Consider the following 72,089-nt stretch of genomic DNA (forward strand, 5'->3'; position numbering starts at 1 on the left):
TAAAATCGGTAAGCGGGTCGAAGGCTTCCATCCAGTCACTCAATGATCAGTGTGACCTGGCAACGGAAGACAGCAAAACGGAAGCTAAAATTTTTAGCATTTGAGAAATCTTTACGCAGGAGGATCGCACAAACATACCGCCGTTTGAGTCTTGTACAGATTCCCGTATAGAGGACATAGTGATAGAAATCCCTGGGGTTGTGAAGCAACTGAATGGGTTGAAAATAGATAAATCGCCAGGTTCTGATGGGATTCCATTCGGTTTTACAGAGAGTACTCTACTGCATTGGCTCCTTACTTAGCTTGCATTTATCGCGAATTTCTTGCCCACCGTAAAGTCCCGAGCGACTGGAAAAAAGCGCTGGTGACGCCTGTATATAAGAAGGGTAGAAGGACGGATCCTCAAAATTACAAACCAATATCCTTAACATCGGTTTGTTGCAGGATTCTCGAACATATTCTCAGTTCGAATGTAATGAATTTCCTTGAGACAGAGATATTGCTGTCCATGCATCAGCACGGCTTTAGAAAGACCTTTTTTCACATGATCTCTTGCGTACCATGGATGAAGGTTATCTGACGGATGCCATATTCCTTGACTTCCGGAAAGCGTTTGACTAGGTGCCCCACTGCAGACTCCTAAGTAAGGTACGAGCATATGGGTTTGATTGCCAAGTATGTGAGTGGCTCGAGGACTTCTTAAGTAATAGAACCCAGTATGTTGCCCTCGATGGTGAGTGTTCATCGGAGGTGAGGGTATCATCTGGAGTGCCCCAGGGAAGTGTGGTAGCTCCGCTGTTGTTTTCTATCTACATAAATGATCTTATTGATAGGGTGGATAACAATGTGCGGCTGTTTGCTGATGATGCTGTGGTGCACGGGAAGCTGTCGTCGTTGAGTAACTGTAGGAGGATACAAGATGACTTGGACAGGATTTGTGATTGGTGTAAAGAATGGCAGATAACTCTAAATACAGATAAATGTAAATTAATGAAGATGAATAGGAAAAAGAATCCCGTTATGTTTGAATAATCCATTAGTAGTGTAGTGCTTGACCCAGTCACGTCAATTAAATATTTGGGCATAACATTGCAGAGCGATATGAAGTGGGACAAGCATGTAATGGCAGTTGTGGGGAAGGCGGATAGTCGTCTTCGGTTCATTGGTAGAATTTTGGGAAGATATGGTTCATCTGTAAAGGAGATGGCTTATAAAACAGTAATACGACCTATTCTTGAGTACTGCTCGAGCGTTTGGGATCCCTATCAGGTCGGATTGAGGGAGGGTATAGAAGCAATTCAGAGGTGGGCTGCTATATTTGTTACTGGTAGGTTTGATCATCACGCAAGTGTTACGGAAATGCTTCAAGAACTCGTGTGGTAGTCTCTAGAGGAAAGGAGGCGTTCTTTTCGTGCGTCGCTACTGAGGATATTTGGAGAACCAGCATTTGAGGCTGACTGCAGTACAATTTTGCTGCCGCAAACTTACATTTCGAGGAAAGATCACAAAGATAGGATAAGAGAGAGTAGGGCTCGTACAGAGGCATATAGGCAGTAATTTTTCCCTCGTTCTGTTTGGGAGTGGAACAGGGAGAGAAGACGCTAGTTGTGGTACAAGGTACCCTCCGCCACGCATTGTATGGTGTATTGCGGAGTATGTATGTGGATGTAGATGTAGAACCCTGGAAGTGGTTCCGACATGATACAACAACAGAGTTTTGTCAGCTATTAGCTTTTGCAGCAGCCACTCAGGAGGAGTCAGAAATATGCATTGTTACCTCTTCATAAAAGTTATATTTTTGCAATGTCCATAATAGCAAGTAAAGACTAAAAAGTAGCTTTGGAAAAGCCAAGCGAACCAGTTGATTTATCTCAGTTTAAGGGAAACAGTAATGACGTGTGACTTGTTCCGACAAATTGTACAATTAGCAATTTACAGGTTGTAGTGCATCTTGCAGTAGATTCGTACCTGTGACGTGCACTACATGCAGAAGGTATGATCATGCGGTAGATGATTGCACTGAATGTCGCTGGACAATGATTGGACGAAAGAATTAAGTCATAGCCATGTCACGTGGCGGACACACTTCCTCAACAGAGCACTAGCAACGCGATTCTCTTATTTCTGCGTTGCCCGTGTTTCTCGATTTGCTTAATCGTCTCCGTTCCCGGACGGCAGCCACGTCACACTCACCTGCAGCACACTGTGGACATTTAGTAGCTTGTTTTGTCGACCGCTACAGTTATTGCTGTGTTGGTGCAAACACATTGGTTAGCAGTAAATTTGACTTCTTCCTTTCGATCATTGATGGCTCCCGAAACATGTCAAAACAATTTTCTTAGTGTGTTTCTATACATCACTTTTATTAGATATCATCACTATTTATTCTTGAGTCATTCTAGAACCCACTATTTTCCTGGATAACATTTACACAGGGCATCACCTGTACTTAGCCTAGGCTCAGAGGAACCTATTTTAATCGGTGCGATGGGTCTGGCAGAAAATGAGAAGCGTGGAATAACAGTGGACCCTAGCAGCCACTAAGATAGGAAGTAGAGAAAAAAACGACACAAATACATATGTAGAATCGTATGAAACTCCTGGCTGGCAGCATCCGTTTACATCTGCCTTAAAGATCAAGAACGTGTCGAGAATTCAAGCACCCCGGCAGACTCTAGGAAGGAGAGTGGACGCAAAGTGGCCATGATTAACGCAGGAATTCGTGAGAAAATAAAGAACTGTGGAACTATTGAGACTTCTTAAAAGAACGTTATCTCTGCGTAAGGAAGTTGGTCATCAATCACGAATGTCTGCAGCTTCGTGGACGAACCACAAATATGAGATTGTCAACGCCTCACGCAGAGATAGCTGTGTGGCTGCTTTCACAACAGCTTAGAAATGCACGTAAACATCGTAACATCGGGAGACCAGCGCTGTGAACAGCCTTGTCAGTGAAAACGTCATAAAGACGCCCGTTCTCAAGTCACAAAACTCTTCCATTGTTTCAAGAGCGAGAAATATATCTCGTTTCATGTAGTTACTAAACATTTGCATGAAGTGTAATCTGTACCATACAAACAAAGGTTTGTTAAAAGATCTCGAATGTTAATTCACCTACCAGTCTGAAATGGCAAATGTATCTGCGAATGTCGCAGAAAAAATCTCCTGTTAAAACTTGTACACTACGTTAACTGTAAATACGTCACTGCTGAATTCTGTGACGGTGGTTCCTGGAACACTCGAAAAACTGCACGACGCTGGTGTGGCCCTTCAGATAGCTTCACTGCAGTCCCATCGATCTTGTGTAAAGTACTATCGAAAGAAATGTGCATACCTTGGACACAGCTCCAATCCATTTCCTTGAGTTACGAGCGGCAGCTGATCGGCCACAGATACCATAGTCTTACGCATTCGTTGTCTCGCCGAGACCATGCCACAGTGCGTCGCATCCGGCATCTGGTTAACACGGGTTTCTGCACGCTACTTGCTGATTGATACTAATTCCGTAGGTTATCTGGACGAAGAGCAGTCGTAAAATTTTATCACCTCGGAAAAGTTAGCTAGTTACATTTTCCATACATCATTTGAACGTTTCTTTTATCGAAATGATGTGGAATGCGTCAGTTTAAGGGACATATACACAAGATTAGTGTTAAGTGTAATGACCACACAATTATTTTAGCCCTACTCAACGAATTAGACATAAAACGTGGGATATTTTTTGTTCAAACTGACTACCGGTTTTTAAGTAGAATTTCGTTAATGGAATAGTACAAGATATCTAGGAGAAACGACTTTAAGCGAGATTTTTAACTCGCTTTGCTACCTGTCCGGCACTTTATGTTTTTAGCCAAATGATCAAAGATTTTTTTGTTGCATCTTGAACACCTTTCTGAGCCGCTGACAGCTTTAATAACAGATAATACAGATAATTTTTCCTCTAGTTTTCTACGTACGGAGATCACTACTCTTCTCAAATGTTGGCGAATTACTTACGGCGAATTTCATTAGCAGATGTGTACACAGTGGTCGGAAACAGCCTAAAAAGCTTATAAGAATGTTGCATGGGAGGCTGTAGTGAGAAATCATTGTTAAGGAACAATTCTATACATTGCATCGCTTCCGAGTTATTTAGCACTTAAGTTAACAAATCAGATCTTTGTGCTCGCAAGTTCAAGCACGTGCATGCGCTAAAATGTCGCAATGCACACATATTCGTAAGTTACCACTTGTAGAAATTTTCATTACCAGTTGAAATTTGCCTTTATTCAGAGGTGATAAATTTAAGCTAGGTGAGCAAAAGCTGCGTTTGATCGGTGTGAAGAAACCAAACGATCGTTTGAGAAACCGCCTCTGGCAGGCTGCTTACATTTAAGCAGACAACGACCTGATTGGCTAACGTCAGTGGTGAATAACTCGAGAACAGCGTAACGTATCGAATTTTTTCTTAACACTTATTTCTCAGGACAACCTCTCCTGCAACACCCTTAGAGGCTTTAAACTGTTTCCGACTCCCCCCCCCCCTCCTCTCCCCCCCTCGTGTATTGTTATGGAGCAGTTAAAATGTCAAGCTCCTTGAAGAGTTTGCAAAAACAGACATAATGTCTGATAAGATAGCCGCAATCAGTGATTTTACAATGTTACTTATAATCCGTCTTAATTGTAAAATGTTTATTCGTATGACCGGTTTCGGTTCCTCTAGAACCATCTTCAGTTCTGTAACGTTAATGATACTAATTTACTATTTCACGAATGCAAACCTTTTTCATCCTATCTAATCAACATCAAATGTACCAGAACGTACCTTATATTTCGGTTACAGGAGTAATCCGTCCAAACACATCAACTTTCACATGCTGCGTCACATAAAATTGGTCGGCAGAATGCACGTCATTTATATTAATTACAACACTATTTCCGACAGGTGACGTCTGGTACATTTGTTACATTACATATGCACATACTGTGTTAAGTAGATTTTTGTAATTAACTTTTATCTCTAGAAATTCTTAATTAAAATCTGTAGATGTAATGGTAACTATAACAACAGTCAAGAAATATCCGTCCAAAGTAATACTACATAAGACCAATAATGCGTTAGAACACCCAGTCAGAACTGAAAGATAAAAATACCTACTATGAATGCGACTATAGTACGCGGAACATAACCTGTTCATCACTAGATCTATCACCTTAAACCATCCGAAATGCTTTAAAATTAATAAAAAATGTGGGAAATCGACAATAACCCGCTTGGTAATAAAAACAGAATGAACACGGTAGCTGATGGGGAAATTTGTATGAAAATTACATACCATAGATACAGCAGACCGCGGTGCATGGAGATGCAGGCGGGAAAGTGCCCAGCTGTGGACTCAACCAAACTCCGTGTCCCGTTGTGGGAAGTGGGCCCAAGCATATGCAGCGGGGCAACATGACCTATAGAAATATTCGCGTGGAGTGGTCGCATTAATATACCAAAATATGTTAGGATCCTGCCCAAAATAACATAATACAACAATTACAGGTGATAAGGAACCATAAGCATAAAATAATACGATATGTCATACGTTAAGGACGTACTGAGAATAGTACTGGCAAAAACTGTCATCACAACATAAAGTATAGAATTATTATTTGAGATGTGCTTAGTTGAGCATATTGTAATCAACGATAAGTAAACGAATCATGTTACTGAACATTAACGTATTGCTTAAATAGTAAATTTCTGGCTGAAATACACATTTTTTGTTATAAAATGTACGTATACGGATCCCCCAACCGTAAGCGGTAACAAAGGTACACTGAAGCAATGAAAATACAGAGTCAGTGGTGCATAACTACAGAAATCGTTAATTATAAGTGTAGACAACCGTAACTGACATTTTCATTTAAGAAATCAAAGCTATCCAGAACGTTCCGATGACGTAGTTCCAGTTGTCCACTTAGTGTCTGTTCTGGCTGCTCCTTAATAAATTATTTGCAAGAACAGACAAGGGGTATTATTGAAGAGCGCTTCAGTAATTGTTGGAAACAACCACTATTTCCATAATTTTGAGCGATATTTAATGTATTTAATGTGTGAATCTTTAGTAAAAATTTCGTCAGCATTTAGCCGAAATTTTCTGGAATTAGTATGCCAGTAAAACAGAGTACGACTAAGAAATCACATGAAGAGTACGTTTAAGAGCCCATGGCCTAAATGGAACTACTTAATGAAAGACAACACTCATTGATGTATGTAATCCATGTAATGTTACCGTTCAGTTCTTACTAAAGCTGCCCCTTAGTAGAAGATTGGTTTCAGCAGCAGCTTGCTCTGGTAGGTATACTCCTATTCAAGGCTTAATGGGCTTGTAATTCCATGACGTTACAAATACCATATCCAGTTAGTTACTAGAAACGAGGTGTAACGTGGCATCAAGAAATCAGCTCTAGATATAAAAATCAGTTCTAGACATAAAATAAACTACGAAGTCTCGAAAGGTTGACCTTGTAGCATACTACGTAGACACTTAGCTACCGAGCGGTTCAAGGCACAGCCAGGTATTTATGATTTACCGGAAAAAATAACAAATACAAAGGACAAAAATGATAAAAGATACTTACATAAGTAGACAGACTTCCACAGCTGAAGCCAATTCGAATGACAACCTTTTGAGAACTTATGCGAGCTATTTTAGAGCAAAAGCACCTATTATTTCAGTATCAATAACCGTATTACCACTGGGCCCCGTTCCGCCATGGAACGAGTCAGCGCGTGGTTTGCTCTAGTATCATTAAAAATATATAAATAAAAGAATTAGAATAACACGAAAAAGATGTGTGAGAGGATGCGACTAAATGACATATAGGGAAGAGATTTGAAGCGCTACGAGAACCTACAAGGTTATAGAGTATGAACAGTGAGCCACGAGGTGAACGTTCAACTTGCGATTTAACAGTTCTCCTGCAGGCCTATAAAATATGCTGAATATTGCACACTTTTATGTGGAATGCTAAAGACTTGCTATCCAACTGCATACTAGTGTTCAGTGAAAGTATGTTTCTGATTCATCTGAATCAGTCAGTATTGTTAATAATTATCAATAAAAATAATCGACGACGAGTAAAGTGCAGGGGAACACTTTCAGAAAGCTTTGAGATAAATTCAGGAGTTAGACAAGATGGACTTTCGCCTCTTCTCTTCAACTGTGCACTGGACAAGGTGATCAAAGAGTGGCGAAAAGAAATGGAAGTACAAAATATATAGAGTGGTAGTTATCTGGGACACAAACGGAAGGGGCTAGTAGTAGGCAGTTTAGCTTTCGCAGATGATCAGATACTTATAGCAAGCTCAGTGGAAGTAGCAGTAAAGCAGCTCAATATGCTCGAACTCCAGGCTGCCAAGGTAGGAGATCAGTTAGCATATAGATTAACCAAGAATATCTATAATGAGAAATACCTATCTCGCAATTCCAAACTAAAACACTACGTAACAGTTACCCGCTCTGAAGCCCTATAAGCCTCAGAATCTGAACACGACAGGCTTGACAGATAAAGTAGAGATTCAGGAGAGGAAGATCCTGAGAAAAATTCTGGGACCGATCAAAGCAGATGGTGAGTACTGAAGACAATCGAACCAGGAGCTATACAACCATACAGAGAAAATCACAGATGTAGCCAGGAAAGACGTCTCGCTTGCTACGGATATATCACAAGGATGGACGAAACAAGTCTGATCAACCGATTTCTCAACTCCTGGAAGAGCAGGAAGAGCGTGACACCATGGCTGATATAAGTCAAGAAAGGCATAAAGGAACTGAACATAACTGAAAGTGACATTAGAAACCGATCACTTCTCAGAAGGATACTAAAAGAATAGAGGTTGCAGGACAGATAACCCCGTAAAAAGACCGGCGCCCTTTGGTGAAAGGACAGAAAGAAGAAACATAGCCAGAGAATGCGGTATTACTGGGCAAACATCAAGTACCTCTCCAGGCTGAAAAGTCGAATATCGTGGTCCTTAGAAGGCCCACTCGAAAGAAGAAGAAGAAATCACAAATTCGAATATATGTCTAGGGTTGTCACGCAATAGCGAGACAGCTGAATAACGGAGCTCACGAAGTTCGCGAACTGACAATGCGGTACCATCTGACCGCAATTTCGTTGTTGTCCCAAAATATAACTTCATACGAGACACTTCACGAAAGGAATCAAAGGAGACAACCTTGCGTTTTAATGTAAGAATCAGTGGAGAATGTTCTAATAGTGAAGACAGCAACAGCCACTTCTTGCTCAAGATCATGAAATTATACTTCCCAGGAAGCTTCTTGTCTACCCTTAGTCATAAAAATTTAAAACGGTCGACTTCTGTGACTGATAATCATGGGAGAATACAAGTTCCCATTTAGAAGACTTCTCTTCCAGCAGTTGTATACATTGCGTTTTATTGCAGTTAACAATTAATCTCATCTCTGAAAGTCATGTGGTGATGTTACTAATTATGCTACTAAATTTTTTTTTCAGTCATCCGTCTTAAGACTGGTGTGATGCGACCCACCGCAATTGCTCTTCTTAGCAAATCCTTTCATCTCAGAGTAGCAAACTTGATCGCAATTTAACAGATCTTCAATTTTTCCTAACCCTTCTTTTGCGTATTATTCTTGTCAGTAACGTGGGTGCATGACCTGGAAGCTCGTAAGTCTCACACTTCTCGGCTTTTGGAATTTTGGGAATTGTTTTATTGATGTTCTTCCTTAACTGCGATGGTACATCGTCAGACTCATACATTCTACACACGAAAGTGAAAAATTGTTTTGTTTCCACTTCCCTCCAATGATTTTAGAAATTCCGATGGAGTGTTATCTATTCCTTCTGCCTTGTTTGATTTTATTCATTCAAAGCTCTTTTAAATTCTGATCCTCATATTGGGTCCTCTATCTCTTCTGTATCGACTCCTGTTTCTTCTTCAATTACTTCATCAGATGAGTCCACCCCCTCGAAGAGGCCCTCAGTGTAACCTTTCCATCTACCAACTTTCTCCTGTGCATTTAATAGCGAAATTCCCATTGCCCTCACTGTGTTACGCCCTTTCTTTCAATTTTATCGAAGGTTGTTTTGACTTTTCTGTTCGTCGAGTCAGTGCTTCCGACAATAATTTCTCTTTCGATTGCTTCACACTTTCTAGGTACCCATTTCACCTTAACTTCCATGCACTTCCGGTTTATTTCATTCTGAAGTGTCTTGTGTTTCTCTATTCCTGAATTTCTCTCAACACTTTTTTGCTTCTTTCCTTCGTCCATTAGCTGTAAGTACACGGTGATTGCAATTAAGGTTAAGCTTTCGAACAGCTGTAGAAATAACACCACTTGTCCGAATGACGTCAAGTTGCAAGAAAATACTATCGGCGAAGGGCTAAAACGTATGGCAGAAGAAAAATAAATAGTTACAAAATGTAGCAACAGATGGCCCTGTAGGCATCATAATTTAACAGTGGTCGACTACAAATGACAAATGAATCATACAACAATGCCTAAGGTGAACGTTTGACTTAAGCAAACTGTACTACTCAGTGTGCATTGGTTTACGGGTGTGATACTGTTAGTTATGTAAGAACCTCCACCACGGCAAGATCATATCACATCGGATGGGAAAAATCGGTTTTTCACTGTCCTGAGGCCAAAAACCGCATAAAAAGCATCAATCACATAGGTTTTTAATTGTCCTGGGGCCAAAAACCGCGCAAAAAGCATCAATCAAACTCTCATAGCATTATTAATTTCCTCGTGATTGCCGCAAAACATGTTCAATATGCAGTCCACCGTTTCCTGCAACAAGTTGAAATGGAGGAACAGCATGTTCGACAACTGATCGAAGTGTTTCCGGAGTCACGTTCGGAGTGAGTTGCGCAATGCGTGCCTTCAATGCAGCTAAGTTTGCAATCGGATCACTGAACACAACAACTTTCAGATAAACTGCCTATTGGCTTCTCTCTCGCGTTCTTCGGTCGACGCTCCGTCTGATGATTTTGCTGACGTTTCGACAACAAGAGTGCTGGCATTATCAAAGTTTCACTCTACAATGCTGGCGATGAATTGGAGCCGAGCTCGCGGCTGCAGACTATATGTACCTGGCGTGCCAACGTCCGAGGGCTTCTCCGCGGTCATTTCCGGTGGATTTCTCGTCTTACTAAATGTGACGGCCGTTCAGCGTAGCTCGGGAAGCCAGGATCCGTTTACCTTAAGACTTGCTTCTTCCTTGTTGAAGCTATTCCCGTGTTTTTGTATTTTATAGCTTCTCTGAACAAGCTTCTCTACAGCCAGAACTTCCGTATTGACGAATTTTATACGTGATCGGTCTCACTCAGCGCGTACTATGCCGCGGCCAATTTCTTCACATACCACAACCTGAAATGTCGCTTATGTTCTTTGATCATGGTTTTGATTGATCGTTCAGTCATTCCGACACAAACTTTTCCGCATGTGCATGGTATGCGGTATATTCCCGACATTGTAAGTGGGTCCCTTTTCCCCTTCGCCGGTCTCTCTTTGATCTTCTTTGTCGCTTTGAAAATCTTCTTTACGCCATGTTTGCGCAATATAAGGCCGATTCTGTCGTCACTCTGGGAATGTATGGCAGAAAAGCCGTACGCTACACTTCTCTTTCTGGTTTGTCACTTCGACGAGTATTTGGCTCTGTTACAGTTTTAATGTAACTTGTGGAGTATCCGTTGCTCCACAGAACTCTTTCCAGGTGTTGCATTTCGCCACTGAGGTACTGCGGCTCAGACCATCACCCGAGCCAGAAAAGAGGCATGATCAACACGCTAGTAACACGAGCAGGATGAATACGTGAGATGCAGCACCCGTACCGCAGCGAACTGCCGTCGCAGGTACCAAGAGGAGAACCGTACCGGAAATGAGCGCGGAGAAGCCCTCGAACGTTGGCGCGCCAGGTACACACAGTCTGCCGCCGCGAGCTCGACCCCAGTTCACGACCAGCAATGGAAGGTGAAGCATTGACAATGCCAGCCACTCCTGCTGGCGAAACGTCAGTAAAATCATCAGTCGAATATCAGCCGAAGAACCCGAGACAGAAGCCAACAGGCAGTCTATCAACAAGAGGCCCCGAAACCTTAACAATTTTGTATCTTTCAGATAGCCTCACAGCCAGAAGTCAAATGGATTAACATTAGGTGATCGGGACGGACAGGCTGTAGGGAAATGGCGGCTTATAAGTCAAGCATTTCCGAAGTGGCACTTCAGCAGCTGGTTAAATGGATTTGCAATGTGCAGAGGTGCACCAATTTGCATAAAAATGATACCATCCACACTTCCACACTGTTGGAGAGCTGGAATGATGTGGTTGCGCTAAAGACCCTCATAGCGCTTACCAGTGACGGTACGGCTAACAAGACCTGAAGCACCGGTCTCTTCGATAAAATACGGCCCCATGATAAATGATGCAGTAAAATGGAAATGTCGTGTGGCTAGGGCCTCCCGTCGGGTAGACCGTTCGCCTAGTGCAGGTCTTTCGACTTGACGCCACTTCGGCGACCTGCGCGTCGATGAGGATGAAATGATGATGATTAGGACAACACAACACCCAGTCCCTGAGCGGAGAAAATCTCCGACCCAGCCGTGAATCGAACCCGGGCCCGTAGGATTGACAGTCTGTCACGCTGACCACTCAGCTACCGGGGCGGACTGCAGTAAACCTGCAGCACATAGCGACCTTTTCAGAATAAAGTGGTACTGGTCGATTTGGGTGTTGATTCTCCGTTGTCCATATTCGACGACTCTGTGTATTGACGTAAACTGTCAGATGGAAGCGGGCCTCATCTGTCCAAAATATCTTCCACGGTCAATCATTGACCACTCCCATGAGAACGAGAAATTCCAAAGCAAAGGTCTCTCTTGCTGGCAGGTCAACAGGAAGCAACTCGTGCACGTGGGTAATTTTGAATGGATGGCAAGAATGGATGTTTCGTACGATTTTACGCACCGTGCGCAGGGATATGTCCGATGTTCCGGCAATTCTCCGTGCACTACACGTTTGCACACTACCACTAGTCTCCTCCTGCATTGCTGTGGCCACTGGTTTCACCGAAGCTGAATCAATTCGTTTTCTGCTCAAATGATTGAAATAGCTCTTAGCACTATGGGACTTTCGTTTTCTGCTCAAATGATTGAAATAGCTCTTAGCACTATGGGACTTAACAACTGAGGTCACCAGTGTGCTAGACTTAGAACTTCTTAAACCTAACTAACCTAAGGACATCACACACATCCACGCCCGAGGTGAGATTCGAACCTGCCACCGTAGCTGCAGCGCAGTTCCGGACTGAAGAGCCTAGAACCGCTCGGGCACAGCGGCCGGCTCCCGTTTCCTGCCTCAACCAGGTTGCACACCAAAGGAACCCGTCTTTTCTAATATCCGAATTATTTTCTCCAGACTCGTGGCAGTTACGGGACCAACGTCGTTTTCAAACGTTGCAGTGCCCGGAACTGCTGCAGAGCGACGCGTGCACAGTCATAATTCTTGTAATACAGCTTTACAATCAGAGAGCGTTCCCGCTTTTAGACAGTCATGGCGAACGTCACAGACGCGAAAGGAGGAAAGCTGTGTACCCATAGTGTTTACACCAACTCCAATTTGTCGTGCGCATGACAAGTGTTTTCATTTACATCATACCAACAGCGCCATCTATTGATCAGTTTTCATTTCTTTTCCATCGTTTTACCCATTCTTCTATAATATACCGTTGCAATTTGACGTCATTCTGTCCAGTGGTGTTGTTTATACAGCGTTTCCAAAGTTTAACTTTAATTATAATTACCCTATTTTACTGCTGTTACCCATGGTTTATTCGCAGTTCCCTTCCTTGTACCTATGTTTTTCTCCCCAACATCTGTGCTCGCCCTTTTTAGAAATATCTACTCCACTTGAAAATGGTTCAAATGGCTCTGAGCACTATGGGACTCAACTGCTGAGGTCATTAGTCCCCTAGAACTTAGAACTAGTTAAACCTAACTAACCTAAGGACATCACAAACATCCATGCCCGAGGCAGGATTCGAACCTGCGACCGTAGCGGTCTTGCGGTTCCAGACTGCAGCGCCTTTAACCGCACGGCCACTTCGGCCGGCACTCCACTTGAATTGAGCTGCCTATTGAGCTGTTTATTGTCACAGGAACTATATCCTAATAGACTTCTAAGCGTATCTCTTCATTCGTTAGAACTTCCTTATCCAATTTCATTGCATACTGGTTCTTCCTGACTCGTTTCTTTTACTTCAGCTTACTCTTCAACTCTTCATTATTACCATATCATGATCTGCCCTTGGATACATCTCACAATCCAGTATCTGTTTTCGGAATCTCTGTCTCACTATGACGCAATCTATCCGAAATCTTCCCTTATCACCCCGCCTTTTCCAAGAAAACCTTCTCCTCCTGTGGTTTTTGAGCAAATTATTCTCTATTAATATCTGATATTGATCGCAGAACTGAATTAGTTTCTTCCCTCTCATTCTGAACACCAAGCCAATATTCTCCAGTAACACTTTCTTCTATTCCTTATCCTACAACCACGTTCCAGTCCCCCACGACTGTTACAGTTTCTTCTCCATTTACGTATTGAGTTACCAGTTCAATGTCGTCAGTTACGTTCTCTATCTCCGAATCTTCTACTTGCGACGTCAGCAAATATACTTCAACTAACCACGGACACCTGTTATATCTAGATTGAGCCTCAGCAGTTACCTTTTCAGATTTTATAGATAGATCCATAATTTATCTTGCGTTTCACTTATGTGAAAATTACACTTGTCGACTGAAAAGAAAACATTTTTGAGTCATCTGTCACACGTAGGGTCACGTGACTCAACACAGTACCCCATTGCACCCCCTGTTTACATTACGCCCGTTATATTCGAAACTCTTACCTGTCTGTTGACACCAGACGACAATATTCTGTTTCCTACTTCGTGATTATGAAGTAAACATTTGTTCAGCTGCTTCTCCCACGCCTTTCCTCCCAATCTCGTAATGTCAAAACTTAAACAGAGTTAACAGAGTTACTTTATGGTGCACACAATCAAACGATTTTGTTCACTCAGAGAGAATACCTACTGTCCTGAAGCTTTTGTTTTCTCTGCTTGCCGGGCTTGGTAGCCGCTCGGTCTTCGGCGACTTTCCACGGTTCGCGTGGCTCCTCCCGTCCGAGGTTCGAGTCCTCCATCGGGCAGGGGTGTGCGAATATCTCCTCAGCGTAATTTAAATTAGGTTAAGTGGTGTGTAAGCCTAGGGACCGATGACCTCAGCAGTTTGGTACCGTAGGAACTTATCACAAATCTCCAAATTCCTCTGCTAGTGCATCACACAGGGAAGAATTTAATGCATTTTCTGTGGCTAACTGTAGAATTGAAACCGACGTTTCGATAGTCTTTTTCAGCGGTCGTGTTCAGGGCTTACTTAGGTAAGTCCAAACTTTTTCTGATAAAAGCTATTTTGGCACTGAATACGGGTTGAAGCAATGATAAAAAATTTGCACCAAGGCTGATATTCGAACCTGGGACTTCTGCTCACTTGGCAGATGCGCCATGTATAGCACCGCGTTTAACACACCTGCAGTTGTTACTCTAGTACGTCTCCATCCCTAAATCAAACTCCAACTCACGCCTCAGCCAATCTTGATGTTCCCCTTCTTAACTTGTATCAACATCGCAGAGGCTCTCCAACATTTGTATAGCACTTCAGCATTAGTGAAGGAGACGTACTAGAGCAATCCGTGTAACTGCGTAAGCTCTGGGCTACGGTTGCACAGAGGTTAGTCCATTGTCTAGTAAGCTGGAGAGACGGGTACAAATTTTAATTCATTGCTGCGGTCTGTATTCATTATCAGAGATAAAATTGAGACTCAGAATCACTGTGGAACAGACATAAGGTTATCTGATTGAAAGATACTTATGTTACAGTTTCCGATATGAAACAAGGTGTCACCTCTACCGTTAGACGTAGAATCACGGTAATTCAAATCTCATAGATGCCTGAACGATTTAATAAGTCAGGAAAGGTGGAGTAGCCTCTAGTGACCAATTTAAGAAACGATTCTGGCATTTGCATACAGTAATTTATAGAAACTATCAGGATGACTTGTACACAACTGGAGCACAGTGTCTGAAACACTCGGCACCTTTGTCAGAGAGCACACCCAAAAACAGTCGATAGTGTTAGTAACAGTTATGGGCGAGTTGTATTTTAGTAAGTATCGTAGAAAACATAAGAGGTAAGCATTCCACAGCGTAAGGTTCATAGTCGATGCCGAAGGTGGTAAACTAACGGAGGTTAAATACGAATCCTGCTCCCTACGGAGCAGTCGCTCCAGACGTACGTAGTAGCTTCCCCCCTTAATGCAGCTACAACATCTCCCGTTTCTCTTTGCGGCAAACGGGACCGCTTAAGCCCAGGAGGATACGGCCGGGGCTTTGTGCTTTAGCGGGCTAAAGTGAGAGCACCATTACTACACAGAGCAGTTTTTTTCAAATCCACAAAGGAATGGAATAGGGAAGACGCTCGCCGGAGCAGAGAGACTCGCAGCGCAGGGTACACAGCAGTGAGAGGATTTGTGAGCCAGGATTCCCTGGATTTTCACTGCACTCTAGTTCATCTCCAGCTCAGTGTGTTTGACGGTGATGTGTAAGAAGCAGGGGTTCTCTTTCAGCGCTTCGTAAACAACTCGAGAAAACAGAAAACCGGCTGAGAACATCCCGGTATTCTCCGTGTCATTTAGGAGGTCACCGAAAGCAAGTAAGAATTTCACTTGTCTAAAGAAGTATCTCCTTTTTTCCTTTTCCAAATAGAATCATGTCATAAATTTTGAAAAGGAACCACACAACAACAGTGCTACAAACCAAGCTGTCATCAATTTTACCTTCCCCAAACTGGTAGGGGTATCAATAATATATATAGGTAAGAAGTGGAAGCACTCAGAATACAAAAGTTTAATAACGTGTGGAAAACATTATTCAATATAGAGAGTAGCATTCGAGAAAACAGAAGCAGCATGTTTTACTGAGACAGAGTACAGACGAATTTGTTGGAATAACTAGATACGTGCTGCTACTTTTACGCTGTACTTAGTTATATCTTGAAGTAGTAATTAAAGTTAAGGAACTCAATGTACCTACAGAGTTTCATCCAACTTATACAATGCTGCAACGGTAAATCCAGAACCTGAACTGCCATTGTTAAACTACTTAGTTAAATAAAACCTTCACATTAAAAATCTTTCAGTTTAGCTCGCCACTATTTATAAAAGTTTAATGTATAGAAGTCATCACAATCAAGGCTAAAAGAAAGTAATCTTTGTAAGAATATACCTCACAGCTGTAGATGCTAGCTGTTACTGCACCATCTTGGCCTTTGATACAACCAATAATATTGATAGCTGACGTGACATCATATGTAAACACATGGCTTGTATTTACCCAGTCTCATGTGCACCATACTCAATGTCACTGAAGTAGCCCACTATGCTGCAATGCATAGACGGAAACCTGCCCCAAGTAAGTTAAATGTAAAGACCTTGCATGTAATGCAAAAATTTTCTAATACAAATCGCTGATTATTGCTTTGTGTTATAAGACAAAAGATATACGAACCTGGTACAAGAAGCACGCACTGCCAACTGACGATGGCCTCAGGACCAAAAAAGTCATACTGTGATAAAAATATGGTCAAACGTATAACTTGTTGCTGCTTTTTACTCAGTAGTATCTATCAGCTGCGTTCTGTTATAAACTTGTAATGTTTAGAACTGTGTATAGAACCAAATATCGCTACACTTCCATAGTGCTTGCCACAGAATTGTGCAGTTAGGCGGCGCATTCCGTATCATCAGCTGTTGTACAATCTTTGATTCAGAGCTGAATGGTGCTGTTTCAGCAGGAGGTCAGCTGTTTTGTGTAGGAGTATGAATGGGAATGTTCACCTTGTCGATAGCGAATCTACTTCAGCAAGTGTCCAGCATGTGATGACACCGAGGCTTCCATTGGACTTCATTGGAATAGGGGTTGCAGACTGTACTGTCACTGAAAACCTGTCGTATTAGTTGCAACGGATGAGTAACGCAACGTTTACTATCAGTTGTCCAGTTGTCCTTCAGGTTATGTGTAGCATTGTGCGCTGTGGATGTACTGGTCCAGCCTGTTCTCAACAAAAACTTGGTGTATGTGTCCGATAATAAATAATAAATTTCGAGAAGGGAACGTGTACGAAGTGAAACATGATTCACTCAGCAATTTACTGAATGCGGGCTGTAGTTCTAGTTTGTACACTATCTATATGCTTGCTTATTTTATACTTTGTCTGTCCACTCTTCTGTACACTTGAACTTGCAACTATGCCGAGGTGCCCAGGGAACAAGATTAAAATACCTTATCTCTGATCAATGATGTTTTGTGGCACCTAATTTTTAAGTTTTTTGAGTTGTGTTTCAGAAGTAGCAACCCACATGTTCGGATTGTAGCAATTGCTTTAACCTGCGATTGTGATCTGGGACTTGATTCCCATCTTAAGTATTTCCTTGCGAAAGTATCGGCTTAAAGAGAGCTGGCAGGCAGAAGCACACAGGATTAATTACTGTCCTCCACGAATGAGCAGCTTCTGGTTTAACGTTATAATGTAGTACCTTGTCTATTGTTGTCCAGAAGCCGTGGTATGTCAAAAGAAACAAGAATGACAGTAGTATATCTACAACGACTCTGGCATATCGTTCAAGTCCCTGACGCAAGTCACTGTTACGGCCGCAGTGCTACAGTCAACGGTGGTGGCGAGACACCACTAAAATGTGTTATAGTTTAGTAGATGACCGCAGTCTTATGTCTATATCACTCATCACATAGATATAAATACTTTACAACTGGTAGCAAAACACACATGAACACGACAGCTAAGTCAAGTGCAGCTGACGACAGGAATTAGCAAAGTAAACGATATTTTCGAGTGTCTAAAGCTCATTATATATCAAACAAAGTCACTCATTATAGTCACCATTTCCTTGGGTACTAACATATCTTGCATTTCAAAACATTGGCTTCTCTTATACTTTGAAGAGGTAGGAAATATATTCCTTTCATTAACTCTGTAATGTAAAGCTTTCGCTCATTCAGGTGAGCACTAGATGTTTAATTTGGTGTATAAATAAGAGAGATAATGTCAGCAGGTCGAAATGTCAGCTAATGGGTTTCAAAAATCTTGTATCACGAAAAGCTGAATTTGCTTTGATGTCAGCTATTGGGGAGATGTCGACTACTGTGGAGTGGCATATAATGGATTTTAAAACCATATTGCATCAGCCTGTGACCTGAATGTCATTTTCTACTGATAATAATTCTCTACTCTTCACTATTCTCCAGCTAACAGTATGTTGGGTAATCGTGGCCGGACATATCCACTTCTGGGTCACCTACTGCACTGCATCATCATTATATTTCACCTTATACATATGCACACAACATCCAGCACTCACGTCTAGTATTTTCAAATCTACCTCACCAACATCATCGTTGTTAATCAGTAAATGTCCTCTATCATTCTTCTGTAATGCATACTTTAATGAAACAGAAACATTACAGTGTATTGCAAACGGAATTGAAGGAATACCCACTAGCTGACGCCTCCAGTAACTGAAACAACATGGCAGCAAACACTTTATTATACACTTTCATTATGAGTATATATTGAATACGTTCCCCAAAAAAATCAACTAAAATCTGTGTTACACAGAAACCAACAGCTTAATTTATCACATCGAGACACGAAATATTTGAGTGATTATCAGGAGTGTTTTCAGTACAGGTTTCATACCTAAGCTTCCCTTCCATCAAATGATACAATATTCTGCTGAAGAATAAAAGAAGTATCAGATTAACGAAAGATGTTGAATAATGAACCTCTTTCAGAATTTCTTAGTCTATGAGCAAATAATGTGTATTCTCGAATATGAGTCTGTATATGTAATGTGCATAGCATAGTGTACGAAAGAGATTTCTTAATAGGTTATGAACTGGTAATGAAAGAGAATGTGTGCTGGGTTTGAAAGTACAAGCAACTATACAGTACATTATTCAGTCAAAGCAACATGTTGTTTCTTAGGCCATGTACACAGTAGCACCAACCATTCGCCAACAGAGATAGCCGATTTTACTGTATGTGTCTAAAATGTAAAAAAAAAAGGAACCACTATAATGATGATGTTGATGAATGAAGCCACCCTCCTCTATTTATCTCTCTCGCTCTCTCTCTGTTACACTTACTTTAACGAGTTAACAATATAAAATTTCAAGTGGATAAAGGAAGTATAATTTTTCCAAATAACTGAAATACCAAACTGATCTAGACATCACAGTAAATTTCAGGTCATAAAACTATATTACTGGTGGAATGAAAGGAATGCAATTTCCTCCAGCAGTTGAAATCATCTCTCTGATTTCGACACTACAGTAAATATCCAAGTAACAACACTACAGAGGAAATGAGGGTTCTAATGCTTGCTTTAATGGGACAACATCATATTAGAGGGAGAATGAAATCAAAATTGCCACCCTCCCGCCCTCCCCCCCCCCCCCCCCCCCCCCCCCGCTTTCGAGCTTCGTATCCACCGTGCAACAGAAGGAAACTGCAACGTTTTGAATTGCAAGGTGAAGTTAATGCACAACCGTTGGGCCACTATAATCATTTGACTGATTGTGATCTGTCACAAATTTTTTGAGTGGAAATAACATTGTTTACTTTGGTAATTCTCGTCGACCTCACCATTATATATGTATATATTCAGATGAATTTAGTGTTTGGAAAAAAGATCAAATTATGATCATCTACAAATCTATAATTTATTTCGGTAGCGCCAATATAAGGCAGCAGTACATATTTTAATAACTTGCATCGCCAATTTAAATGTCTGAATATTAATCTGGAAGACCATGGTTTGGTACACAAATGTTGCTCAACCTGTAGGTTGTCACCAGTAGTGACAATACTCTTGCATTACAATAAATTATAAAGGTGTCATTGTCTTTGATATTTTTCCTCTGCATTTGATCATTTTGTGCACATAATTTCACTTTTTGTACTCTGCAATAAGAAAATCTTCTTACTTCCATCATAAAACCGTATCTGTTTGTCTTGTGGATACATAGTGTGTCAGTGTGGTATTTTCACATCTCATATTTTGTTTAGATGTTTATTTCATTTAGGAGCCGGTTAGAAAAAAATACAGTTTTACAGAACCTTGCCAGCCCGTATTTATTAATACGTTTTGCAGCCGTTACCGAAATTTGTTTTCCACCTAATCTCTAATAGAGATACTTTCGATGCTATTAGAAAGCAATATTATGCTTTGAATAACAGCGATTAAATTTTCTAGTAGCATAGTATCTTTGACCCTCTCCAGTCCCTTAAATGGTACTTGCTAACGTGAAACATTACTGCAAATCTTATAAAAACGATAGGTGATGGCATTGCGTTCTATAATACAGATAATATTGAAATGTCAACCGCTTTTTGGGTTTAAATTCTGTTGCAAAGCTTATTGATGTATGTTAATATTTTAATTGAAGGTTGTTTGTGTCTTGCACCAAGATGTCTAAATAATGTATCTAGTTACATTCTTTCAGTAATTCAGACTGCCTATTTATATGTGTGTTGGCTTGGTTAACATGTAATTTTAGCTAACACGTTTTTCCTGCAGTTATAAATTGGGCAGGGTATTGTCGATTCTTCAGATTGAACATGAAACATAAACTGTATCTTTAACATATAATTTGCAATTATTTGCAAACTGAAGCAGCATTGTGGTACATACAGTAGAAATAAAACGTATTAATGCTTTATGAGATGATGTGGCCATTTTTAATGCACTCAAATACTTTTATTTGTCTTGACCACTGTATTTTTTGGTTTTATACTGCCTTACATGATTTGGCCTTACATTATTGCAAAAGGCTAATAACCTTAGAGAAAGCCAAGCTGAATTTGTTAAACCTGGATGCAATGTATCTAATCTAGATTACCTCATGACATCTGTGTGAAAACTCAAATGTAATCAAGGAATGTAAACCAGATAGTTTGTATCCATCTTCAACAAATTCAATTTCATTATAGCTGTGTATAATTACACTTAACTGTCATAAAGGAGTACTTGTATCCCTGTTTACCAAAATGAGTTTCATTATAGCTACAACTGTGTTATAGATGTTTTGAGGCTTTGTGGGTGACATGCCCTGAAGTGCATAAGGCACAAGTGTCAAGACTAATAAAAGTTTTTGAGGTACCTACTTTGGAGTTTACAATTATGCTGTAAGCAGCAATTTGAAGGACATATGTGTGTGGAGAATACCATCGTCATATTTTATGTAAACCTTATACCTTTCTGATGTGCTTGCCTTTCTTTGCAGTAATTTTAAATGATGAATTAATACTGTGACATTGGAAAAGCATCACCTACCACTTTAGAAATGAAAAATTGTTCATATGTTTTTTTTGTTTTCTTTTGTTTTTGTGCCTTACACAAAGTGTGGTTCAGAGGTCAAGTGTGAACACTCTCATGAGTTGGCAGCGACAAGCAACAAGAAACACAAAGCAGCATGTGACTTTATTTCTCAGTTTGAAAATTTTCGGAATAGAGTTTAAAGTAAAACTCATCTTAGGAACCATGTATTTCTAATTCGTTCATTACATTGCACATGTCAAAGTTTGGCTTTAACTAGTTATGCTGAGAATGCTTTATACTTGGTTTCATATTCCATAGTGAACGCTGTATCGTTTCCAATAAAATTTACAGAAGCAAGATGAAAATGTTCAGGAAGAATGTCCAGAATTTGACATAAAAAATTTACTGTAGTGAGGAGTGAAAACTATATATGGCAATTTATTCATTTAAACATAGTACCACATTATGTGGAGGTTGCTAACCTTTCTCTAAATTGTGTGTTTTGCTGATGTATTTACTTGTGGAAATACTGCAATTCATCAATATTCCATAATTTTGTAATATATAATTCAAACGATTTGAATACTTTTAGCATGGTGCGAATATGTTTGAAGATTTTTAAGAATTTTTGCAGGTCTTTTTAAATCTTTCATCATCTTACATTTTGGAATTTTTGCGTACACCATCTTGAATTTTTAAATTTCCTACCATCCACCATCCTGGACTTTTGACTAGCCCTGCATCAACAATCTTCTATTATTTCTTTAACATCATCACCAGTGACTGTAGGACCTAGAGTGTGGCGCCAACTAGCGGCAGAAATCTTAGTTATATGCCAGAAAGGATATAAACATGCTACTGTACTAACGTTATTGGTTGCTGGTGCATACATTTTACTGGAGCTGGCGTATCTATTGTTCATCAGTTGCACAAGTCAGTGTCATTGTAAGGTGCTTGTGAGAATCACATCATTCTTTTGTATGTAGTTATGTCATACTACACATGTGTTACGCTTGGTACCAACTACATTAAGTATAACTAAGCACTTTTCTCACTGGGTACTGAATGTTAATACTTTTTTGTTGTTAGTCTGAATGAGTATTAGAAGTGACGTGTGTGGTTTTTAACATTTCATAAAATAGTTTAAAAGGCTCTAAGCGCTATGGGACTTAACATCTGAGGTCATCAGTCTCCTAGACATAGAACTACTTGAACCTAACTGGCCTAAGGACATTACACACATCCTGAAGCAGGATTCGGAACGGCGACCATAGCAGCAACGTGGTTCCGGACTGTAGCGCCTAGAACCGCTCGGTCACAACGGCCGGCTTAATATTTCAGCTATGCTTGGCATACGCAGCACTGTAATATAGTTATATTTTTGCTTGTTGGGTAGTATGTTGGTGTAAGATTTTACCATCGAGTATGGAGCACTGTTTTATTAAAAATTAATGTTTCTAAAATGTGTTGGTAAAAAGAAAAAAATTGTAATTTGCTCATTCTTCAGAGGATGTTGTTTGTAGGTATTGTGATTTTCCACGCTTTGACCGGTTATAAAGTGGTCTGTTTTTCAGATGCGCAAAAATATCCACTAGTGTAATGTAATTATCCTGGTGGTGTAGAAGTACTTTTGTTACTGATGGCCTGTAAGTTTCTGATGAGTATGTCCTACAAGGAAGTGAAGGCAACCATGAACTGTGTTAATGGAAACAGTTTGCACAGGCTGTACAATTTATTTATGAATACTTTCTTCTGTTACCAAGTTCTTTGATATTTTTTATTCATAAATAGAAATACTGAGATACTAAAGGTTAACGAGTCATTCTGTATTATACACACTCAGTTGAATGCTCACACTACACACCAGCATAACGTGCTACACATCGCTAGTAATGGAATAAAGTTCATTCTGGAACACTTTTCATTTCAAATTTATATCAAATTAATTATGCAAATTAATTAACTGGTCAACTTATTACCCCCAATACCTGATGATGTCATGTGTTTTGCGTGGTTAGCACTTGCTCCATTCCCCCACCACCAATCTGGCAAATGCATTACCCTCCCCACCTTCCTCCCAGCTGTATACCACCCAAAAATATAATGACTAGAAAGATCGTCGCTAAGTCTGTGTAGAACTGTTAGACTGGGAAGATCTTACAGCAGTAGGCTAATATATCATCAGTCACATTGCATTAGTTTGTGGGATATTGCTTATTTAAACAGTTTACAGGAAGCTAGACGGTGTGGAATAATGTTAATTTAAATAGTTTGCAGGAATGGATTTCATATAGTTTATTTATTTCTAAAGATCACAGTACAGCTTGAAATTAACGATGTACCACAAGTGGTTAAAAAATTCACAGTAATACTCGAAATTACAAGCATGCAGACTCAAAAACTCTACACACAGCGCCTCCGGCAGCTGGCACTCGAAATAAATAAGTAAATATTTCTTTAAATCCAAGTAGGAGGCTCACCACTTCTCGACTTTTTGTTGCTTATTTCAACACACTGTAAGAGAGAAGAAATTTCTGACTCCTACCGCTGTCGTGATGTTCATAATTTTTCTGAAACGCTGAGCGGGCTTCACTTATATTTTCTGCTGTAGTCAGCGATGTTAAAGCACTTATTTTTTATTTTACTCACATTTCGAAGCAGTCTGGCGTATAATCACATATAGGAAATCAGAACAATAATATAACAGTTCATGGCACATTTCGGAATCCACAAGCGATCGTGAAGAAAAAGCAATGACACACAGCAGATCAGATGTCTAAAAGGTTCTCCAAGATTTCGAAGCACTGACCTACAGACAGGAAAAATAGCAGGAATTTTCGATGAATTTTCGATGTCTTGCATTTGCTGGCATGAAGATGCTGTAAAGCCACATTTGTGGGTGGGGGACAGCATCCCACCTATTTCAATCAGAGGAGCCTCATCTGCCTGTAATTTTCTCTTAACACTCGAAAAAAATGAAGACATCCCCTGACTCTCTGATGTCACGGAAATTTCCTTGGAGACCGGGTTCTGAAACTTGTATTGTTCGAACAAGCAGATAGAGGATCCTACACCCTCACGAACAATGTCTTGTGACTCTCTGAAGCCATGAAAGTTAGTGAGTAAATGGAGCATTCTGATTTATTCTCACATAATTTACCCGCCAATTTTCTGCTGCTGGTGTGGGAGCTCTAACCATCACTTGTTACAAATGGACACATTACAGGAATTTCTGCGGTAAACTATTTTTTACAGATCGAAAAACGTACAGCAGTTATATTACGCAGAGAGTTAAGCCCTTCAGTGGTGGTCAGCAGATCATGAAATTCGAAAACTATCGCCAAAGACATACTTCGTCAATTACAGTGCTTTGCTACTGTAAACGAAAGTTTGAATTTTCAGCCTGAAACTGATCTCCGACCATGCTATATCACCACAAACGATTGTACGACCATATCATTCGTTGTAATAAATCGTAGCTTGCACCACACGGCATCATCACTTCTGCATCCTACATACAGCTAACTACCACCAGACACTCATACATATGCTGTGAAGAACATAAGTGCCATATGTAGTCGTAACATTGGATATTCCACACGAGGTCGGTCGGTCCTCCACCGTAGCCAATGGTCACGATGCACCTGCAGACGTACACGCACACGTTGGCCTGATGCGTGAGCAGGGAGACCTCTGCAAACAGCGGCCACTCTCCAAACAGGCGTACAAAGTCTGGGCTGCTTCCCCCAGCACGAAGGGGTCGGATGATGGTCGTGTCCCCGGCTGACCTGATTGCTGCCGTGGTTTCTGCGACGACTTGGGGCCATCTCTAGACTTTGGGATTACAAGAACATTTTTCTTTCTGAGCTCGGTCGATGAGAAACGCTTCGTAAATCGTGGATTAATATACCGATATCGAAACCGATATCAACTGCAATCTCCGATTTTAGACGCCGAAAAGGACGTATCTTTGGCACTTTTACGCTGAAATCATCGAGTAGCATACAATTATTTCTAGATTTTCATCTACTGGAAATACCTCCTACTAACTGTGGCTCTGGAATGATCAATTTCCCGCAGAAATACGTATCCTCCGATATAATTTTTCACAAAGAACCTTTCAGAACTCTTACGGCTATCGACACAATGAAATCGCAGCTTTGTACGTCGAATTTCTACCTCTTTTATGAATGGACATAGCCCCACCCACATTATTTTCTTTGCATATGTTGGAACAATGGCCACATACACGTTTCAGATAAGCAGTGTGATAATTGTTTATGCCAATATAGCGTCCGAAAACATTATGGTATGTCCACACACACACACACACACACACACACACACAGACACTCACACACACTGGTTTGGTGTCTCGTTCTCCTCAGTTCTAGGCAATTATTTAACATTTAGTCCTTCCAGCCAACTATGTACAACAGCACACTGTAGGTATATTCAATGAGCGATTCCTGATGCTGTTGCATCCTGCTAAACTTCTCTGAAACTAGTGTTGGAAAGCACAGTCATCTGGCACTATGTGATAGCCAACAGCTGTCCCATAAGGGAAAGAGTTGGGAAAACGTCACCGATATGCTTTGGTGTACTGTAAGAAACATCACAGCCGATAATGCAACAAAGAACATGTAAGGATCTGCCGAGGGGAGCCGATGAGAAGATGTTCTGTGCATCCATTGAGTTAGACCCGCTTTGACCACCATTTTTGTACACTGTAGCAGATCCAGTTGAACCCCTGCATAGTGATATTGAGTAGACGTTTATAAAATGAATGTATCAGTTATTATAATTGGATGTATACGTCAATGTGTTTCAACACGATTCCCCACATTAAATCTATCCTCCCCTTATTGCTCGACCTATGCAATTTTTTACAGGAATAGTATCTGATCACTTTCCACATTCTTCTGGTAATATGTTGGAATTCTAACCATAGCAACGTTACGTTCCAGCAGAATATCATTCCTGACAGTTTGCGTGATTATCATTTGTAGATATATAGTACCAAAAGGAATGTGGTATGTCCACACCACACCAGCTGGATGTCGTTTTGCATGGCCTGCCATAGCTTTCCAGTAACAAAACACTCCTGCCATGTCATTGTTATCACATATTCGTCGAACAATAAAGCAAGTAATTGCAGTTAAAAGCCCTCATGTCTTTAATTTATGTTACGTACAATCTAGCACTGTACTTGGTGTTTGTTAGAGTAGGGACAACTAATAACCCCAGCCAAGTCACAGACCACCTGCTAATTCTCTCGAACCCCTTTGTGTTTTTACCGCACTGTCCCGTAGTTAAAAAGGCTGTCTAGTCCTCCACCTGTCACTAACTAGGTAGAGAGCTATTATAACGAGAAAAACTGCCGTTTAACTTACAGGAGGAGGTTCACGATCATGCAGACAGTAGGCGGACTGCACACAAAATACAGAAGTGTAACATTTACAATTCATCGATATCAAATGAGTCTGTAAATATCCCCCAGTACGTATCCTAATTTCTTCTATCGTATTCTGTGATTACAGTGCTAGAAACACGACAGTGTAATGATGTCAGAGGCTTCATTGACAGTGCAGTGTCTCTATCTCTCTCTCTCTCTTTCTCTCTCTCTCCTCGTTATTTTTATAATATCCAACAGAGTAAAGCTACCTTTGCTAACATCACCAGACAGGGAACTCAGTTACATTTAATTGCATCTCTCTCTTCTGAGGTATCAGAAACAAATACCATGTGCTTGTTGACAGTGACAATATGTGGTGATCCCTTTAAATACACGTATTGAACCACTAGAGAAGGCAGCCAGTGATTGAAGTCACTTCCACTGGCATGTGTGAATTTTCGTCATTCATACTGGAGGAAGGTCATATCCCACAGAATGTCAATCATAATCGAAGGTACTTGTGTTGTTGTTTCATAAGCAGTTTGATTTTTTTTTTACTGTAACGCATCAAATCAGTGTATGACTACAGCTGTGTACGCAGCCACACATTTTGTTTTTCTATCATGGGTTTGAGGTCTGCATCAGGTGGTAAACTGACTTAACATATTTTGATCCATCGGCTGTCATAGTTGGACATCACATAATGTTAACTAAGCTGATCCCACAAAACTCAGGGTAAATGAAATAAAAGACAGAAGCGATATTGCTTATTGACAAAAATGTGGAAGACATCGCAAGACCAGAATAGTTTGCAATATTGTGGAGCTTTCCAAACTGCTTTCTGAAGGTGATGACCTCTACATTTAACCTGATCTTCCATAGTGACAGGGTTTCATGTGTCTTCGTCTTCCATTTTCGAAGAGGTCTAGAGCACTGATTCCTAATATTATTGGTGCATAGTACCCCCAAGTGTATGGTCGCTCTTTCAAAATGCTACGTTGTAGCCATCCTGACCTTCAAATCCTTGGGCACTGCATTTACCATTTTTATGACTTGCAGTGCACAACGACTTTACGACAAGGGGGTTTTATGCAAGATCCACATTTTCGTCGTAGTTTCATCCATTTAAAGTATGTTCCTGATTTTCTGTAACTTCATAGAATTTTACCCAATTATGTTGTAAATAAACTTTATAAATTTGGTAAGGTTTTGTTACAATTTGTTTTCTACCCCTATGTGGATAGGAGTCGCAAAGTATTCTCGCATTTGTATGTAAAAAGTCGGATACCGAAACATTGCACCAACACCTTTGATGGTTACCAACCCACCCCTGCTGCACTCCGTCCACGATTTAGAAACGAGCTGCCTCTTGGTCTCCAGATTTCACCATTAGTGCTGCGGCGTATATAATCCCTCTGGATGCATGCACGCTGCAGATGTTAGCACTCCTTATCGGTATTATAATAGATATTAGCCTGATACATTTGAGTGTGTCTTGGTGATTATAAAGAAGAAGAAATGTAGATTTGATGCATGATGGAGATTCAGACAGAAAGAGTTTCAAACATTTTACGTGAATCACTAGTGTTATATATTCCGTAGCAACGCTGTACTCTTAAGATTCCATACCAAGAAGGAAGGGCTATAATATTAAAACATTATGGTTTCAGATTTATCAGTCACGCGGAACGCAGCGCTGTTTATACCCGAATTCTGGAAATATATTTCCTCCACTTAACATAATTATCCCTGTATGTTTTCTATCCCATTTACTATGGTGCGAAAGTCATGAAAAAGGAGCCAAAATAGGTTTTCCATCGGTTTTGTAGTCACACTTAATCTCACATGTGTTAGAGGTCCTCTACTGACTGTGGCATGGAGAGGTTCAGTGTTAACGACTGCAGGCAGATATTGCTCTAAGTTTACACACAGAGAACATGCAGTTGTATATGAGTCGAGCCAGCCGCGGTGGTCTAGCGGTTCTAGGCGCTCAGTCTGGAACCGCGCGCCTGCTACGGCCGCAGGTTCGAATCCTTCCTCGGGCATGGATGTGTGTGATATCCTTAGGTTAGTTAGGTTTAACTAGTTCTAAGTTCTAGGGGACTAATGACCTTAGCAGTTGAGTCCCATAGTGCTCAGAGCCATTTGAATCATTCTTGACGTTAAACAATGTATTCCAACCGTCTTATCGATGTCTGTGAAAAATTACAGTTTATCTAGTTCCCGTGTTTCCATAGTGACCTTTTCTCGTTTCCTCTTGCTGTCACATACTTGTTTCGTCTAAAAGAACTTTCCTGCACCAAGCAGACAAGTAAGTACTCTCTCGTTCTGCTTCAGTTTCCCTGCATTTTTGCGTATTTCCCCTCAATTTATACATATTTTCCGTCAATGTTCGAAATTTTACCCATTTACGTCACTTCCGCTCACGTGGTCATGACATTACTCTGTGCCACATTTTCTAAAATTGCTTGTAAATGTGATACAGTTGTCAACGCCTAGCACAGCTGTGCTATTTTCCTGTATGTGTGTATGCCTGTATTGGTCTCATGTAGGGGGCTTCCCAGACCATACTCCAACCCTATCACAGGTGGATCAACCTTCAGACACTGCCCCAGGCATATAGTGAGTGCATTCACCTTCGAACCCTCCCCCAGTCGTAACATGTCTTGGATCCTCTATCAAAATATATAAAGTGGTGGATCCACTTTCAAACACTACCCCAGACGTAATGTACAGTACATTCGCCTCCCAACACTGTCCCTCTTCGCCCCCATATCGGATGACAGATCTACTATCAAACCCCATTCCGATCACAACATGTGGTGGATACACCGCCGAACGCTATGACTGATGTAACGCATTGTGCATCCACCTATAAGCTCCAATCTCATATTATCCCGAACCTCACCTGAGTCATGGGGGCCTCTCACATGAAACTGGTACAAGCACACATACATACAAAACGTACTACTAATAATCAGTATTTGTTGGACTGTCTTTGTAATCTTGCGAGTTGCAAGTATTCTGCGATTTTTATGTGGAAAATTGAGAAGAAAAATACGGTGAGGCTTTACGCTGGACAGTTCCCCCCTTTCACCCCCAACTAAATTTAACAGTTGACTGATCGTTCAGCCATTCTATATGTTTCCTGTCATTATTTCTATGATATAACATCGATTGTGATGTGTTATTTGCATCGATATGGTGAAACACATGTTTAAGACACATTGCTGGTAATATAGATATGAGAAACACATACCATTATCAAACTAAAATGCTTAGCTGACTTTGTAAAGTACGAAGATAATCTGAAAACGCTGACATACTGGCGGGGCTACCAGTATGCTCAATTTTTGAGTTTTCACGTAAATGTTTCACAGACAGGATAAGATTCTAGCTACTGACCGGTTAGCAGCACGTAAAACATAGTGATCTCATTAAAGTTTCTTCTTTCTAGAGACATAATTTGCCCTCTTTATCTTGGGGATTAAAGTGTGCAAGTGATCGATAGCATACTGTTACGTGGTTGATATCTAGAACAGTCACGTAAATACTCTGCCAAACCATATGCAAATACATGAAATTCTGGAAATATTCGTATGCTACTCGATGATTTCAGCATAAAAGTGTCACAAATACGTCCTTTTTGCCGTGTAAAATCGGAGATTGCAGTTGATATCGGTACATTAATTCACAATAGACGAAGCGTTTCTCATCGACCGAGTTCACAAAGAATAATGTTCTTGTAATCCCAAAGTCTGGAGATAGTCCCAAGTCGCTGTCGAAACCACGGCAGCAATCACGACAGGCCATAGACACTACCTTGAGCAGACCCCTTCGTGCTGAGGGAACCAGCCCAGACATTGTACACCTGCTTGGAGAGTGGTCACTGTCTGCAGAGGACGCTCTGATCACGCATCAGACCATTGTGTGTGAGTGTGCGTGTGCAGTTGCGTCATGACCAGTGGCTACGGTGGATGACCGACCGAAATCGTGAGGAATGTCTTGTGCTACAACTATACACGGCACTCGCGTCTTTGAAATCTGTGTGTCTTCGCGGCATACGTATGAGTGTCTGGTGGTATATAGCTATATGCAGGATGCTGAGGTGACGATGTTATATGATTCAGGCTACGAATTGTGCTTGTTACAACGATATGATATGGTCGTACAATCGTCTGTGGTGATATAACTTGGTTGGGGATTAATATCACTCCGAAAATTCAAGCTTTTGTCGACAGCAGCAGAGCAGTGTAATTGATGAAGTATGTCTTTGGCGATAGTTTTCGAATTTCATGATATGCAGACCACCACTGAAGGGCTTGACTCTCTGCGTAATATGACTGCTGTACGTTTTTCGATCTGTACAAAATAGTTTTCCGCTGAAATTCCTGTAATGTGTCCATTTGTAACAAGTGATGGTCAGAGCTCCCACATCAACAGCAGACAATTGGCGGCTAAGTTATGTAAGAACCAATCAGAATAATCTATTCACAGTAATTTCCATGGCACCAGAGAGACACGAGACATTGTTTACGGGGACGTAGGAACCTTTAAGAACTTATTCGAACAGTACACTACGACAGTACTGGGCACTACGCATTGTAAAAATTCACTGAAAGAAAATATTTATGTAGTTTATGGTTGTACTTTTTGCCCATTTTTACACCAAATTTAGTTAGGATTCAATAGTTACTTCGAGCCCCCACGCGTCATGGCAAGAAATTACATATATATGTGTTACACTCAACACTCGGCTTAATTGAGTGGCCCCAGAGATGTGGCTGGTCTCAATGTTTTTCTCCGTTTTTTGTGATAGGGAGCCAGCCCACTTTCAAGCTCGGATTAAAAAAAAAAATGCAGGTGTGTATTGCGGTGAAATTTAAAAATATTGAGTCACTCACGTTGATTTATAATTTGAACAAGTAGTTTATTTATATTTTTCCACGAATAGTTTTCAATATATTGACTAAACATTTAAAATGCAGCTGAGGGGCTTTACGTATGCGCGGCCGTAATAACTGATGCAACAACATTTCACTATAAAATTCGTATGTCGCGATCACGGCACTCGACAGTCTGTTCACAGTTCACAAAATGCGCTGTTGTCTGCTGTCTTAAACCACTAAATTGCGCTCAGACTGATCGTTTTCGAACGTCGCTACATAAATACATGTCTCCAATCGTGACTACCAACCAATTCTACCCCAGATGGGCGGCACGTCCAGCTCTTAGCGTCGCTCGAACTCCACTGCTTCTAAGATGGCCGCTCTATACACCCAGAAACGAATTCCTAACAAAAAATGTGTTAGACAAAAAATTACGAATGTTCTAAAACTAAACACGAAATCACATATGTAACATTGAGAAATATGGAAATTTTCTGGGCAATAAAAATTTAAAGTCCAATTTTTTGTATCTGCCACATTTTTCTCACAAATAATATTCTTGTGGCACGATTTTGCTTTTTCCAGATTTTTTGATACTAAACATAATACCTATCCCTTTAAACATTAGAAGGCTGCCGCCTGTTTCATCTCTTTAAATTTATTTATTACCTAAAACACAGTTTCTCTCAGTCGAATCCCATTTCTGGCCTGTCATTCAAAGATGGTACATATTCCCCTAAACTGGCAATGATTGCTCGATGCCCCATCTGTAAACACTTTGTTCATATTAATCGGCCGAAGCATTGCCGAGATATTAGCTTTTGAACTTCAATAAATTTACAATTTTAAGACAACAATAACTTTTAAACTATTATATATTTTCGTGGCATGTCTACATAAGTTAGTTTTACACTCTTTCCCGTCCGTGAGTGCCAACTCGCACCTCTGTGTCACTCTTAGATCTGTTTTTATCAATTTTTCTCTGGTGTATGAATTTCTCCAAGCGCACAAACACGGCCATACGCTGCCCTGCCAAGCTTCCGCTCGGGTTTTTGAAATGTTGCGTAATCGCTAGCTGCTCGCCACAACCCTGTATCAACTGCCAGCAAGGTGCTCTATGGTGGAAAACTACCTCTCCAATCACTCACCACAGCTAATATGTTCACATATTTAATACATTCACATTGCTGGAGCACATACCTTCTTGTATATCTCCAGCTATAACAACATTTGAACAAGGACACTGCGGCCCCCTCGTAATTTACACGTCTTACCACTGGTGAAAGTTCCACTGCATTCAACACATTGTTGTTTCTGCTCTCATTCACACACATACTCTCAACACCACAGCACACATTTTCTCCCACAGGTTCCACAGCTGATACATGATCTTTACTTAACATAATTGCCAAGCCAATACTACTTGTTTGCATCATTATTCCCCACATTATGATCCCTTTAATTTAACAAATCCCCAAAATTTATTTCTCCCTCCGGGTTCCTACATTTCCTATTATTTTTACATCTAAAGACCTCCTCTTATCATCCTGATTAAACCATCCTCCAGGCATCTCATTTCATCATTACCCATCATTGTCTCCATTCCACAAATTCCTTCCTCCCTTACATGTTTATTTTTATCATGATCAACAATCCCCCTGTTAGTTAGCCTATATTTTTATTCCGTACTTTCTCTTCCCTTGTTCCACTGTTTTTGCTTTCATTAATATACCTTCCCCCAAATTTCTTCCACCTTTACTTGTTTATTTTTATCATGATCAACAATCCCCCTTTTAGTTAGCCTCTAATTCTTATTGCATAATTTCTCCTCCCTTGTTCCACTCCTTTTCTTTCATTAATATACCTTCCATTATTTTGCCTAAAACTAGTAAAAGATTCATCATTATTTCTCCCACAATTATTTTCCCATCTCATGCTCCTGTTTACTGTCTCAAATTGGACTCTGTTCGGAACAAGTCTCAGTTTAAAGAATTTTGTCCCTGTTTCCCCGTTGCATTAATTTCTCCTCTCCTATCTCTCTGTTCCTGCATTGCCTTTGATCACTCTTGCTTCCATTTCTCCATGCACCATTCTGGCACCGGACATCATCACTAAATCATTCCCTGTCATCTCTCCAAGCTTCATTTCAAATTTTATCTCTTTTTTTCTCCAGCTACCATTCCGATTTCCTCCTCTGCTTGAATTACGGTCGTTATTACCCCCACTCACATCATTTCTTCTCTCTTTGTTATTCCTTTCTTTATTCCCTGAGTTATTACCCTCTGGAATCGGCTTGTAGCACATTGCCTGGTCCATCCTCTCAATAAAGTCCCAGAAATTTTCTATTGAATCTGTTGGACAATGCATCAATTCCCGCTGTACATTTTAGGATAACCTTCTCCTTAGAGTAGATCCGGGGGCAATTATGGGTAATGAAGATGAGATGCTTGGAGGATGGTTTAATCAGCCTGATAAGATGAGGTCTTTAGATGTAAAAATAGTAGGAAATGTAGGAATCTGGAGGGAGAAATAAATTTTGGGGATTTGTTAAATTAAAGGGATCATAATGTGTGGGATAATGATGCAAATACAAGTAGTATTGGTTTGGCAATTATGTTAAGTAAAGATCATGTATCAACTGTGCAACCTGTGGGAGAAAATGTTTGCTTTGGTGTTGAGAGTATGTGTGTGAATGACAGCAGAAACAACAATGTGTTGAATGCAGTGGAACTTTCACCAGTGGTAAGACGTGTAGATTATGAGGGGGCCCCAGTGCTCTGTTCAAATGTTGTTATAGATGGAGATATACGAGAAGGTATCATTCATAGCATTCAAATTTCCTTCTACCTTTACTAATTTTTCTGATAAATCCCCCAACTGATCATTTAATTCTCTGATCTTTTTTCCCCTAAAGAACTTTCCACTTCCCCATATCAGTCAGAATTCCCTACGCAAATGTACCAACCTTTTTAATTTCTCTTGATAAAGTTCTCTCATAGTTTTCCTACTTCCTCTGTAAACTGGCCCATTCAAAAAACCATTCTGTAATATGCATTGTTTTTCTTAGCTCCAGTATTTACTTAGAAACATCTATTCAAATGTACTAAATGATTTACATTGTTCACTACATTAATTTCCCAATGTCAGAGCAGAACTTTCCACAATCTCTTTACGAGTTTAATTTTCCTGTTGTCACTCGTACCATCACTAAAACAATCCTTGCATATTGCCAGAAAATCTACAGCATGGTACGTGCTCTCACCTAAAATGTCTTATCACTGGGTACTTGTACCATAGGCCACCCCATACTTATATTAGCACCGCATAATTCTGCGTTAAATAATCTACTGTTAATTATGTCAGTTTCTACATTAATCTTTACAGTAACAGCACCCGTATTTCCAATTTCTTTTCTTAAGTCGCTAGCTGTCCCTGCAAGTTGACCTAATAATAAAGTTCTGCTTTTATTACAACTAGCCACAATCTCCTGATCCACATCATTCAGAACTTACCTTGTCTCATTATTCCTTGTGTCACACTACTGCCTTCCTGAATCAATTCTACCCCTTAATTCAACAGCAACTGCATCAATCATAGCATTCAAATTTCCTTCTACCTCCACAAAATTTTTCTGATCAATCCCCCCAACTGATCATTTAATTCTCTAATTTTTTCCCCCCAAAGAACTTTACACATTCCCATACCAGTTTTTAGTTTAGTCTTGGAATCCCCCATACCAGTTTTTATTTCAGTTCTGAATTCCCCCATTTGTTTATTAATGATCTAAGCATAGTCACTGAACTAGCTTCTGCTTCTTCTACCTGTCTGTGTGGGCTGTGACGCTCACTCCCACTCCTTGTAGACTCATCATCCCTAGCTGACTTCTTTATCACCGTCTGTTAAACTCGGATTCCATAGCTATACTTGCTGTGAGATGCAAAACTGAGAAATTAATTCGCGTGCTGCGAGCAGTTGGCTTTGTTGAGACTGCTGCATGACGACTGTTGCCTGATGCTGTCGGCTGCCGTGAGGTGAGGTGTGGCGCGGTACGGTGTGGGTGGAATGGCTTGCAGGCTGGTGTTAGAAGCGGCCCCAGCCCCGGAGCTGGGGCCGGTTTCATAAAGATCAATTATTACTCACATTCTCTGAACGAATATCTCAAAAACTGCAAAGCCGGTCGAATGTTCACGTTCTACTGAAGTGAACATGTACGGAAAGAGGTAGAAGGACAGTGAAACTATCACTAGGCGCCAAATGGTGGGACGTAAACGACTCTTCACAGAATGTGGGATTCGGTAGCTTGTCTCCTCTGTGAAGAAGGGTAGATGGATTCGTGTGGCTTCTCTACCGAAAGACCACAATGCTAGCTCACGCACAAATGTTTCGGAGCACACCGTTCATCGTACTTTGTTGAACACGGGGCTCTGCAGCAGACCACCTCTACGTGTTCACATGTTGACCAAACAACATCGTCAGCTACGACAGCAGTGCGCACGGGATCATCATTATTCGATCGTCGATCAATCGAAACTCCTTGATTCTTCAGGTCAATCACGTTTTTCCTATACTAAGTCGATATTGGAAATTCTGAGAAAACAGAGGTAAACGAGAGGAAGAGACGGGTAATATACAATATGTACAGAAGTCAACAGAGAATAACAAGAGTGGACGACAAAGAACGAAGTACTCGGATTAAAAAGAATGTAACACAGAGATGTAGTCTTTCCCCCTACTGTTGAATCTGTACATCGAAGAAGCAATGATGGAAGTAAAAGAAACGTTCAGGAGTGGATTTAAATTCAAGTTGAAAGAATGTCAGTGATGTGACTCGCTGAAGAAAGTGCGGCCCTGAATGAAAGTGAAGAAGAGTTATATGATACGCTGAAAGGAATGAACAGTCTAATGAGTACAGAATATGGATTGAGAGCAGATCGAAGGCAGAAGAAAGTAATTAGAAGTGGTAGAATTAGGAACAGTGAGAAAATGAACATCATGACTCAAGGTCATGAAATAGATGAAGTTAAGGAATTCTGCTACCTAAGTAGCAAAATAAGCAAAGACAGATGGAGCAATGAGGATATCAGAACAGACTAGAAGTGGCTACATCTACATCTACATCTACATCTATACTCCGCGAGCCACCTTACGGTGTGTGGCGGAGGGTACTTATTGTACCACTATCTGATCCCCCCTTCCCTGTTCCATTCACGAATTGTGCGTGGGAAGAACGACTGCTTGTAAGTCTCCGTATTTGCTCTAATTTCTCGGATCTTTTCGTTGTGATCATTACGCGAGATATATGTGGGCGGTAGTAATATGTTGCCCATCTCTTCCCGGAATGTGCTCTCTCGTAATTTCGATAATAAACCTCTCCGTATTGCGTAACGCCTTTCTTGAAGTGTCCGCCACTGGAGCTTGTTCAGCATCTCCGTAACGCTCTCGCGCTGACTAAATGTCCCCATGACGAATCGCGCTGCTTTTCGCTGGATCATGTCTATCTCTTCTATTAATCCAACCTGGTAAGGGTCCCATACTGATGAGCAATACTCAAGAATCGGACGAACAAGCGTTTTGTAAGCTACTTCTTTCGTCGATGAGTCACATTTTCTTAGAATTCTTCCTGTGAATCTCAACCTGGCGCCTGCTTTTCCCACTATTTGTTTTATGTGATCATTCCACTTCAGATCGCTCCGGATAGTAACTCCTAAGTATTTTACGGTCGTTACCGCTTCCAATGATTTACCACCTATGGCATAATCGTACTGGAATGGATTTCTGCCCCTATGTATGCGCATTATATTACATTTACCTACGTTTAGGGAAAGCTGCCAGCTGTCGCACCATGCATTAATCCTCTGCAGGTCCTCCTGGAGTACGTGCGAGTCTTCTGATGTTGCTACTTTCTTGTAGACAACCGTGTCATCTGCAAATAGCCTCACGGAGCTACCAATGTTGTCAACTAAGTCATTTATGTATATTGTAAACAATAAAGGTCCTATCACGCTTCCCTGCGGTACTCCCGAAATTACCTCTACATCTGCAGATTTTGAACCGTTAAGAATGACATGTTGTGTTCTTTCTTCTAGGAAATCCTGAATCCAATCACAAACCTGGTCCGATATTCCGTAAGCTCGTATTTTTTTCACTAAACGTAAGTGCGGAACCGTATCAAATGCCTTCCTGAAGTCCAGGAATACGGCATCAATCTGCTCGCCAGTGTCTACGGCACTGTGAATTTCTTGGGCAAATAGGGCGAGCTGAGTTTCACATGATCTCTGTTTGCGGAATCCATGTTGGTTATGATGAAGGAGATTTGTATTACCTAAGAACGTCATAATACGAGAACACAAAACATGTTCCATTATTCTACAACAGATTGACGTAAGCGAAATAGGCCTATAATTATTCGCATCTGATTTATGACCCTTCTTGAAAATGGGAACGACCTGCGCTTTCTTCCAGTCGCTAGGTACTTTACGTTCTTCCAGCGATCTACGATAAATTGCTGATAGAAAGGGGGCAAGTTCTTTAGCATAATCACTGTAGAATCTTAAGGGTATCTCGTCTGGTCCGGATGCTTTTCCGCTACTAAGTGATAGCAGTTGTTTTTCAATTCCGATATCGTTTATTTCAATATTTTCCATTTTGGCGTCCGTGCGACGGCTGAAGTCAGGGACCGTGTTACGATTTTCCGCAGTGAAACAGTTTCGGAACATATTTCTGCCTTTCTTCGGTCGTCCTCTGTTTCGGTGCCATCGTGGTCAACGAGTGACTGAATAGGGGATTTAGATCCGCTTACCGATTTTACATATGACCAAAACTTTTTAGGGTTCTTGTTTAGATTGTTTGCCAATGTTTTATGTTCGAATTTGTTGAATGCTTCTCTCATTGCTCTCTTTACGCTCTTTTTCGCTTCGTTCAGCTTTTCCTTATCAGCTATGATTCGACTACTCTTAAACCTATGATGAAGCTTTCTTTGTTTCCGTGGTACCTTTCGTACATGATTGTTATACCACGGTGGATCTTTCCCCTCGCTTTGGACCTTAGTCGGTACGAACTTATCTAAGGCGTACTGGACGATGTTTCTGAATTTTTTCCATTTTTGTTCCACATCCTCTTCCTCAGAAATGAACGTTTGATGGTGGTCACTCAGATATTCTGCGATTTGTGCCCTATCACTCTTGTTAAGCAAATATATTTTCCTTCCTTTCTTGGCATTTCTTATTACACTTGTAGTCATTGATGCAACCACTGACTTATGATCACTGATACCCTCTTCTACATTCACGGAGTCGAAAAGTTCCGGTCTATTTGTTGCTATGAGGTCTAAAACGTTAGCTTCACGAGTTGGTTCTCTAACTATCTGCTCGAAGTAATTCTCGGACAAGGCAGTCAGGATAATGTCACAAGAGTCTCTGTCCCTGGCTCCAGTTCTGATTGCGTGACTATCCCATTCTATACCTGGTAGATTGAAGTCTCCCCCTATTACAATAGTATGATCACGAAACTTCTTCACGACGTTCTGCAGGTTCTCTCTGAGGCGCTCAACTACTACGGTTGCTGATGCAGGTGGTCTATAGAAGCATCCGACTATCATATCTGACCCACCTTTGATACTTACCTTAACCCAGATTATTTCACATTCGCATTCGCTAATAACTTCACTGGATATTATTGAATTCTTTACTGCTATAAATACTCCTCCACCATTGGCGTTTATCCTATCCTTGCGGTATATATTCCATTCTGTGTCTAGGATTTCGTTACTGTTCACTTTCGGTTTTAACCAACTTCCCGTTCCTAATACTATATGCGCACTATTTCCTTCAAGAAGAGATACTAATTCAGGAACCTTGCCCTGGATACTCCTGCAGTTTACCAATATTACGTTGACTTTTCCTGTTTTTGGTCTCTGAGGACGGACGTTCTTTATCAACGATGATAATGTCCTCTCTGGTAAGCCGTCAGGTATTTTATCGTTTCGCCCAAGGGGGGGTCCCTCTAACCTAAAAAACCCCCGTGTGCACGCCACACGTACTCTGCTACCCTAGTAGCTGCTTCCGGTGTGTAGTGCACGCCTGACCTGTCTAGGGGGGCCCTACAGTTCTCCACCCAATAACGGAGGTCGATGAATTTGCAACCATTATAGTCGCAGAGTCGTCTGAGCCTCTGGTTTAGACCCTCCACACGGCTCCAAACCAGAGGACCGCGATCGACTCTGGGCACTATGCTGCAGATATTAAGCTCAGCTTGCACTCCGCGTGCGATGCTGGTTGTCTTCACCAAATCAGCTAGCCGCCGGAAGGAACCAAGGATGGCCTCAGAACCCAAGCGGCAGGCGTCATTCGTTCCGACATGTGCTACTATCTGCAGCCGGTCACACCCAGTGCGTTCAATAGCTGCCGGAAGGGCCTCCTCCACATTACGGACGAGACCCCCCGGCAAGCACACCGAGTGCACACTGGCATTCTTCCCCGACCTACCCGCTATTTTCCTAAGGGGCTCCATAACCCGCCTAACGTTGGAGCTCCCTATAACTAATAGGCCCGCCCTCTGTGACTGTCGGGACCTTGCCGGAGAATCGGCCACTGGCCCAACAGGCGAGGCATCCTGTGGTGGCTCGGAAACGATGTCATCACCACTAGGAAGCACCCCGTACCTGTTGGAAAGGGGTAAGGCAGCTGCCACGCGGCCAGATCCCACCTTCGCCTTTCGGCCAGGCACGCGCGAGCCCACCACTGTCCGCCATTCACCCTGGAGTGATGGCTGACCGGTAAGATGCTCACTGCCGGAAGACGCAGCGACATCAGGGGTTCCATGCGATTCCAAGGCCACCGAAGTAGGCATAGGTCTCACCACAGTTGCCCCAACGCCACTACGAGCCGACGCCTGCGCCTCGAGCTCGATGAGCCTAACAGACAAAGCCTCCACCTGCCCCCGAAGAGTGGCCAGTTCTCCTTGCGTCCGCTCACAACAACCACAGTCCCTACACATGACTATGTTTACCCTACAAGCGAACGGTGTACTCGCCTTATTAGCAGCAGGAAATCGAAGTGCTCTCTCACTGACGGTCTAACCGACACTGAGCTGTTCTAACCAAACAAACAAAAGCCTGTACGATACGAGGGTCAGTAGCAACGGCGATACTGTACACTACACTGTTATTAAAATAAAAGGTTGTGTCTAGTAGGCACTCAAACACGCAAGAAATTACAAAAATAAAATAGTAACTACCCAGATAACTGAATATAAGTTGTACCTGTTTGAAGCTCGTAAAAATGTGTAACAAGCGAACGGTGTACTCGCCTTATTAGCAGCAGGAAATCGAAGTGCTCTCTCACTGACGGTCTAACCGTGCATTCCTGGCCACGAGAAGTCTACTAGTATCAAACATAGGTCTTAATTTGAGGAATAAATCTCTGAGAATGTGCGTTTCGAGCACTACATTCTATGGGAGTGAAACATTGACTGTGTGAAAACTGGAACAGAGGAGAATCGAAGTATTGGAATTGTGGCGCTACAGACGAATGTTGAAAATTCAATGGACTGACAAGGTAAGGAATGAGGAGGTACTGCGCAGAATCAGAGGGGAAAGGAATATGTGGAAAACACTGACAACAAGAAGGGATAGGATGACAGGACATCTGTTAAGGCATCAGGGAATGACTTCCACGATACTAGAAGCAACTGTAGAGGACAAAAGCTGTAGAGGAAGACAAAGACTGGAATTCATCCAGTAAATAACTGCAGCTGCTACTCTAAGATGAAGAGATTGGCACAGGAGAGGAATTCGTGGTGGGCCGCATCAAACCAGTATGAGGACTGACGACTAAAAGAAAAGGAAAAGGTCGAAGGTCGCCTCTCGCTGTCATCGAGGTGAACCGCGGCTCGAAACGTGCAGCGCGCTACTGACCTAGGTTGGTGGGAGCAGTATTACAATATAGAAGAAGAGCAGCATTACGCAGTGGGAGACATTCTTGTGCCCTTTAATGGAACCTATGGTAGTAATCGAAGACAACCTAATAGCTGCGAACCACCTCCATCCCTATTTGCTTCATGCCTTCCCCGACGGCCATGTCATCTTTCAGCATTTTAATTATTCATGTCTTGGAGCCATAACCGTGGTACTGTAGTTTTGGGGGCATTATAGCTAACTCATGCTGATGTGTCGACGACCAAATTCGCCTCATGTAAGTCATATGTAACCCACATGTTTCGCTATTGGGCGCCATCAGCGCGTACGCAAATCAGCGGCCCGTTATTTACGCAAATTACGTGACCTGTGCGTAGACGTAAATCGTCAAATGCGTCCACAAACCTACCAACAAGCTGTCGGATCCCTGATACACAGAATCAGACAAACAAGCAATTAGGCTGGTGGTCATAATCTTTTGGCTTATCATTGTGTATCTTTGTACGACACATGATTTCACTAAAATATAGAACCCGTATTAGTCATCACTGGAAAAGAACACTGTGGGGTTAAGAACCACCAGACGCCTAATATGGTAGACAGAGAAAGGAAAGAGGAGGAGACAGACAGACAGAGACGGGAGGAGGTTACGAACAGTGAGAGTGATGAGGAGCACAGGGACAGGGAGAGATGGAAGGGAGATGGACGGTAGGGGGATGAGATGAAGGACAATGGGGAAAGGAGCAGAGGGAGGAGGTGCAGATGGACAGAGAGTGGGGACTCTTATAAAGACTGAGGGAGCTCTTGACAGCGCAACAGCACATCTTGGACATTTTGCGTCCTCCTGTATTACTGCTCATGCAACCGTATTGTGGTGACATTTTTCATCATGACAATGCTCGCATACATGTGTTTCGTTTATCTATGACTTGTCTGCATGATGTTGAAGTTGTCCCTTGGGCAGCAAGATACATAGATCTGTCCCTGGTCAGAGCCAGCACCCAAGATCAGGAGGTAACAACAACTTTGTGACAGCAGCAAGGGAAATGAGCAGCAGCAGTAGGTGAAGATATTCGACGAAGTGCTGGGCTATAGATCGCATGCCACCCATCATTTTTTACCTCTCAGAGTGGCTGCTGAACGAATCAGACTGTCGAGGGCTGTTCCTGGGATGAAGAGTGGTAGCTCGCAAATACAATTCGATATAGCGGCTTGTGCGTGTGGAGGATGGAGGAGCCGCTCTCGCTATGAGTACAGAAAGCTAAGGGAGACATGGATAGTATGAAGAAAACTCGTGAGGAAGCATAACAACAAGTGCCTATTGAGACAGGATCAGATGGACAAGAATAAGTGGAAAATTTACATGGAGGCAGCTTAGTGGACCTTGGGATTAAGTTGCATTGATTTGTTATCAACATGAGGCATTAGTTCCTGTTCCGGCAAGCGGACAGTGGCTGACGTCCTGTTAATGAGACAAAAGCAAAAGGAAGGAAGGAAGGTTTGAGTAAAATTTCACGCCGATAACATGTCATTGGGCTCGAAGCACAGGTTTTGGCAAAGAAATCATGGGGAAGGAAATCGGCCATGTCTTTTTCAAAGGAACCAGTCTAGCATTCACCTGGATCGATTTAGGGATATCATAGAAATCCTGAATATGGATGGCTGAATGCTAATTTCATCGGTCGTCCTCCCTAATGCTAGTGCAGTGTACTAAGCACACCACAATCAAAGCTTAACCTTAGTGTGTGATGGTGTATGGTGGTGTAAAAGAACATCGCCATACCAGTCCTACTCGGTAGAGACGCTGATGTGTGTCAGGCTTTGTTTCAGCGTAATCTTTTCAAGTTACTTAGTGGCCTTAGCGGTAGGACCACCTCAAGGCCTCTTTTAGTTGGAGAAGATTCCGTGGGCAGATTAAGTTCTAATAGTACACCGTGTATTACTGTCAGTTCTGCTTCATTATTTTACGTTCTCAGTTTGAGATGACTGTTCTTGGTTGAATTACTGATTCGATTTACTTTATCCTGTAGCTAGCATTGTGTAGCTTGGTAAAGTGTGCCTTAATTACTAGCTACTATTTCTCATCTTCATTAGTTGTTGTGTTTTAGTTTCGGAGCTTGGTGTGTAAGTTCTAGTTCGTTAAATTTTAAATATTGGATACTGAGCTGCAAACCAGTTATTTAAACCAGTTATTTTATTATTCATTTCACTGCTTACAGTTTGTATAGTTATTAGTGGTATAGCTGTCTATTACTTTGTGCCCGCATTGTTACTGTAAGGCTAAAATTATTCTGAAGAGCAGGAATTATACCGTTTGGAATGTTGTGTTTGATATTAAGTGACCCCATTGTTACTGTACGGTTAAAATTATTCTGAAGAGCATGAATTTTATCATATGGTAAGTTATGTTTGATATTAAGTTAATGTATATTTGCCGATTAGGCACTAGTCATATTCCCTGCGTTTCAATTCAAATGTTTAGATTTATTGAATTCTATTGTTAGAACATGCATTCAAAAGCTGTTAATTATTGATGCACCCATAACCTGCATTCATTTTCTATTTCTTTCCACTTAACCTCATTCCAGATGATTATCCTCGGTTAACACGAGAGCCTGCCATATACTAAAACCTCTAGATCAGTCTAAATCGTGCTGCGGCTCGCGTTGGTGCTGTTTGTAGGTTTCCATCCTCTGTTGGAGGCCAGGTGCTATCGTTTAGTTGATATAGTTGCTGTTGTTGGTCTTCTTCTCGAGTTGACTGGCGCCACTTGGTCGTTGGGAACTCAGGAGGAGCCAGGTCCGTGCAGTGCGAGAAAACGACATGACCGCTGCCGGCGCGCATGCACTGCCGGATCGAAGGCCTGTGGTCACGAGGGTGGACGACCTCGACGTAAACCGGATCCTGCAAGCTTTGAGTTGAGTGCATTTGGATTCAGCTAGGAAACCCTCCACCATTGTGATATCTAACGAAATCAGAATTAATTTTATACCTCCATGTCCGAAAGAACAGAGATCATATCAATATAAGTATATTGGGAGATCCTGAATTCTCCAGTGACTGTGGTTCGTGTTGCTGCTCATAGTGTTGCCGAGGTGAAGAGCTGCGTGTGGAGTGCGTGGGGAAGGCGGATCGGATTAACTTCCCCGACTTCTACTTACTATTTATTGCGTTCAGTTTGTTACTACATGTTTAGTTCAACCAGTGGTACTTTTGTTTTATTTTATTTTATTTTTGCTTTTTAATCGTGTCCGCTAACGCCCCAGTTGCCTGCCCTGAGGGTTAGTGTATGTAACAGCAGTGTACGTTTCCTCGCCTCGCCGCTGATGTCGAGTGAGGCGTGTAGTTTTGACAGCTTTCTCAATTGTAGGTTGGTTGGCGATTCTCCTACTCTGGTCGTAGTGATTTCTTTCTCGTTCTGCCGGGGGAATACAGACCGCCGGTTCCGGCTTTGGCGTATTTTTACATCTTTGCATTTGGTTTATTAGGCGTCAGGTAGCCTCAGCAAAATTATCATTAGTCATTCATTAGACTGCCAATAGTTTGAGTTAGCATCTTGTGAAGTGAATGCAACTCTTGGCTGACTATCTCATCGCTCGCGAAATTGTTTTTTGCCGGACATACTCAGAGGTCGATTCCTGGTGCACCGTCTGTGACTGGCTCTTGTGTTTTGTTATTGTATTTGTTTTTTGTTGCGTGTTTCTAAAACGTTATATATAACTGCCGTTCTTGTCGTTACAGCAAGGGTAAACGGTTGTGCTACCAAGTTTATCATCATTTTGTCTCACTTGTTTGGTGGTCAGTTACCTGTTTTTTTAAATTTACCTATCCTATTGCATTGCTGTTTTACTGTGTGTTTGTTACATTTCTTATAATTGCCGTCCTTGGCGTTACACGCATTCAGCTGTGACTGTGGGTACTTGCATTAAAATTGTAATTGGGATCACATTGGCTTGTTTCCAAAACATTATTTGCCATGTCTGTATTTTATTCCCATTTGGTAAACTGTAATGAACTGGAAGTACCATTAATTACACAGTTGCTTATTCTTTCATTAATACCATGTGATGCCTTTATTTATTGCTGAGTCTGGAATCTTCGTTTTAAAGTAATTGTGTGTCATTGCAAAAGGGAACCAATAGTATATGATTACGGCCCCGCCCACAGTCGTAACCGAATCCTGCCTTCCTTGACTACCAGGTTTCAACTGGTGGCAGAGCCTGGTTACGATTGTGATATCGGCATTTCAGTTACTGTTGGTTGATTTGGTAAACTCTCTTACGGTTGTATGATTTCTGCCTTTGGTATTTTGCTCTGTTTTAGGCAATCAACAACTCTCTGATGGCGGTCAGGTAGTGCCCCGGGAATTGAGGAAGGACCACCTCATTTATGGGCTGGCGATAATACGCCAGCCTATTGTAGGTATATGTTCCAGACTTAGCAGCCCGCTTGCGTGCTACAGTTCCCCAGCCGGTTGACGTCACGTCGGATGTTATGAGTGAGACAAAGGCAGCCATTGAGTTTTTGTTTATAGCTGTTAGTAGTGCGGAGGACAGTATCGGCTTTTTAGAGAGCACTCAACTTAGAGTCAGTCAGTTAGACAGGGTGCGCGCACCATTGATACATTTAGCCAACCGGATATCTGACTTAAGGGCTTGAAAATTAGTGGATCATGATAAGGAATCAACCGCTGAATTGTGGTCCTTGGTTAACGAATTGCAGTTTAAGGGCACATGTTTGGAGCTTGATGAGAAGAGGACCGGGAAGCAGGATTCGTCACCTTCAAGGCTGTGCACTAGCGAGCACAGGAATAACGCCCTTATGTCCTCCTAGGGGTTAGTCGGGGAGTTTGCTAAATTACCTAATCCCCTGGTGCATCTATTTCGAGACATCACAGAATTAGCTACTGACCTATTCGAGCAAACTGAAAGATTGTTATGGTTGTTGGTTCGCTTTGAGCAACCCGCTGATACGTTTGGTGTTTCCCATTAATTTTGTCTCTATTTTATCCTTCAACTAGAGGCGAATCGAGTACCTTGGTATCCAGAGCTATGGCAGAAGAGTTTTAGTAGCAACAGTTATTGCAACAGTTGAGGGAGCTTGTGATCAGTGAAAGATTGACCACGGGAGTTCGTCAACAGCTCGAGTGTCGCTATATGTGGCAGATGCAGCAAGATAGGGAGGAGATGCATCATATGTGGAAAGGGTTAAGACGGACTGTTTGGCCTTGTTAGTCGACTTGCCACAGCGGGAGTTAGTTTCAGTTGTCCTGAGGAGAACGCGAGCATTGGGTAAGTCACATTTTGTTTTTCGTGGTCGTCCCTTCACTTGAGAAGAACTTTATGAAGCCGTTGTTGCGATATGCGCGTTGCCGCTCTCGGACAATATACACCGTGTGGTTTAGGTTCAGCCCGTGGGATTCACCGATGGGAACTCCGGATTACCAACATCATCTGAGTCTCCTAATGGGGAATCGCGGTGTTGTTTCAGGTGCGGTTGAACAGGGCATTTAGCTCGTACTTGCGCTCAGCCGCGTACACCCATAGTCTATAAAAGACGCGTGGCTGGACATCGACCACGGGCTCGAGGCTTTAAACTCCAGTGTGCCCGTGTCGCTGCTCGATCATCACCCCACTGCCTTATATTTGTTCTCGAGTAGGTGGCGAAACTATTTGTGCGCTTTTAGATTCTGGTAGCTGTTTTTCATTTTTCAGCTTGGAATGGTTTCTTGAATTTGGTCATCTTGTGAGACTTAGGCCAGTCCCTTCTTTGATGCAGAGTTGTCGGGTCGCTAACGAGCAGGTGTTGCCTCTGCATGGTTGGGTCCTAGGGAGTATCTCGGTTGGCGATTTCTCGTGGCCATTGTCTTTGGCCTTGGCTAAGGACCTGCAGGTCGATTAGATTTCGGGATTTTATTTTATTGGTAAAACTGGTATTGTCTTGGATTATTCAGGATACACCTTTTTCTTTAAGTTCGCTCCTGGTCAGCAATTTGGGTTCGGCGAGTGTACTAAACGAAAGGTGCATCGAGATGCGGGAATGCTGGCGTTTGATGCTAAGGTTAGTGAGTTTGATCTCACCCATCTTTCTTCCCAGCAGGCCTCTGAACTAAGGGGTTTATTGGAGAGATTCCCAGATCCTCTCTATGTCAGACTGGGGGTTACTAATGTTCTTCACTACCATATTCGTCTGTCTGACCAAATTCCCGTCATGCAGTCTCCATATCGTCTCTCACCGCATAAGACACTAATAGAAAAGATCTTCAAAACGCTTGAGCAGGGAGTTATCAGGCCTCCCCTGTATTCCTCGTTCCTAAGAATGAGGGGTGGGACTTTCGACCTGTTGTTGACTACCGTCGCCTAAATAAGAAGATAGTCTTCGAATTGGTTCCATTACCTGATCTTCGTAACTATTTTACTTGGTTTGATGGGACTAAATGGTTTACTGTGCTCGACTTGAATCAAGCCTATTATAAGACCCCCTTAGCTGAAGAATGTAAACACGTAACAGTGTTTTGTGCTAATTGGAAATTGTGTCAGTTTAACAGGGTCCCCTTTGGTTTGGCTACTGGCGTAGCCGTCCTTACTCGTTTGCTGGATAATATTCTTGGGGACTAGAAATTAGTCTGTGTTTACATTTACCTGCACGATTTGGTAATGTATAGTCTTTTGTTTCAAGAGCATTTGGAACATATCCAGCAAGTTTTTGCTAGGTTTGAGGGAGTCAGCTTGACAGTTAAACCCAATAAGGTGACAATAGCCAGGCAGCAGGTATCCTTCTTAGGTCACCCAGTATCAGGCGAGAGTATTCGCATCGATCAGGAGAGGACTAAGGCCTTGAGAGTGCTTCCGACGCCCACTGATAAGCGAGGGAATGCCAAGTTGATAGGGATTATTTTAGGCATTTTGTCCCTAATTTTGCTCAGTAGGCGACTCCTCTAAATGAACTGGGCCGAAAAGGGGTGCACTTTGAGTGGGGACCTGCTCAACAGGCGGCGTTTGAGCACATTCAGTCGGCTGTAGCCAATGCTACCGTTCCCGGAGTGCCTGATTTTAATAAGAAATGTATTGTCCAAACCGACTCATATAATGCGGGAATTTCGTTAGTCCTCATCAGGAGTTCGAAGGTCAAAGGCAGCCATTAGCCTACGCGTCTCGTCGGTTAACCAGCACCGAGCTTAAACATTCTGTTTACGAATGAGATTCATTCGCCGTCTTGTTCGTGCTGGATAAGTACCAGTTTTGTCTCGAACATAGAGTATTACAGCTTTAAGCTGGGTGCTAGCCCGACCGTGTAAAAAAGCACATTAGAGACACTGAGAATCCGCTCGCGGACGTCGTCTGCCGTATGTTTACTGAACGAAGGCAATCTTAGTTGTGTCGCGTTATGCGGTATTCCTCATTTGTGTAGTGACACTGCCAACCATCAGGATCAGGACCCCACTTGGGGACCCGTTAAGAAACAGCTTTCATCGTAGGAGCGTTTGGATGAATAAATTATCAGGGAAGACATTTAGTGTAAAAGAGTGGGACGTACCATGGAGATTAAGATCTGTATACCGGGAACCCAAGTACGGCCCGATTTGCATTGTTTTGACAACTCGTTGATTGGCGGGGATATAGGAAGAAGATTAAGGAGCATCTGACTTGGCCGTCTATTGACCGAGACGTTAGAGAAATGGTTTCTCGGTGTCAGTTGTGTCGTGTGGCCAAACGGAATAACGCTCTTCAACAGGGGTTCCTTAGTTCTGAGCGTGAAACTTGCCTCATGGACAAACTCAATATTGATTATTTGGGGCCCTAAACTCGCACCAAAAGGAGGTTTCGGTATGTGTTACTTATTATTGACGCGTTTTCGAGGTTTACCTGGCTTCTTCCGAGTCGTAATGTGACTGCTGCCACCACCATTGCCCATTTAACTAAAGTATTTAGTGTTTTTATATCTCCTAAGCAAATCGTTAGTGATAATGCGCCGGCCTTTCTTTCGGCTCCCTTCAGGGCCTTCTGTTCTCAAAGCCGATTTAAGCATACAACTACCACTCCGTGTTATCTGCAGTGGTCCTTTGCAGAGAGGGTCAATCGTAGCCTTAATTCAGAACTGATTATCTTTTATCATAAATCTCCCAGTAAGTGGGATTCTAGTCTCCCTTGGCTTATGTTTGCTTCCAATACAGCCATCCATGTGCTTTGAAGGCTACTCCAGTTTCCCCGCTTTCGATTTTATGGGGGATTCAATACCTAATTCCTACGGAGATCACCCCTCAGGTCGTCAAGAAAACTGGAATCGTGCGAGGCGCAATATTCTCAGGGCCCACAACAAACAAGCTGGTCGTTATAACCGTAATCAACCGTAAATAACGAGGAGTAAGTCGTGAGAAGAGGTGTATGTCCGTAATTTTCCCGGGTGGGAAGTGCGTGTTGGCAACCTTGGTATGTTTACTCCACATTTTCTGGGCCCGTGTACGCTTAAACGGATTTTAGGCCCAGTTAACCCTCAGGTTAAGGACAGCGGTACCGGTAAGCAATACTCGGTCCACCTTCATCAAACTAAGTTTGGTCAGCCCGCTAAGTGGGTCTCCTTCGGTCTCCTAACCCCTCCCCTCCCCCCACCCCTCGGTTTCTCGTTGAGAGGAGGAGGTTGAGCCGTGCTGCGGCTCGCGTTGGTGCTGTTTGTAGGTTTCCGTCGTCTATTGCCGGCCAGACTGTATCGTTAAGTTGATATGGTTGCATTTGTTGGTCTTTCTCCCGTGTTGACTGGCGCCACTTGGTTGCGCAAGCATTGCCTGTCCGCTGGTGGCAGCAGTGGCGGTTATCGATATGTAGTAGCTGTGGCGATGTCGTTATTCTTCCAGGTGGTATCAGTCTGCAGTACGTTGGGGACTCCGGAGGAGCCAAGTCAGCGCAGTACGAGAATACGACAGTACTGCTGGCAGCACGCATCGACTGCCGGATCGACGACCTGTGGTCACGATGGTGCACGACCCCGTCGTAAACCGGATCATGCAAGTTTTGAGTGCATTTGGATTCAGCTACAAAAACCTCCACTATTGTGAGATCTTGCGATTTTCCAGTGACCTGGGTTCGTGTTCCTGCTTGTAGTGTTGCCGAGGTGAAGAGCAGCGTGTAGAGTACTTGGGGAAGGCGGATCTGATTAGCTTTCCTCGACTGCTAATTACTATTTATTTCGTTCAGTTTGTTACTATTTGTTAAGTTCAACCAGCGGTATGTTTTCCTGAATTGTGGCCACTAACGTCCCAGTTACCTGCCCTGGGGGTTAGTGTATGTAACGGCAGTGTACGTTTCCTCGCCTCGCCGCTTCTGTCCGGTGAGGCGTGTAGTTTTGACAGCTTTCTCAGTTGTACGTTGGTTGGCGATTCTTCTACTCTGGTGGTAGTGATTCCTTTCTCGTTCTAGGCGCTCTAAGCACAGTATTCTGCGGGCGAAATCCAGACCGCCGGTTCAGGCTTCGGCGTATTTTTACATCTTTGCATTTGGTTTATTGGGCGTCAGGTAGCCTCAGCAAAATTATCATTAGTCATTCATTAGACTGCCAATAGTTTGAGTTAGCATCTTGTGAAGTGAATGCAACTCTTGGCTGACTATCTCATCGATCGCGAAATTGTTTTTTGCCAGACATACTCAGAGGTCGATTCCTCGTGCACCGTCTGTTACTGGCCCTTGTGTTTTGTTATTGTAATTGTTTCTTATTGTATGTTTCTAAAATATCTTATATAGTTGCCATTCTTGGCGTTACAGCTGGTTTAAACGGCTGTGCTACCATGTTTACCATCATTTTGTCTCACTTGCTCGGTTATCAATTTCCTGTCTTTTTAAGTTAGCCTCTGCTATTGCATTGCTGATTTATTGTGTTTTTGTTACATTTTTTATAATTGCCGTCCTTGGCGTTAAACGCATTCGGCTGTGACTGTGGGTACTTGCATTAAAATTGTAATTGGGATCACATTGGCTTGTTTTTAAAACATTTTTGCCATGTCTGTTTTTTATGTTCATTTGGTAAACTGTAATGCACTGAAAGCACTATTAATTACACAATTGTTTGTTCTTTCATTAATAACGTGTGATATCTTTATTTATTGCTGAATCTGAATTTACCGAGTTAAAATAAATGTGTGTAACTGCAAAAGGGAACCAATAGTAACTGATTACGGCCCCGTCCCCAATCGTCTTCCTTGACTACCAGGTTTCACAGTCATTATACTATAATAAATCACTTGTGTACCTTCTCTCTAGTCACAACTAAGTTAATAACTTTCATTGGAACAGGCTCTGCAGTTGTGATGACTTCTATAAAATATTTAACGCAGCATGTAGCTGTCATTTTATCTCCATTCATTGACCAAAAAATTTAATTATTTGAACTATTATGTGTATGATTCTAGCGCACATATTGTGAGAGAACATATCTCAAGATTTTCAAGAACTGTAATGATACTTGAGATAACTCTTAATTATTGTTTTGTTTCAGATGTACATTTTCAATTAGATTACGCGTTTCGACACTCATTATCACCTTCCGACCTAGTACATAGTAAAACTAAATACCAGACATTTAATAGTTTACAGTTCTATACTTATACGTATTTTTCTCCCCTCTCTACTTACTGTAAAATATTAAATGTTACATACATAATTTTACTTTGTTTTAGATCTGAAGATGATACTGAGTGACAGAAACATGTAAGCCAATTAAAAATGTGCAGCTGAGATGGAACAACAAATGATGATTATCTTAAATATTATGTTTATCACTAAAGTTATTACCGCCACAGTTGCTACTACTACTACTACTACTTGTATCATTATTTTTATATTATTATTACTACAATAATAACATTTTTACTAATCTTCAATTACTACCAGCTTATATTGTTACCCCAAATGACCTTAACCACTGTGCCGAGAATTATACCACAAGAACTGTTTATGCATTAGATAGGTGCATATCTAGTTCAGTTCTGACAGTCATTATATGTACCATAGCAGAGACGTTGTTGGTTTCCAATGACTGCTACAACGTTAGAGTTCTGTAACTGCTATACAAAGTAAATTAGTACAGGTACAACACCTATTTTTTGTAAGTCACGGAGACATTAACATCCAACTCTTTATACATATTTAATCTCTCATCACAGATTATCACTTCCTGTAAAAAACACCTTAAGAGACTTAGTCTGCAGCCATGGTAGTGGTCTGTTGGCTGTGGCGATTCCAGTCCTTGCGGGGTGTATGTAGTAATGGAATACTGCAATATAGCACTTGCTAATTCCAGATGGAATTAGCCAAAGAATTGCGCCGAAGACATCTGTCTGTTCGCTGAAGACAAGTCTGCGCGCCAAACACTGCTCGTTGAAGTCCGACTTACCGACCGCCAGGTAGCGGGCTATATCGCCATGTAGATAACCGTGTAACTTTGTCTGCTGTCATTACGACGTACAGTGCGTTGCCCAGATGACAGACCATTGTCCCCGGAAACCATTCCGTTTGCCCACAGTGAACCTCTGCATATGAGACCCCGACACTGACTGTGAAGTGTGGTCTTCTACTGCCGAATCCGCTGGTGACAGTGTTATACTGGTTTTGGGAGGCCATACCAGAGGTGCAGTATCCATTGGCAGTGCACAATGACGAACTCTTGACTTGCGAACTGGATGCCATTATCCATCTTAGTGACAAGAGGAAGATACTTCACAGCGACCATCTCCTTCAATGCACTGACTAGAATGTCCAAATATTGGTCATGTTGTCGCTCTTCCCAGCAAGGGTTCAGCTTAATATATGTGGAGCTAACTCCAGGTCTACGTCGACTTTGCACAAAGGTAACACGCCTACTTAGGGTATTTTCTGCAGAGCACACGGGCTCATAGCATGGAACCCTCATTCCTTTCTTGTACACATGTTGGTGAGCCATTCGTTTTGGCGTAACAGTGCCCCAATGTTATCTGTATAACATCTTCAGGAAGCCCACTCGCAGTGCCTGATGGGTGACAATCCTGCCTTTCCGTGCATAGTGTGGATGATGATAACCTCCTCAGAGTGGCAGTTCTATTTGAAGATTGCCAAAATACTTGAGCTCGGGGTAGGTCAAATACTTCTTTGATGAAGATAAGTGCGTTTTCCCAAAGAGTTTTACGAATAAGAGAAGTTCATGGATTGTACTAGCATATGCTAAGACACCGACGTCGAGTGAGTGCCGGTGATAGCTAGGCTAGAGAAGCGTTGACCCTGAAAAACACTTCTGAACACCCATCAAAATACGCATCGCTGTCCACCGGCAGTAGTGACATAAAGTCAGCGCTAATATGGCCCGTGGATGTCCTGAACGCGGTTTCGTGGTTCGAAAGAAAAAGTGACCAACGATACAAACTTGCTGCGCCTTAGCAGGAATCAGTGCCTCCAGGCGAAAAACTGTAACCAGGGGCTTTTGGTCTGTTGTAGTAGAAATTTTCACCCAACGTAGTGTTGGAATTTTCTGATCGAGAAAACAGAGGTGAGGCTTCCAGTTCAGTTTGTGAGTAGCCACACTGCCATGTTCAGTATTTTAGATACAAGTGCAGTGGGCTTCTTCACTGCACCCATCCTGTGGGGAAACATTGCCTGGATCCCAATGTCTGCACTGGACTCGCATTCGGGAGGACGACGGTTCAATCCCGCGTCCAGCCATCCTGATTTAGGTTTTCCGTGATTTCCATAAATCACTCCAGGCAAATGCCGGGAAGGTTCCTCTGAAAGGGCACGGCCGACTTCCTTCCCCATCCTTCCCAATTCCGATGAGACCGATGACCACGCTGTCTGGTCTCCATCCCCAAAACAACCAACCAACCAACCCAATGTCTGAAACATTCATGGTCACGTCCAAAGGCAACTATGGGTCGCAATGTATCATATGGAGTCTAGAAGAGCCTCCTTTCAGTTTCTCGAACGCCCATTGACGTTTCAATGACTATTCCCAAATTTCGACCTTCCTGAGTAATTTTTGAAGAGGCTCCGCATTCATATATGCTGCAGCCATGAACTTACTGTAATATCCGATTTCTCCTTGGATGCGCCGGCCGGTGTGGCCTTGCAGTTCTAGGCGCTTCAGTCTGGAACCGCGTGACCGCTACGGTCGCAGGTTCGAATCCTGCCTCGGACATGGATGTTTGTGATGTCCTTAGGTTAGTTAGGTTTAAGTAGTTCTAAGTTCTAGGGGACTGATGACCACAGAAGTTAAGTCCCATAGTGCTCAGAGCCATTTGAACCATTTTCTCCTTGGATTTTGCTGGGAGCCAGAAACTGAGCTATGATCTGGAGGTGTTTAGTTCTAGGATAGAATACGACCCATATACTCAACCTCGTTCTGGATAAAAGGGCACTTGTCCATGTTAACTGCAAGAAATGCGTGATGTAAGTAGTGCGTGAACTGGTCCAAGTTGTGGATGTGCTCATAATGGGGTTTCCTCTGACGATAATGTCGTTGTGGTTCATTCAACCTTATGAAACAATCCTCTAGGTACGGGAAACAATGCTGGGGCTGAATTGATGTCAAAGGAGGACTGTTTGCAATTGTGAAGCACAAGGACTTACAGCATATTACCAACTCTTAATTCTTTTTGAGGGTTAAATCTAGGAGAAGAATCGTCTGTAATCCAAATAAGATATCTCTTCAGGCATCAGAACGAGATGTATCTACTTCGTACTGAGTATTAACTGTCGTCTAGGAATCCCGGCACAGACGAAGATTCTGGTCAGGTTTCTCAACGATAAAATGTTTCAAATGGCTCTGAGCACTATGGGACTTAACATCTATGGTCATCAGTCCCCTAGAACTTAGAACTACTTAAACCTAACTAACCTAAGGACATCACACAACACCCAGCCATCACGAGGCAGAGAAAATCCCTGACCCCGCCGGGAATCGAACCCAGGAACCCGGGCGTGGGAAGCGAGAACGCTACCGCACGACCACGAGATGCGGGCTTCTCAACGATAGTCAACAGGGTTGTCCACAGATTGTTCAGAGTCTATGACGTCATCTGCGTCCAGCCCGTGTTGCTCCTGGTTCGCACTGTCTCTCGAAGCTTCAGGAAGCTTACAAAATTTCCGGATACTATCAACAATTGTGGTGTTGCACTCTTTTTGATGGTACCGTGCGAACCTGAAAATTGTTTGCACACATTCCCTTCATCTGTTACCTGGATGTGATTTGCCGAATCCTACATTATGAAACCAAGCAGTGGAACAGATCCAGCTCCATGATGTTGGCAACTGTACCTAATTGTGTCAGCAGAAACGGAACCTATACGAGCTTATTTTTGTATTTACAAGCACTTCACACCTATAGCAGTTGTCGGGTAACTGTAACTCGTCAATGTTTCGTGACATGTTAACAACTGTGGGGTTCCATTGAAATCATGTTTAGCGTTATTTGTGATATAGGTTTAAAGGAACTTATGACAAGCTGAAATTGAAATATGCTTCCACTGAGCTTAACAGCTAGGAACACCGAAGAATCATCAACATTAGAATCGAATACATTCACCATTTTTTCTGTGTCACCCATGTAAGTACACTCCTGGAAATTGAAATAAGAACACCGTGAATTCTTTGTCCCAGGAAGGGGAAACTTTATTGACACATTCCTGGGGTCAGATACATCACATGATCACACTGACAGAACCACAGGCACATAGACACAGGCAACAGAGCATGCACAATTTCGGCACTAGTACAGTGTATATCCACCTTTCGCAGCAATGCAGGCTGCTATTCTCCCATGGAGACGATCGTAGAGATGCTGGATGTAGTCCTGTGGAACGGCTTGCCATGCCATTTCCACCTGGCGCCTCAGTTGGACCAGCGTTCGTGCTGGACGTGCAGACCGCGTGAGACGACGCTTCATCCAGTCCCAAACATGCTCAATGGGGGACAGATCCGGAGATCTTGCTGGCCATGGTAGTTGACTTACACCTTCTAGAGCACGTTGGGTGGCACGGGATACATGCGGACGTGCATTGTCCTGTTGGAACAGCAAGTTCCCTTGCCGGTCTAGGAATGGTAGAACGATGGGTTCGATGACGGTTTGGATATACCGTGCACTATTCAGTGTCCCCTCGACGATCACCAGTGGTGTACGGCCAGTGTAGGAGATCGCTCCCCACACCATGATGCCGGGTGTTGGCCCTGTGTGCCTCGGTCGTATGCAGTCCTGATTGTGGCGCTCACCTGCACGGCGCCAAACACGCATACGACCATCATTGGCACCAAGGCAGAAGCGACTCTCATCGCTGAAGACGACACGTCTCCATTCGTCCCTCCATTCACGCCTGTCGCGACACCACTGGAGGCGGACTGCACGATGTTGAGGCGTGAGCGGAAGACGGCCTAACGGTGTGCGGGACCGTAGCCCAGCTTCATGGAGACGGTTGCGAATGGTCCTCGCCGATACCCCAGGAGCAACAGTGTCCCTAATTTGCTGGGAAGTGGCGGTGCGGTCCCCTACGGCACTGCGTAGGATCCTACGGTCTTGGCGTGCATCCATGCGTCGCTGCGGTCCGGTCCCAGGTCGACGGGCACGTGCACCTTCCGCCGACCACTGGCGACAACATCGATGTACTGTGGAGACCTCACGCCCCACGTGTTGAGCAATTCGGCGGTACGTCCACCCGGCATCCCGCGTGCCCACTATACGCCCTCCCTCAAAGTCCGTCAACTGCACGTACGGTTCACGTCCACGCTGTCGCGGCATGCTACCAGTGTTAAAGGCTGCGATGGAGCTCCGTATGCCACGGCAAACTGGCTGACACTGACGGCGGCGGTGCACAAATGCTGCGCAGCTAACGCCATTCGACGGCCAACACCGCGGTTCCTGGTGTGTCCGCTGTGTCGTGCGTGTGATCATTGCTTGTACAGTCCTCTCGCAGTGTCCGGAGCAAGTATGGTGGGTCTGACACACCGGTGTCAATGTGTTCTTTTTTCCATTTCCAGGAGTGTAGAATACTTGAGGGCCGATGTTGTTTCTCCATGTACATTGTTGCTGTGCAACTGAGAATTAGGTGGCTGGCAGAGGGTTCATTGAACCACTTTCACATTATTTCTCGCCGTTCAACTGTCAAACAACATGCGACAGAAACGACTACCTTAATAGTTCCATATAAGCTCTCATTTGCCCTATTTTACTACGATGATCGTATCTCCCTATGTAGGTTGGTCCTAACAAAATATTTTCGTAAGCGAACTAGAGAGACGGAGATTGAAATCTTCCTTCATCAAGAACATCTTTGTTTTAATCATTGCTATCCTGATTCGTATCATACCCTGACAGTCTCTCCCTGATTTCCCAGGTATACAAAACGAGCCTCTTCTTGGAATGTCTTCATCTACCATTACTCCTATTACTCCCATGCAGTATGGACCCCACACCACGCAGCAATATTCCAGAAGACAACAAACAAGCATAGTGTAGGCAGTTTCTATGTACTTCGCCCATAAAACGAAGTCTTGGGTTTGCCTTCCCCACAACCTGATACCATTTTCCAGTTTAAGTTATTTCTAATTGTTTTCTCGAGGTATTTAGTGGAACTGACAGTGTAATTTATCGCGTAAACGAAATTTTACAGATTAATTTTAGTTCTTGTGAGGATGACCATACATTTTTCATTATTTAAAATCAGTTTTCGCTAGTTACACTGAACAAATATTTTACCCATCTCATTTTGGAATTGGTTTTTGAGCCACGCCCATTCTGTATCAGTTCTGGTCGCTTACGTCGATAGCAGCCATTCACGGTGAATGTCTCTGACCAGTCGCTGGATAACGGAAAGACGTCTTTCCGCCAAGTGGCAGGGAGGCAGAGTCTAGCGGCAATATATGGACGTTTGCGGCATACTCTTGTCTTGTCGATGGAATTGTGTATAGCTCGGGGTTCACGGTTTCTGCGATGGTGTTGAAATGCCTGTAAGTTGAACATCGTGCGAGGTTGGTAGTCTGACTTGGGGTATGTGCTATGGCACTGAAACAAATGCTGTAATTCAGACCTTCAGCTACTCAATAATTTGTGGGAGGGAAACTTGGCTTGGGAATCCGTCTCATCTCAGGACTGCGGATTTTATGGTGAGCGTCCATTTACAGCTACAGACAGAAATTTTTGATTTTGATGAACAATTGTTATGGCCTTGAGCGTCTTGGTTACTCTTATAGTTGGCCAGTTTTTTTTGTGGCTGGCCTGGTACACTGAGCCACGTTTGTTTCTGTACTGTGCTATCTCCAGCAGTTCTGAACACGTTTCGTGACTTTTAGTGCATGTGGGTTAGTCGTTAAACCAACTATTGGTATTTTTTAGACTCCATTATCATACTATTGTGTTGTACGGCTTGTTAGTGCCTTGTTGTCTAGGGAGCCGCAAGCTCGACTAATTGCTGTGAAACTTACTTGGTGATTGTTTATCTTGACCTCTCTAACCTTGCTCCTATCGCTGGTGCTTTTTTTTCCCCTACTGGCACTAGGATTAATGCTGTTTGTATTTTGCAGGTCAGCTAATGGTCATTTCTTTTTTTTTTTGTTCTACTGGCACTAGGATTAATGCTGTTTGTATTTTGCAGTCAGCTAATGGTCATTTCAGACTTATTATGGTACTGAATTCAAGAGGGAGCTCGGAAGCGGGCCTTGGTGTATTGTGCTGTGTATCTTCAAGTGAAACAAAGCTCACAGCTAAAAGAAAAAAATATAATATAAAATACAAAATAAGGTACCAAGATACATCTTGGAGTCTGTTCAGTCCTTAATAAAGAGATATCTTGTATCTTTGTAAAATAGCTGGCCAGCTAATATCATATATGTACTTCACTATAAGTTCTTTAATTTTCTACTTCATTTGAATGTGCTCGCTTCTTTTGCTTCTACTGCGGTGCGCTTTTGTTAGTCTCCCACTGCTGCCCCAGTGGTCTTAAACTAATGAAATGAGTGTCTGTATTGCTGTTTGTACACTGTCTATAACTGTTCTAACTGTTAACTCGTACTGGAGCATTTAATTTAGTTGCCTCAGGGTGGTTCTACATATTAACTTCACTGCAGTGCTGGCAAGTGATGTTCTGCTACAGAATCTAGTATTGATTACTTCTTAACAATCTGAATGACTGGTACTATGCTTAATTAGTATTGGCTAATGATGTCAAGTCCTTTTGCTAAAGCTGTTTGTGATAATCTGTGGTAACGCTGTCGAGAGTTGTTTGTCGTTATATTACTATCTCTGCCGACTCCAGAGTGTTTTAAAATTTAAAATCCGTTTCGCAGTGGCAGTGGACTTCACCTGTATCTACTGTAAGTTCAGTATTCTGTGTATGTTTAACATTTTAAGTGGTCTCATTCATTAGGATAATTTGTTAAGCCATGGGCCAGAAACTTAATAGTATTAGAATAAATGTTGTAGTCTGACCGCCGGCAGACTTCAATAGATATATTTTTGGTATGCTTTCTCGTATTCTCATGAACTATTCTGTAACAACGTGATTTGGTCTATTCCGCTGATTTTGTGGTCCCAGATCATTGTTGTTATCGCTTCACCTGAAGCTCTTGGATACAAATTGCTAATGTTGTCTTGAGTCGTTTCTGTACTTAATTTTAGGCGCTGCCATACATGTACAAATGTTCTGTGAACTTTTGAAAATTGCACGTAACTGTTTCTGAGCCAAATGCTTCAAAGTCATTGTATCTTACACCTCAATTGTTATCGTTCGCTATCAAGAAATAGTTTTGTTTAAAAAAACACATAAATTTTTATTTATGAATAAAGTGATTTTATTATCCTACATCTTACCACTCCACAACCACCACCCTGGCGCTTGTTTTGATTTTCTCAAGATTTTACTAGACGGTAAACGTCAGCTTCATCTGGAAACAACATAAAATGACTGCACAGATAGTCTCATGAACCTGTTACCTAGATTATGAAGGCCAGACACTCTTCCTTTATATCATGATGGCTCATGTGATAAGATACCAAGAATTGGGTTTGTCTCTGTAAACAAATCTCTACCTTTTAACCTTTTTTCCGACAATATAGGAACTTCATGTGATTGCAGAAGCACTGGGCACAAGATTTGACATTAGATGATTGTCCAGCGGAATCTGATTTTTAACCTATTACGGGATGCGGCACTGTTCCTAGACATCTTGCGAGTTTTACTGTTCTGTGTATTCTTGCGAACATCGCCAGTCCGAAAATCTGTCTCGAAAGCCTATGTTCCTCTGTGTTCAAGCGCTTACTCTGCTTAATTTGCGTGTTATAATGCTTGAATAACCGACTGACATTCGTCCAACATGGTAATATTCAATGCACAGCGTCTGGATTATGAGCCATAGGCACATTCGTGACCGCTGACTGATGGCAAGAAAGAGCACAGTTCTGATTTTCGCACTTGAAACGATAGTCGAGAGTCAGAATTTGCAATACGGCAAACCACTCTTTAAAACATTGTTCACGGTTCTTATATGTCCGATAAAATTCATGGCGTGTCGCCGCAGCTAGGGTTTTACTCTGTAAATTTTCAGCTAACTTGTCCTCAAAGTTCGAATATCCTAATTGACATTGGCCCTCATCCGAGAAAATATTGAGAACGATCCCATACAAACATGTACAAGCATTTGACAGTAAGAAATCACCTTTAGTTACAGGGGTGGTCAAAATAATATGAACACCTGACACATACACAGTATTTGCTTATCAACGTGGAGTTAGGCCGCAATTGCCTTTGAAAAAAGCAGAAGTTCCTCGCGGAATAGGTACGTAGAGTGTCTGAAGAGTCTCTAATGCAATGTTCTCGCTTTCTTGTCCCAAAACATCCGCTAACTGGTTCAACGACGCTGGAGCCGGAAATCTGCTATTGACTCCCTGCCCTTAAACTCATCATAAAGGTTCAGTAGTGTTGAAGCTTGGCGGTTGTACTGACCAGGGAAAATATTATGATTCTCCACAACCGACGTCTGAAAGTTTTTGTCTGCGTGTGGGCTCATTATGATCTCTGAATACGATGTTATTGGCAGCAATTTGCTAATCAGGTAAGCATATAATTGTCGCGGATGTCGAGAAATTCATTCGCGGATATTCGAGCAGTGAGGGTAACGAGAGGATCAGCTGAATAACACTATGTATCCGACGAAATCATAAAGGAACCTCTCTAAGACTTCACTGTAGGAAGCACGTGGGCCGGATTGTAGGCTTCTTTTGAGGTTCTCCATACACAACCCAGCCATTTGTGGAAACAATGTCAACGATGTATCATTGGACCGTACCACATTGTTCCAGTCATAACCTGTGAAGGTTTTATGATCTTGGCATCACTTCTACCACAGCTTTGCGCTGAACAAGGTTTGGTTGTAAAGGGTTTTCGCAATTGCAGCCCTTCGTAAAACTCCCGCCGTACTATTTTTGTCGACACAGTATTACTCAAGTGAGTGTTCAGTTCTGCACTCTCTTTTGCCACGGTTGTTTTATGTTTCTAGTCACAATCTTTTTTAACGCTCGTCTGCCTCTCTCAGTTAACTTCGGCTTTCACTATCTATTGCTCTTCGCCGATGACATTTTCCCACGTTTTGTGTATGCCGTCACTATCGGGAACACTGTCCCTCGTGAAACGTTGAACAGTTCAGTCGTTTTTCTCACAGATGCTCCCACTAACGATGCACCAACTAACTACTCTTTTTGTAACTCTGAGATGCCACACATTTCACCGATCTCTTGTGACGACCGTCGCAGATCAAAGCGTATGACTCAGTGAAAGGTAACCACCACGACATAGAACGTCAACTGCGCACTGCAGCCGCGTCCCAGTATTTACACGTATGCAGTGGTGGCAACTTGCAGCAATATGTAATGTACTATAGGGAGTGTACATTATTTTCTCCATCCCCTGAGCATCCCGTGTGCGGTAAAGTCTTTCTTGTCTGTCTATGTAGCTGACCCATCGCACCTCTTCCGGATATAGTGGGTGAAACGCTGCTCTAGTTCGTCGGCTGTCCGCTCGCTGCTGTCTCTGGTCGTCCAACCACTGTAACAAATACGATATTACAATGCCTGTGTTACTCTGATTAGGATGCAAAGCTCCTTTGGACATGCATGCATTCATGCACTGTAATTACAGTGGAAGTAGTGGTAACATGAGATCAGTATGTTGCGTCATCTTATCAGCGTGATCCATTTGATGTCTTCTGAAGCATAACTGCTTCAGTGGCTGCTTGTGAGTGGCCTCGCACTTGCCAGATAACTGGATGCGTGTGAATGATACAATGACGCGTGTGTTTGGTAATCCATACAACTGCCCTCCTGAAAGGAGAGCCGGAGTTACTAGTAACACACTATGACGGCAACACTGTTGTCGTGGTCACGCTATGGATCGTATCAACGATGTGGTTGGGTTCCAGAGAACGCGCCAAAGTAGGAGGACTGTAACCGCTACACAAAATAAATCAGTCCAACTACCACGACACTTATTTTTGGTAATTCACATATAAATTAACATCAAATACCAGTTACACATTTAATCTGCACAGACGGAGAAGCGTAACTGCTCACAGATCGCAATGGCGTGGGCTGCGCACGGTAACAGGAGTATTCCAATATGGTGGTTGCTGACTCCAGAAGAAATTTGTAGAAGGACTGCGTCGAAGCAAACTAACTGTTGGCTGTAGATTGAAGACCACACACGAAAGACTGCTCTTCGAAGATTGAGTTGCAGACTGCTGGATCACGGATTATACCGCCTCGTGGATCCATATATCTAATCCACGCCATTGGCTGCCGCTGCTGGAAATCGTGCTTTCCTCGCCCGTTGCTACAAGCGGGATGATGTCATCGTCCCATCTGGCTGTCACCCTTGGTAGACGCAGCAGAGTAGTCCACCAAGTGCAGGCAGACTCTGTGAACCACCACTGAAATTCACGCCAGTCTTCTGCTCGGTGTGCCTTACCACAGCAGTGCATGGGAAGCCTACCTGGCAAGGGGTAGCGGCGTGGGATGAAACATGTTCAGACAATGCTTTTACTTTATCACTACCATTATTACTACTACTAGCTCCGCCCCGTGATTTTACCTACGGTTAAATAGTTGTTTATAAAAATATGCACCGGTATGTACTTATTCAAATCTTCATTATGTCCATCTCCCCCCTCCGTGCCTCTCTGTCCATTCCTCCTTCCACCCCCCCCCCCCCCCTCTCTGCCAATTTCCTCCTTCCATACCCTTCTCCATTCATGTCCTCCACACACTCTCTCTTTCTACCTACACTAATCTCCTTTCTAGCGATCTCCTCATCCTCCCTCCCTGTGTCCATTTCTTCCTGTCACCTCTCCATCTCCTCATCCCCTGCCGATCACGACCCACCTCCCTTTCTGTGTCCATCACCTTTCTCCTCCCTCTCTCGCTCCTCAAACTTCTCTCTCCAAGTTATCACCCCTGCCCCAGTAGGAGTGTGGTGGTACTTAGCCCTACACTATTTCTTTCCAGATCTTAACTGGTATGTGTTGCAAATTTGTCTGAAATGTTTCCACGGATTCAGGGTGAGCTTTTCACCCATGCCTGTGCCGGCGTACGCACATTAGAAATATATTTTGCATGTATTTAATATACAGGGTGGCCAAAAAATTTTATACACTCTTTGAAACAGATTATCTCTTTAATTAAAGGAGATAGAAACATAATTTTTGTGGGTAATAATTTAGAAGCCGGTGAAAAACATAACAATTCTTCCTTTTGTTTCAGGATTGTCAGAAAAAAATGGCGTTATCGTTTGAACAACGGAAATTGATCTTAAAGTGTCACTGGAGAACAGAAAATTTGATTACGGTGAGCCGACGTTGGAGAGTTGAATTTGGAACGTCACTACCTACGAGAGTAACAAATACAAGAATCAGACATAAGTTTGAAGTCGAACGAACGGTGCGCGATATGAAGCAGGGACATAGCGGACGAAAGAGAAGATTAACAGACAAATAGAGTTTTGATGCAGTTATCCAGGCATACACACGGTCCCCGAAGAAATATGTGAGGCAATACTCTCGTGAGACTGGGATCTGCAGAATAGAATAGAATTTAGAGGTCTCAGAACCTTAAGCCTTACATTCCCAGACTTCGCCATGCTCTTAACGAGGATGATCCTGTCAGGCGAAGCGAATTTTGTGAGTAGTTCTTTAACACATGTGAAGAAAAGCAACGTTTCCAAGATCGAATTCTTTCGTCAGATGAAGCGACGTTTAAACTTGATGGAACAATTAACCGCCATTATTGTATGTACTGGGCCAGGGAGAATCCATACGTAACCGAGCAAAGGCATGTTAATCTACCCGAAGCAACAGTCTGGTGTGGTCTGTCTTGTAGAGGGTTAATCGGGCCGTAGTTCTTTGACCACACTGTCACGGGTGACTCGTACTTGGAAATGTTGGAAATGATAACACTTGGTCTTAACGTTGTGTTTGGAAGTAAAGTTATTACTTTCAACATGACGGAGCGCCACCTCTCTTTCACCTGGATGTGAGGGCATTTCTCAATCGTACGTTTTCTGCCTGATTGATAGGACGAAGAGGGAGTGTGGAGTATCCCGTTCGGTTTCCAGATTTAACTCCTCTGGACTTCTTTCTGTTTGGCAGTCTCAAGAGTTCAGTTTACGCTTCGAGACCACACACACTCGCGTCCGGCCGTTCTGATTTAGGTTTTCCGTGATTTCCCAAAATTGCTTCAGGCAATTGCCGGGATGGTTCCTTTGACAGGGCACGGCCGACTTCCTTCCCCATCCTTCCCTAAGCCGATGAGACCGATGACCTCGCTGTTTGGTCCCTTCCCCAGATCCATCCACCCACCCCCACCCCACCACCACACACACTGGATGATCGTAGAGAGCAAAATTGAGCAAGCCTGAGATGCTATTCCGTGGGAAATAATGAAGTTATGTTGTCGCTCAGTTGTAAGTCGATGTCGACGGTGTATTGCGATAGACGGACACCAGTTTGAATATTTACCACCTTAAGTCGGACCATGAGGCACCTAACACCACTAAAATTGTATTTCTAACCACTTTCGTTGAAGAGATGATCAGTTTCAAAGAGTGTATAAATTTTTTTGAGACACCCTGTATATCACACATATTTGTACACGTCTTCACCTGTATCTCCAGCGAAATTCGCCCTGCAGTTTCGTTTTCACTGAACAGAATGTTTACGACATCTATCTCGCTAACTATGTCTCGTACAACGATACGATTTTGCCGGTGTCTTCAATGGTATACGTGAATGTTGCTAGAAAAATGTATCACTAACACACTTAGAAGTAAAGAAGTGATGCTTCATGCCGCAGTTTTCCTGCATGAACATAGAAAATTTATTAAACGCTAAACATTTTTCTGTTCGTCGTCTTATGGGGGTTGTCAAGGAGAAAAAGTTCATGGAGGTTTGATATTATGTGTAAAGTTTGTTGCAATTCGCTATGTGCTCTCATCCTAAGGTACTGAAAGGCACGCCACTGGAGTAGTCAAACGAAAATACCACAGATAAGCTAGGATAGGTTAGTCATAAGGTTGGAACTATAAATTTGGAAAAATATAGCACGAAATACTTTTATATTTATTTAGATGTACGCATGTACAGTTTTGGTTGACATTGAATTCCCATATCACCGTGTCGTGTCACGCCACTGGAGAGGTCGAAACAAAATGACACATCTCATTGATAAAGTGTAGGTGGGCCGTATTCTGTCGTGTTGTCTCTTCTATAGGCGTCATATAGTACTGAAGCGCGAGGATTTCTGTGTGTATCCAGGCTACAGACGGGCATCTGCAATCAAACTAATCGTTAATATCTTTTTTTTTTTTTTTTTTGACTGGACGATTAAAACCATGAATACCCCTCGAATGACGTCCTAGTTTATTAGACCGATAAATTTTGAACTCCGACATTATGGGTGTTTGCAATATCTGTGCATATAGATAAATAGTGGAGCTTTCATGTGGGTGTGCGTACACAGGATGTAGTTTAGGCTCTGGTTGTCCGTTGGACCAGAGCTCGAGGTCTGGCCTTCCTGTGAGGCGCGCCAGCGTGCGGTCTAGCCCGCACACAATGCGGGCCGGTGCGTGCAGCGCTTTATTTGTAGCGAGCTCCGTGGCCGACTTCTAAATGTCGCTCCACTTACGGTCGGGTACAGGTGTGGGCGGGGCTGTGTTGACACCACGTGGCTAATTACATCGTACTGAGTCAATGGTGATCTCTCGCCTAAAAGTCAACTTTGAGTTTAATCCGAGCAGCATATTGGAGAAAAAGTCTCACGACATCGTTATCAGCATGCAAGTCGATATGCAGTGTTGTTTAAATGAGAACGACAGACTGTGAGTGCCGTTTGAGCTGATCGTTTCCTACGTGATAGTGTGCTGTGGCCCGTTCCGTAAAACACAACAAACCGCATAATGAAACAGACGTTTTAAGCACACGCATTTCTTTGCTGCAAATAAACGACATAAAATATAATAAGGATGTAAGTACATTGTCTCGATGATAACGAAGCAGAGCAGATTGGTTGTAGAGAGGGGGTCACGGTGGGCCCCAGGTTTGCCTATTTCCGGAGTACTCCAAGAAAGTATGATAGGACCGTTATTGTTTATAGTGTGTATGTGATCTAGTAGAAAGCGTCGGATTTCTTTAACACTGTTCGCAGACGATATGGTTCTGAGAACTATGGGACATAACTTATGAGGTCATCAGTCCCCATCAACTTAGAACTACTTAAACCTAACTAACCTAAGGACATCACACAAATTCATTCGAACCTGCGACCGTAGCGGTCGCGCGGTACCAGACTGAAGCGCGTAGAACCGCTGGGCCACACCGGCCGGCTGCTGCTTAGTTATATATAACCATATCGTCTGCACCGCCCTGGGTGGCCTAGTGGTTCTAGGCGCTACAGTCTAGAACCACGCTACCGCTACGGTCGCAGGTTCGAATGGATGTGTGTGATGTCCTTAGGTTAGTTAGGTTTAAGTAGTTCTAAGTTCTAGGGGACTGATGACCTCAGATGTTAAGTCCCATAGTGCTCAGAGCCATTTTGAACTAAGCAGCAGTCCCGGAAGACAGTAATTGATTTGCAGAATTACCTGCAGAGAAAGTCGAGACATTAGAACCAATACAGCGGCTTACCGACAATCATTCTTCGCAAGCGCTATTCGTGAGCGGAAGTGGCTAGGAGGATCACTTAGATGTACCAGTTCCCTCCACCATACACCTTTAGTGACTTGTGGAGTATGATGTAGGGGGGGGGGGGGGGAATTTCGAACGTGTCGTTACCGCGAGTCTGTCCTCACTAGGTTGACAGGTGTCTGAGTGGTCGGCCCACGCCTGTTGCAAGAGTCAGGAGCCCCCAAGAGCTCTTCTGGGCCAGGGTGAACGCCCTGCGCAACCTGCAATGAGCCCTCCCCATCATACATCTTTTAAATATCTCGATCTGCTATCACGTTACCTGCCAAACGAGTACTTCGAATACTCCGGGTCTTTTTTCCCAGACACATACAGTCTGATAATAAGTTGTAAGATGGCCAGTTGTAACGAATATAAACGATACGAATTTACTTAAGTCAGTGTCCTGCAGTATCGAGGTATATGTTTGCAGCACAGAAGTCTGGAGCGAAACGTACACTTCTGCTATTGGCTTTCCTGCTCAGAACTGTCTGGCTGCCGGAGCACCGGCGCGTTTCATGTGATCGTCGACTGGCAGCGAACCTTCACTATTGTTCATAAGTAGGTATGGGATCTATGTGTATAGAAGAGCATAAGCGTTCTTGCCGCGGGTATTTTAATATTAAACGAAAGAAACAACCAACGTACCAGTTCTCATTTGGTGAATTTCAACTAGTATTAATTAAAATCTATTTAGTTCCAATCGATCGAATTTCTCCACACACAAAACAAGGTCCGGGTTTACTCCGGACACTTGTATAAAAATTTCCCAGGATGCCGCCGGGTTGTATGGTGTCTCTAAGAATCCACACTATCGCTCGTGTCTGTAACAGCAGTGCAGGTGACAGTATAAGTATGTTTAGAGACTCTGCGCAGGATTCCACGATAGGGACTGTGGAATGTGGTGAGAGCCGATTATTGCGTAATCACTTTGTTCCGAGCTTCTGTCTATAGTCATTTATTTCTTGTTGCAGTCAACGTTACCTAGCTTGTATCACTACTGCTCTGTTAGTGTGTTGTACATGAAGACATTTTCTTAATTCTGCTTCCCTTCCTTGTGTTAAGTGTGCCTGCAGTTAAGAACTTTATTAAGCATGTCAGTGCTAAGACGATTTCTCTTATAACTAACGTGTTAGCGATCTTTACCCGTTTGTAGTCTATATGGGCCTGCACTTCCTTGCTCCCCTACCCGCAACCCACACCTGCCATCGGCCAACTTAACGAGTGCGTGATGAAAAGTAATGCCTTCGTATTTTTTATGTGAAATCTCTTAAGGCTTTTAAATAAAATATATGTTATTAACATTTTGAATCTTTGTTCTTCACGTCTACATATTTGTTTCTAAACCTATTCGCCCTGCCGACCAACACATTACTCCCAACGAGAGACAAGTTTGTTGATACCGTCACTGTCGACAGTCGACTTCGTTGACAGAGCCACAACCTTACACTGCTTTATCACAGTCAAAGAGAAGTCTTAGAGATGTTTCTTGTGTAGTCCTGAACACTCGTCTCTTATAGGTTCCCTAAACGGTGCTGCTTTCTCGGATATCTAAAGAACCAGTAAAAAAAAATCACACTAATTTTCTTGACAATAGTTAAATTGGTATTGACAACGAGATTTCCCAAGAGATGCGCGACAGGCAAATAATAAATATCTTTGGCTAGATAGAATGTCCATGCAAATAATGGATATGGATCACAAGCAACAGCTCTACTGGGGTCCGTCTTCTACTGTGTGGGCGAGGCTGGCAGGAGCAGAGTTTATATTCTCTTTGGCTAGACGCCGCTCCTGTCGTGCTGCGGTCCTAGTCAGCGAACTTTTATCTGACATCGTCTCACAGCCTTCTCTGCTCTTGCGTTCTTCGTGTTACGCCGGAACATTCCTCCTCCCAAAGCGACGGACCAGCCTCATGTAGAGAGCGCGACCGCGGCGGGGGAGGCAGGAGTGTGGGCTCATCACTGGACCGGAAGCCGTGGCTGCAGGGGACGTCAAAACTCCGGTCGTACCCCACCATGCGGCCTTTAATCTGGCGGAAACGTCCCCCGGAAAACGACCAGAAAAGTACGCGTCCACCTCATAATTCCATGAACCAGATGAAGGAGGCGACTGCTGCGGTGTGGGAGGCTCCAGTTCCATCGGTAGGACGAGTGGAGGAGGAGGAGGCGCAGCTCCGTCTCCATGGGGTCATCCTGCGGTGTCGTGATGACACCCTGTGGCGGCTGCTGTGGCCGAACTGTCATCTGGATCCGGGAATCTGGGGAATGAGACACTGAAACATCATCGTGCACATGACAGAGGCGAAGTTGACTTTAATGGCGGCGCTACGAGTCATGTTGACCTGCAATAAAATACATGCAAGCGCCAAGTGGATGGACGATCTCGCCTCGCGTCCACCGTCTGCTGCGACCGAAAACTCCGTAAAATCAATATCATGCAGCGCGAAGAGATACTTGCGCCCTTCCTCCGGCGCTGGATGCCGAGGAAGGTGGAACAGTGTCCGATGGCGAAGCAATTCCGCCGGTGCTAGTCCATCTAGTGGGTGCGAACGAGAGGAACCTAGAAACAGTTGCAGTGCTTCATCCCTGGTGTGTGCTGAGCGAAGCTTGGCCATCTGCTGCTTGCAAGTTCTGACAAAACATTCCGCTTCGCCGTTTGACAGTGGACGGATCGATGCACTAGTTAGATGCTGAATGCAGTTGCAATCACGGAGTGTTTCAAATTCATGTGACTTGAACTATGTTTTGCTGTCTGACACTATGACTGCAGGTGAACCTTCGAGGCAAAATGTAGAGGACATCATCTGAATTGTGCTACGTGATGTCGTCGAGTTCATTGGTACAGCAAAAGGAAACTTGTTGTACAAGTGAAACACATTCATCCAGCAAGTGTTACTAAAAGGTCCCGCAAAGTCTATGTGTACTCTTTCCCTTGGCGATTGTGACTTAGGACAAGCAGACTGATTGTGGCGGGCAGACTGCATTTCCGCACATGCGTGATACTGTGACGTCATTTGTTCCATTTGGGTGTGCATACCCTGCGCTAACTGTGCCGTACGAACAATCCCTCAGTGTTCTTTGTGAAGTAACTGCAACACTTCTGTTTGCAAGGCATTAGAGATCAACACATGTGACTTTCCACTGTCATTTTGTACAAGAATCACATCTTTCTGTACAGCGAGGCTATGCCGACGGGCAAAGTATCAGCGCACAAAAGACTTCTTTATGCTATGCAAGGACGGAGGCCAAGATATTCGAATGTATCTTAACAAAATGTTCAAATCCGAATCAGCTTCTGTGCCCTGTGCAATTTTCCTGTAGTTTAGCGGAAAAGATTGCAGCAATTCAGAATCATGAGCGTCAATGTGAAAACAAGATGCAGCAGAAGCATCGAAGTCTGTTTCAGAGCCAATCGGTAGACGTGAAAGTGAGTCCGCGTTATCATGTTGAGCTGACGGACGATACACAATCTCGTACTGATATTGAGACAACAACAAGGCCCATATTTCCACTTTTTGGGCACTTCGCGCAGGAACCGGTTTCGTCGGATGAAACAAGGACTGCAAAGACTGCTGATGCGTTACTAAGTAGATTTTTCTGCCATATAAGTAGTGGTGTAATTTGGTGACAAAATACACATCAGATAATGCCTGTTTCTCAGTTTTTGAATAGTTACATTGAGCTTTGAACAACAGTTTTGATGCGAAAGCGATAGTCCTGTCTTCGTCAACAAATCTGTGCGAAAGCACTGCACCGATTCTGTAAAAGGAAGCGTCAACTTGCAAGACAACTGGCTTGACTGGATCAAAGTAAACTAAGTATCGGTCACTCAGCAATCCATCTTTAAGTTTTTGAAAATCCACTTGGCACTCATCTGTCCAAACAAAGGGGACATTGCCGGCCGGTGTGGCCGAGCGGTTCTAGGCGCTTCAGTCTGGAACCGCGTGACCACTACGGTCGCAGGTTCCAATACTGCCTCGGGCAGGTTAGTTAGGGACTGCTGACATCAGATATTAAGTCCCATAGTGCTCAGAGCCATTTGAACCAAAGGGGACATTCTTCCGACCCAAGCGATGTAATGGAGCCGTGATTTGCGTGGCATTCGGTATGAACCGAATATAATAGTTGATTTTCCCTAAAACTGACTGCAGTACTGTGACATTGCGAGGAACTGGCAAATCACGTATGGCTAACAAATTCGACTGAAGAGGATGTACA

The sequence above is a fragment of the Schistocerca americana genome, chromosome 2 (assembly GCF_021461395.2).
Source record: "Schistocerca americana isolate TAMUIC-IGC-003095 chromosome 2, iqSchAmer2.1, whole genome shotgun sequence".
NCBI classification, from domain to species: domain Eukaryota; kingdom Metazoa; phylum Arthropoda; class Insecta; order Orthoptera; family Acrididae; genus Schistocerca; species Schistocerca americana.